The sequence below is a fragment of the Telopea speciosissima genome, chromosome 5, assembly GCF_018873765.1.
Source record: "Telopea speciosissima isolate NSW1024214 ecotype Mountain lineage chromosome 5, Tspe_v1, whole genome shotgun sequence".
Lineage (NCBI taxonomy): Eukaryota > Viridiplantae > Streptophyta > Magnoliopsida > Proteales > Proteaceae > Telopea > Telopea speciosissima.
This window is the reverse complement of record NC_057920.1, coordinates 63,397,673-63,469,761: the sequence shown is the minus strand read 5'-3', so window position 1 is coordinate 63,469,761 and position 72,089 is coordinate 63,397,673. Positions and strand designations below refer to the sequence as shown.

The 72,089-nt window shown below is 37.7% G+C and overlaps 1 protein-coding gene, 1 long non-coding RNA gene and 1 pseudogene across 2 annotated transcripts; 1 reads left to right on the top strand and 2 right to left on the bottom strand.

The window, feature by feature from the left end:
* The first annotated feature begins 35,261 nt into the window (after positions 1–35,261).
* LOC122663394 lies at positions 35,262–54,908 on the top strand. Its single transcript, XR_006333108.1, has 3 exons — positions 35,262–35,469; positions 46,639–46,643; positions 54,898–54,908. It is a non-coding gene; the product is annotated as an uncharacterized LOC122663394 (long non-coding RNA).
* A 2,328-nt stretch (positions 54,909–57,236) lies between these two features.
* Positions 57,237–59,481, bottom strand: LOC122663244 (L-type lectin-domain containing receptor kinase IX.1-like). The gene has a single exon (XM_043858934.1). It carries the CDS (start codon positions 59,445–59,447, stop codon positions 57,237–57,239), a length of 2,211 nt encoding a protein of 736 aa, XP_043714869.1. The 5' UTR covers positions 59,448–59,481.
* Positions 59,482–64,712: 5,231 nt separating this feature from the next.
* Positions 64,713–66,889, bottom strand: LOC122663243 (annotated as a pseudogene).
* Positions 66,890–72,089: the final 5,200 nt, after the last annotated feature.

The following is a 72,089-nucleotide window of genomic DNA, read 5'->3' as shown; positions in this document are numbered from 1 at the left end:
GGTTTCTACCTGTAAGCTGCACAAAGAAGTGGTTTACGGTTCTGCAGAGCTTTGGTCTCAGCATACTTACCCATTTTAGATTACTTTTGAATAAATCGGGAAGTTCAGTATTTTGTAGCTGCTCCTAGTTTTTTCCTTCCTCCATTCTGTTATATGTAATCTGTATTTTTTTCAGCTGTATCTGGTATTTATGAGCTTTTTGCATAGCAGGTCCAGATTCTTTGTGATGGAAGGGTAACAAAACTTGAACACCTCTCACCCTTAACAGGGCATGCCAAGTTACTAACTGAACTGCCCCTAGCATCCCTAATGCATCCTTTGTGATGGAAGGGTGACAAACCTGAACACCCCCTAATAGGGCATGTCAGTTTACTAACTGAACTGCCCCTGGCATTCCTAAATGTCTCCTTATATATTGTTTCTGGGGATGCCAACCAAAAGTGACCTCTTATATTTGGAACAGGACAGGTTACCAACCCCTGCTGCTAAATATTTTCTACTATTTTTTTTTCCTTAATTTACTGATAAATTGCTGTCTTTCAATTTTGGATCTCATCTGTTGAATAAGGATAAACTATTATGAAAATCCTCCTCAAGTACAATCTCTGAAAACAGCCTCTCTGCAAAAGCAGGGGTAGGGTTGCGTACATTATGACCCTTCCCAGACCCCGCAATAGCGGGAGCCTTGTGCACTGGGTACGCCCTTTTTTTTATCTTTAAGTACAATCTCTTCTCTAGATAAGTTGGGAAAAAATAAAAAGCAACAAGTGAAGTTCTTTCAATTCAGCGGGAGCCTTGTGCACTGGGTACGCCCTTTTTTTTTATCCTTAAGTACAATCTCTTCTCAAGATAAGTTGGGAAAAAATAAAAAGCAACAAGTGAAGTTCTTTAAATTCAGACAATAGGTCAATGAAATCTAAGGTAATGTACATCTTTGTTATCTATATGTGGGTGAATGTAAATTGTGTGCAACCAAACTATCTATGTTTGACTAATTATCCCTTAAATGAAACTAAACTTTGACTCACAAGGTATACTAAGTTTTCTTAGATGATCAGATATCTCATATCTATGTGATATCGTTTTGCTATGTTTTTGTTTTATAGAGTCAAGGATCAGGAATTTTCTAGAGAACACCTGGGATAAAGATTAGCTGATCCTATAAAACTTCTAATAGGGACCTGCTGGTTCGTCCAGTCCTTCAAGTGGATTAGGGAAATCCATCCAGATCCTGTTCAGATCCTCTGGTTCCAATCTCTTAACCTTGTTAGGTGTCTCAGCAAATTGTTTTCGATCCTTGCCTGTAAAACCAACAATCTGTCGAACTTGCTACCCTTATGTTACTTATGCCTTTGCTTGATCCTTTTGTTAATTTTGTTTTGAGCTAATTTAATCTCACTACATTCTTATATGGAGAAATAGATAATTCTCATTATGTTTACTCGTGTGTTTTTCGAAGGCAGCTGCCTGATGATAGTATGGCCCTTAGGTGGCATTGACTGGAATTGTGTGGTAGAAAGCCCACTTGGAGAAAGCAATCCCCACTTTCTCCTTCACATTAGTCCACATTTGTTTCAGTTTCTTTTGCTTAAACTCTGGTTGTCGAAAGAGTGCAGAATCTATCCGGAGTATCTCAACATCTAGGTCCCTCATTGGGGGTGGGGGTGGGGGTACAGGCCGTGGGGCTCTGGTTCGTCCGGCTGGGGGTCGTGGGGCTGGTACTGGGTCTGGTTCTGGGGCCCTCACACTCTGGATCCTCCTTAATGGAATCTCTGGCTCTCTAAGTCTCAACCTCCTCCTACAAGGTTACTCTGGCACTGGCTCATCTCTAGCCTATCTAGATGAACCAGCTCCCTGGCCATCTGTAACCTTCTCTCATCATCAATCTGTTGTTGCTCTCTGCTCACCACCTGTGCCCTCCTCAAATGTGTAGCCTTTGTTGGAGTTTCTGCATCATCATACTTATTTGGCTCCTCATCATCATAATCCTGGTCCCCTAAATCAAGATACAGATCTAAACATGCCTCTTCAAACTCCTCCCTGATTTCCTTGGTAAAAGAACCACAAGCTTTCATGTGTCATTATTCTTTAAGGCTTTCATTTCTTCCATCATTGCTACTTCCACTTTCCATCTGATAGAGCTTCTTGCCAATTTTAAGGAATACGTACAGAAGAAAGAGAAGAAACAAATACATGAAAAGATGGAGAAAGGGAGTCATAGGAAACAACATGGGATATAGGGTGTTGAGTACAAGCCCTAACACCTTTGCAATAGCAATAGGTAGCTCAAGAGAAGAAGTCTTACCAGGTGGAGAAGTAGGTTCTGGATTTGGGTTTGGCAACTGAATAGGGTACTGGTGTTGTAGTGGATTGAAGTTGCTTATGTTTGGTACGGCTCTTTATATAGACCTTCAAATTAGAATCATCAATCCTTTTCTGAAATTCACTAATGGTTTTCTGGACTGGAGTGAGCACCCCCTGTATAAGAATTTCATTATTATCATTATCTGTAGTCTCCCCCTATATAGGAACCTCTCCCCCTGAAGTAGAGGGAGAAACAGGAGCAGGAACAGACTCATCATGCACATACTGAAGAGGGGGTTTTATAGTCAACATATCTTCACTAAAACTCTCCCCCTGAAGAGGTGGGGACGAATAATATGAAAGATTCTCATGAAAAACAACATACATACTCACCATAGTACATCTGGTAGGAGGCCACAGGGTTCAAGTTTAACAGGGGATCTACTGTCCCTAGCATAACAAACACAGCCAAACACCCTAGGGGGAACGACAAAGGAAAAGGAGCCATATAACAGTTCAGCCAGGGACTTGGATTCAAGGACTCGAGTAGGCATCCTATTAATCAAATAGGCTGCAGTGAGGACAACATCCCCCCAATAATAAGAGGGAACATTTCGAGCAAACATTAGGGCTCTACAATTTTTTCTCTTAGCCACACCATTTTGGTCTGGAGTATCAACACAACTGGTCCGATGTATAATCCCATAGGCAGTAAGGTATTTTTGGAACTAAGCTTCCATATATTCTGTCCCATTATCACTCCTCAAAATTTTGAGAGTGTCATTAAACTAGGTCTAAACCATCTTATGAAAATGCTGAAAACACGAAAAAACCTTATTTTTTGTGTGCAACAGATAGACCCAAGTGATTCTAGAGTAACAGTCTATAAAGGAGACAAACCAACGATGACCAGAAAGAGAAACTTTGGGACTAGGACCCCACACATCAATATGATCCAAATGAAAAGAGGAAGAACATCTTTTATTAGAAATAGGATAAGTTGAACGTGCCTGTTTGGCCAAGACACAAGCCTCACAAAAAAATCTTCCTTATTATATTTTTTAACCAATGCTGGAAATAAATGTGATAAAGTTCCTAAGGGGGGGTTGTCCTAATCTAAAATGCCATTGGTGCAGTTCATAGGAGAAGGAGGAAGTCTGACACAATTGAAAAGGTAATGTTGTTGGAGGAAGACGACCATCATCAAGCAGGTACATTCCATCATGCACTTTACCACATCCAGTCGTTTTCCCCATTTCCAGTTCCTGAAAAACACGACGAGTGGGGATAAAAGTTACTTTGCAATTCAGATCTTTAGTAAGTGTTGAGATATGTAACCCAATAGCAATTCTGTAATTATATCATGCAATCTCCAATTGATGTGGAACCGGGTCAACATACCCAATTTCGTTCGGGATGGACCCATCCAAGTATACAATAGGCAATAGCAAGAGGTAATGGCAGAACCGTAATTTAGGTGAAATCCATATATATGCATAAACAAGGCAAAATTTAAGGGAGGAGTGGCAATCTGGTAATAAACCAGAATTTGCAAGGGGCCAATTTGGTATTCAAATAGGGTAATGGAAAAAGAGCAATAATAATTATTGAATGAGGGCAGGTTTGAAAGTAAAAATAATTAAAGGATATTGGGGAAATAAAGAGAAAGGGAAGGGCAATATGGAAACTTATGTTTTAAAAGATTAAGAAATTTAACCGAAGAAGGGGGGAGGTGTCGTCTCCTACCTATCAACATTGCAAACCAGCAGGAAAAAAGAAACTAGTGGGCAGCAAATCAGAAATCAACAAAGAACCCTAGTCGATGGCAAGAAAACCATCATCAGAAATTTGCCAGGGCATTAGAATTGATACTAAAGGAATAAATCAGCAGGTTCAATAACTCTCAACAAGTAGCAGTTGAGAATATCCTTTGAAATACACCATCAAATTTCAAGAAGAAGATTAAGAGAACCAGAGTTCGATTACACAACAGCAAACCAGGGGCATGAGAGAAGAGGGTTTATACCAACCCATTTTCAAAAACTGGAGGGAAATCCGGCGAAAACCAAGGGGATAACCAGGTCTTCTTGGCGGTGTTGTCTTCAACAATAGAAAACCAAAGGTATACTGGTATTCAGGAATTATAAAAAAAACGACATACCAGAGGCAGAAATCCTATTTGTAAACACCTCCAGATCAAGCCATCGTACAAGGAATCCAATCGACTCCAGAAAACCAGAAACGATAGCAATAGCGATACCAGAAAGGATTCCAGAAATATCCAGTGAATAAATCTTCAGCATGAGCAGAAATCGATTCCACAAGAATAAAAAATCAGCAGCAGGATTCTTCAACCAGAAATCCAAATCAATAGCACCCATCGGAACCCTAGCAGCGGCAGCCAGAGGTGTAGAACCAGAGGCGGAAACAGCATCTCCTCTTTGAGGTTGATTGTAGCAACTATACTAGGGAAGGACTTTAAAGAATTATGGGCCAAGGCAGGGAACGATGAAAGCAGATTCAAACAAATTTGAAGCAGCAACAATGAGAGTTCCAACAGATCAATTCAGCAAATCGATGTATGTTCTTCAAAAAATCAGATCTGAAACCAGGAAGACAAAATCGAGTTTGGAAATCCCTACAAGATGGAGAAGAAAAAACCCTGCAACTGAATCTGGCGGTACCAGCTTGATCACAGGGACCTCATAAAAAAAGCTTCAAACGATCAAGGGCATCACAGTCGCAACAGGGCATCCATTCAACCATATTCTTCAATCAACTCCTTTAGAGTCAATTCCAGCGGCAAAAAAAGGTCATAAAAGCACCTGATAATCATCGCAGCGGCAATAACATGTTGACAACAGTAGTAGCAGATGCAGACCAAGAATGATAGCCTGCGGTGCTAAAACAATCAGAAGAAGAAACCAAAAACAAAACAGAAATGAAACCCTAGTTCTCCTTCTTTTATGAACTAGGGTTTCTCCATAAATCGAAGAACCTTGAAACGACTCTTAAACCGGCAATCTTGGAGAAAATTAGTCACTAGTTGCCTAGCTCTGATACCATGTAGAAAACCTAGGACCTGTAACCAGTAACTTTAGATTGATTCTTCCTTTGTTTGAAGATCGAGTCTTCTCTTATTAGAAATCAAGTTCCGCAATTATTGGAGAACATCTATCATCTTTACCTATCTACCATTTTTGGATTGCAGTTGATGTTATCTATCATCCAATGTTTGGGCTAATATTTCTACTAGTTTTATGATGGCTGATTGGAGTTTCCTTTGTGCTCACTGAAGTCTACAACTGGTGTTGAGTTTGATTTTCTATTCTTTTTGGCCCAAGCTGGAACCTGGTTTCCTTTAGTTTATGTCTTTAATTGTTAGGAGTTCGGAGTCAGTTTCCTATTTGGGAAGTTGTTTCATCCTAGTTTAGTCAAGTTGGGCATGTACGATATTTATGCAGCAACTTGAGGGGGAGTATTGAGATATGTAACCCAATAAGGGTATTTTGGGTATTTTATCTGTTTTGTTTACTTGTTCCCCAAGTTTACTTTTTTCCCAAGTTTACTTGTCTTTCATGCTTTTGAATATTATAAATAGAAGGCTTGGGATGGAGTTCTAACCATCCAAGCTATTCTGTTCTCTCATTCTCTCTTTCTAACTCACGGTTATGCTAATAGTAAGACTATTAATGGAAAGAAGACTAGTAGTAAAATTCGGAATATATAAAATGAAAGACAATGTAATGGAAGGTGAACAACTAATGGATCCCTTTCCAAAAATAGATGAGAGGGAGCCATCGGCCACCCTAACTTTATCCTTGCTAGAAGTGGGAGAATACTTGTGAAAGAGGCTTGAGGAACCTGTCATGTGATCAGTGGCACCGAAGTCTATAATCCATGGAGTGGAGACAACCGGTGCACAATGACCAGCAAATGAAATACCTGAACGGGCAAAGTAGAAACCTGATGGAGTGGAAGAAGTGGCACGAAGAGATGTAGTAGAGGCAGCAGAAGCCTGTAACATACGCCTGAAAACTTGTAATTCTTCCTGGGGGAGATCATTTTTAGTAGTGGGGGCTATAGCTACACTTTCAATGTGATTAGCCTTGTTTTTAGTTTTACCATGACCATGTTTGGCTTCAAAATCAGCAGGCTTCCCATGTAATTTCCAGCAAGTAGCCCTAGTGTGATAGGGTTTGTTGCTATGCTCACACTTAACAGGTTCCTTAGAGGAAGTATTAGTCTTAGGAGAGTCATCATTTATGGGAGTAGGGCTGGAACCAGCTTGAAGACCAGACCGATCTACAGTGGAAGTATGTAGCACAGCAGCCCGACAAGTCTCCTCAATATGTACCAAAGCATAGAACTGCTCCAGTGAAGGGAAAGAAAATTGACTAAGAACTTGCACACAGATAGAATCATACTCAATATTCAGACTTTCCAAAAAATCATATACCCGAATTTTGTCAACATGCTTTCTATAGGCAGCAATGTTAGTGGGATTCGTAGGCTGAAATCAAAATAGTGGTCTAACTGTTGCCATAAATTCTTGAGGGCAGTATACTATTGGGATATAGAGAGTTCCTTCTGAGTGGTGTCATGAACCTTCTTCCTGATTTCATACACTTGAGCATCATCCCCAACCTGTCCATAAGTCTCCTTTGCAGCAGCCCAAATCTGATGTGCAGTGTCCAATAACAAGTAACCACTAGAGAGGTCTGATTGCATTGAATTGAATGCAGCAAGAAAGACATCAACATAGCATCATTCGAAATCCATCTGTCTTGACGAGGACCAGGGTCAAATGGTTTTGTAGCAGTGCCAAAGAGGTGTCTTGTAAAGCCGTGACCAGCAACAGTCAATTAGGTAGATCTGGACCACATCAAATAATTTGTTCCATAGAGTTTAATAGCAGTAGCTAAAGGGAGATATTCATTCCTTGGCTTTCCTTCAATGCCGAAGGTAGCAGCAGTAATAACAAAACCACACATACTGACACAATCAAATCAGCAATAAATTGATGCAGCCAGCCAAGAACCAAAACCAGAAAAAAAATTCGATAGGAATAGAAATCGATCCTTGAATGAGAATTCTGGAAAAACTTGAAAATTCTTCAATAGGATGGGTCACCAACAGGGTCGAGCACTCCTTGAAGTTGAGTAAAACAGCCCTCAAACAATCAGAAAGGGCAGAAGTCAACAACAAACTCAGCCTTATCCCAACTTAATGGGGTCAGCAATGGCAGAAGTCTGAAACCCCAAAACCGATGAGTCAGGGTTTTGGAAAAACCTAGAAATTGAGATCGATAGAGGGGAGATGTCTTCAATAGGTGGTGTAAATCTATGATAGGTGTTGTCCAAGGCTGCTTGAATGGATCTCCAACAAGACATGATCAACCTTCAACACATACAGAGGCTCGATCTTCAAGAACAGGAGAAATCCAAAAAACGTAGAGAAGAGAGGCAGCAGCTATAGATTGCAAACTTTGTTCAGAACATTAGCTGAAGAGATGGAATAAAGGGGCAGGCACTACATCTTGCGATCACCTTATTACTGCTGCCCTAATGTGGGAAAGAGAACCGAGGGACAAAAAAAAAAAGGAGAGAAAGAAGAGATCAAGAAGAAGATGAAGGGAGAAAAAAAGAAGAGACGATGGGGGGAGTTCTGAAAAATGAGATCAGAGAATTGGCTCTGATGCCATGTAATCAGAACACAATGAATGGAATGCTTGATTGATCAATTCGACCAAGCAAACCCTTTTATTTATAAGAAAAAGATTACAAAATATAGGACAGAAGTGTCCCTACTCTACTACGAGAGTCGGCAGTACATAAAAATAAGGCCCAAAAAGACCAGAATACCCCCACGGTATTCTGGTGTACATTATTCAACAGATTAGAATTTCACTCTTGGTATTACTTTATATTTGATTTTCAATGTAATCTCATGATTCATTCAAGAAAAGGAAACAGGATACCAAAGAAAAAATACCAAGTCTCAAACCTTCGTACTAATCATATAAAAACCTAAATATTGGCCCCAATCTTCTTTAGTAACATTGGATGTTTTGGGGCTCCAGGGGCTGAACTGTGTGCACTAAGTTGATGCTTTTGATTTGATGAAGAGGTATTCATGTCTACCTGAATTAAAGCCTTTGTGTGACAGTGTTCAAAGGTGCTTGGCTTCTAAAAAAAATTTTATTTTGTATCTCGCTGGTGAGATGTACATCTTACCGGCAATATGCTAATAATTTAGATTACATCACCTAATTTGGAATTTACTTTGATTTTATGCCCTACCGATTTGTGACACTATATGTAGCATATAAAATGTACGAGGCTAGGCGTATATACCATGGCCGAAAAAATACCAAGTCTCAAACACCCGTACTAATCATATAAAAATCTAAATGTTGACCTCAATTTTTCTAGGTGGTATTGGATGTGTGGGGGCTCCAGGAGCTAACCAGTGTCCAATAAGTCGATGCTTTTGATTTGATGAAAGTATATTCATGTCTACCTGAATTGAAGCTTTTGTGTGACTATGTTTGAAGATGCTTGCAAACTAAAAAAAAATTCTTTCATATCTCGCCGATGAGATTTACATCTTACCGACGAGATGTTAATAATTTGAACTACATCACGAAATTTGGAATCTACTTTGACTTTTAATGACCTACTGACTTATGAAATTTAATGTCACATATAAAATGTACGAGGCATACCATTGCCTAAAAAATACCAAGTCTCAAACTTCTATACTAATCATATAAAAACCTAAATGTTAGACCCAATTTACCTAGGTGGCATTGGATGTTTTAGGCTTTCAGGGGCTGACTAGTGTGCAATAAGTTGATGCTTTTGATTTGATGAAAATGTGTTCATGTCAACCTGAATTGAAGCTATCGTGTGACAGTATTCGGAGGTATTTTTCTTCTAAAAAAAAATCATTTCGTACCTCGCTGGTGAGATGTACATCTTACCGGCGAGATACTTATAATTTGATCTATATCACTTAATTAGGAATTTACTTTGACTTTTAATGCCCTACAGGCTTATGACATCAAATGTCGCATAAAAAATATATGATTCATACAATGGCCTAAAAAATACCAAGTCTTAAACCAACGTACTAATCATATAAAAACCTAAATATTGGCCCAAATTTTCAAGGGTGACATTGGATGTTTGGGGCCTCCAAGGGCTGACCAGTATGCAATAAGCTAATGCTTTTGGTTTGATGAAAAGGTATTCATGTCTACCCGAATTGATGTCATTGTGTGACAGTGTTCAAAGGTGTTTTCTTGTAAAAAAAAAATGTCTTTCGTATCTCGCCGATGAGTTGAACATCTTATCGACAAGATGCTAATAATTTGAACTACATCACTTAATTAGATATTTACTTTGATTTTTAATGTCATACCAACTTATGACATGTACCATTTAAAATATACGAGGCATACCATGGCCAAAAAAATACCAAGTCTCAAACCTCCGTACTAATCATATAAAAACCTAAATGTTGGCCCCAACTTTTTCGGGTGGCATTGGATGTTTTGGGGCTTCAGGGCCTAACCAGTATGCAATAAGTTGATGCTTTTTGTTTGATGCAGAGACGTATTCAGGTCTACATGAATTGAAGCCTTTATGTGACATTGTACGGAGGTGTTTCCTTTAAAACAAAATTCTTTCGTATCTCGCCTGTGAGATGTTCATCTTACCGGCGAGATGCTAATAATTTGAACTACATCAACTAATTTGGAATTTACTTTGACTTTTAATGTCCTACCGACTTATGACATTAAATGTCGCATATAAAATGTACGAGGCATACCATGACCGAAAAAATACGAAGTCTCAAACCTCTATACTAGTCATATAAAAACCTAAGTGCTTACCCCAATTTTCCTAGGTGACATTAGATTTTTGGGGACTCCAGTGGCTAACCAGTGTGCAATAAGTTGACTCTTTTGATTTGATAAAGAGATATCCATGTTTTCCTAAATTGAAGCTTTTGTGTGACAGTGTTCGGAAGTGTTTCTTTTGAAAAAAATATCTTTCGTATCTCGCCGGTGAGATGTACATCCTAGCAGTGAGATGCTAATAATTTGACTTACATCACTTAATTTTGAATTTACTTTGACTTTTGATGCTCTACCGACTTGTAAAATCAAATGTCACATAAAGTATACGAGGCATACCATGGCCAAAAAAATACTAAGTCTCAAATGTCCGTACTAATCATATAAAAACTTAAATGTTGGCCCTAATTTTCATTGGGGACAATAGATGTTTGGGGGCTCCAGGGGCTAACCAGTGTGAACAAGTTGTTGCTTTTGATTTGATGAAGAGGTATTCATGTCTACTTGAATTAAAGCCTTTGTGGGACAATGTTGAAAGGTGTTTGGCTTCGAAAAAAAAAATTATTTTGTATCTTGCTGGTGAGATGTACATCTTACCGGCAAGATGCTAATAATTTAGACTACATCACCTAATTTGAAATTTACTTTGACTTTATGCCCTACCGATTTGTGACATTAAATGTAGCATATAATATGTATGAGGCGTATATACCATGGCTGAAAAAAATACCAAGTCTCAAACATCCGTACTAATCATATAAAAATCTAAATGTTGACCTCAATTTTTCTAGGTGGTATTGGATGTGTGGGGGCTCTAGGAGCTAACCAGTGTGCAACAAGTCAATAATTTTGATTTGATGAAAGAATATTCATGCCTACCTAAATTGAAGCTTTTGTGTGGCTATGTTCGAAGATGTTTGCCAACTAAAAAAAAAATTCTTTCATATCTCGCCGGTGAGATTTACATCTTACCGACGAGATGTTATTAATTTGAACTACATCACTCAATTTGGAATCTACTTTGACTTTCAATGACCTACTGACTTATGAAATTTATTGTCACATATAAAATGTACGAGGTATACTATTACCGAAAAAATACCAAGTCTCAAACTCCTGTACTAATCATATAAAAACTTAAATGTTGGACCTAATTTACCTAGGTGGCATTGGATGTTTAGGGCCTTCAGGGGCTGACCAGTGTGCAATAAGTTGATGCTTTTGATTTGATGAAAACGTATTCATGTCTACCTGAATTGAAGCTTTCATGTGACAGTGTTCGAAGGTATTTTCTTTCTAAAAAAAAATCCTTTCGTATCTCGCTGGTGAGATGTACATCTTACCGGCGAGATACTTATAATTTGAACTATATCAGTTAATTAGGGATTTACTTTGACTTTTAATGCCCTACCGACTTATGACATCAAATGTCGCATAAAAAATATATGAGCCATACCATGGCCGAAAAAATACCAAGTCTTAAACCAACATACTAATCTTACAAAAACCTAAATATTAGCCCCAATTTTCATGGGTTACATCGGATGTTTGGGGGCTCCAAGGGCTAACTAGTATGCAATAAGCTAATGCTTTTGATTTGATGAAAATGTATTCATATCTACCTGAATTGAAGCCTTTATGGGACAATGTTCAAAGGTATTTCCTTCTTAAAAAAAACATCTTTCGTATCTCGCCGGTGAGTTGTACTTCTTACCGGCAAGATGCTAATAATTTGAACTACATCACTTAATTAGATATTTACTTTGATTTTTAATGTTATACTAACTTGTGACATCGAATGTGCCATTTAAAATATACGAGGCATACCATGGCCGAAAAATACCAAGTCTCAAATCTCCGTACTAGTCATATAAAAACCTAAATGCTGGCCTTAACTTTTTTGGGTGGCATTAGATGTTTGGGGGCTCTAAGGCCTAACCAGTATACAATAAGTTGATGCTTTTTATTTGATGAAGAGACGTATTCAGGTGTACATGAATTGAAGCCTTTGAGTAAGATTGTACGGAGGTGTTTTCTTCAAAAAAAAATTCTTTCGTATCTCGCTGGTTAGATGCCAATAATTTGAACTACATCAATTAATTTGAAATTTACTTTGACTTTTAATGCCCTACCGACTTATGACATTAAATGTCGCATAAAAAATATACGAGGCATGCCATGGCCAAAAAAATACGAAGACTCAGACCTCTATACTAATCATATAAAAACCAAAGTGCTTGCCACAATTTTCCAAGGTTACATTAGATTTTTGGGGACTCCAGGGGCTAACCAGTATGCAATAAGTTGACGTTTTCGATTTGATGAAGAGATATCCATGTCTACCTAAATTGAAGCTTTTGTGTAACTGTGTTCGGAGGTGTTTTCTTCTACAAAAAATATCTTTCGTATCTCGCCGGTGAGATGTACATCTTACCAGTGAGATGCTAATAATTTGAATTACATCACTTAATTTGGAATTTACTTTGACTTTTGATGCCCTACCGACTTGTAAAATCAAATGTCACATATAAAATGTACGAGGCATACCATGGTTGAAAAAATACTAAGTCTCAAATGTCCGTACTAATCATATAAAAACCAAAATGTTGGCCCTAATTTTCATTGCTGACATTGGATGTTTGGGGGCTCCAGGGGCTAAACAGTGTGTAATAAGTTGATGCTTTGGATTTGATGAAGAAGTATTCATGTCTACCTGAATTGAAGCCTTTGGGTGACAGTGTTTAGAGATGTTTGACTTCTAAAAAAAATTTCTTTCGTATCTCACCAATGAGATGTACATCTTACCGGTAAAATGCTAATAATTTGGACGACATCACTTAATTTGGAATTTACATTGACTTTTAATGCCCTATTGACTTGTGACATTAAATGTAGCACATATAATACACGAGACATATATATCATGGCCGAAAAAATACCAAGTCTCAAACATCCGTACTAATCATATAAAACCTTAAATGTTGGCCCTAATTTTCTTGGGTAGCATTGAATGTTTGGGGCTCCAAGGCTGACTAGTGTGCAATAAGTTGATGCTTTTAATTTGATGAATACATATTCAGGTCTACTTGAGTTGAAGCTTTTATGTGACAGTGTTAAGAGGTGTTTCCTTCTAAAAGAAAAATATCTTTCGTATCTCGCCGATGAGATGTACTTCTCACCGGCGAGATGCTAATAATTTGAACTAAATCACTTAATTTGAAATTTACTTTGACTTTTAATACCCTACCGACTTATGACATCAAATGTCACATATAAAATTTACAAGGCATACCATTGTCAAAAAAATACCAAGTTTCAAACCTCCGTACTAATCATATAAAAACAAAAAAGCTGGTCCCAATTTGCCAATGTGACAATGGATGTTTGAGAGCTCCAAGGACTGACCAGTATGTAATAAGTTGATGCTTTTGATTTGTTAAAATTGTATTCATGTCTACCTGAATTTAAGCTTTTGTGTGACTATGCTCAGTCGTGCTTGGCTTCTAAAAAAAAATTTTCTCGTATCTCGCCGGTGAGATATACATCTTATCGACGACATGCTAATAATTTAGACTACATCACTGAATTTGAAACTTACTTTAACTTTTAATGTCCTAATGACTTATGACATTAAATATAACATATAAAATGTACGAGACAATGTACCATGGCCGAATAAATACCAAGTCTCAAACATCCACACTAATCATATAAAAACCTAAATATTGGCCCCAATTTTCCTGGGTGGCCTTGGAGGTTTGGGGGCTCTAGGGACTAACGAGTATGCAATAAGCTGATGCTTTTGATTTGATGAAGAGGTATTCATGTTTACCTGAATTGAAGCTTATGTGAGACAGTGTTTGGAGGTGTTTCCTTCTAAACAAATTATCTTTCTTATCTCGCCAGTGAGTTATACATCTTAGTGGCAAGATATTAATAATTTCAACTACATCACTTAATTTGGAAATTAATTTATTTTAAATGTCCCACCGACTTATGACATTAAATGTCCCATAGACAATGTATGAGGCATACTATGGCCAAAAAAATACCAACTCTCAAACCCTCGTACTAATCATATAAAAACCTAAATATTGGCCCCAATTTTTCTGAGTAACATTGGATGTTTTGGGGCTCCAGGGGCTGACCTGTGTGCACTAAGTTGATGCTTTTGATTTGATTAAGTGATATTCATTTCTACCTGAATTAAAGCCTTTGTGTGACAGTGTTCAAAGGTGCTTGGCTTCTAAAAAAAAAATTATTTTGTATCTCGCTGGTGAGATGTACATCTTACCGGCAAGATGCTAATAATTTAGACTACATCACCTAATTTGGAATTTACTTTGACTTTATACCCTACCGATTTATTACATTAAATGTAGCATATAAAATGTATGAGGTGTATCAAAAAAATACCAAGTCTCAAACATCCATACTAATCATATAAAAATCTAAATGTTTACCTCAATTGTTCTAGGTGGCATTGGATGTGTGGGGGCTCCAGGAGCTAACCAGTTTGCAATAAGTCGATGCGTTTGATTTGATGAAAGTGTATTCATGTCTACCTGAATTGAAGCTTTTATGTGACTATGTTCGAAGATGCTTGCCAACTAAAAAAAATTCTTTTATATCTCGCCGGTGAGATTTACATCTTACCGACGAGATGTTAATAATTTGAACTACATCACTAAATTTAGAATCTACTTTGACTTTTAATGACCTACTGACTTATGAAATTTAATGTCACATATAAAATGTATGAGGCATACCATTGTCAAAAAAATACTAAGTCTCAAACTACTGTACTAATCATATAAAAACGTAAATGTTGGACCCAATTTACCTAGGTGGCATTGGATGTTTGGGGCCTTCACGGTGACCAAGTGTAATAAGTTGATGTTTTTGATTTGACGAAAACGTATTCATATCTACCTGAATTGAAGCTTTCGTGTGACTATTTTCGAAGGTAGTTTCTTTCCAAAAAAATCTTTCGTATCTCATGGTGAGATGTACATCTCACCAAATGAGATACTTATAATTTGAACTATATCACTTAATTAGGAATTTACTTTGACTTTTAATGCCCTACCAACTTATGACATCAAATTACTCTTAAAATATATGAGCCATACCATGGCCGAAAAAATACCAAGTCTTAAACCAACGTACTAATCATATAAAAATCTAAATAGTGGCCCCAATTTTCATGGGTGACATTGGATGTTTGGGGGCTCCAAGGGCTGACCAGATGCAATAAGCTAATGCTTTTGATTTGATGAAGGGTATTCATGTCTACTTGAATTGAAGCCTTTGTGTGATAGTATTCAAAGGTGTTTCCTTCTAAAAAAATATCTTTCATATCTCGCGGTGAGTTATACATCTTACCGCAAGATACTAATAATTTTAACTATATCACTTAATTAGATATTTACTTTGATTTTTAATGTCATACCAACTTATGACATCAAATGTGCCATTTAAAATATGCGAAGCATACCATGGCCGAAAAAATACCAAGTCTCAAACCTCCGTACAAATCATATAAAAACCTAAATGCTGGCCCCAACTTTTTGGGTGGCATTGGATGTTTGGGGGCTCCGGGCCTAACCAAGATGCAATAAGTTGATGCTTTTTATTTGATGAAGAGACGTATTCAGGTCTACATAAATTGAAGCCTTTGTGTGACATTGTACGGAGGTGTTTCCTTAAAAAAAAATTCTTTCGTATCTCGCGGTGAGATGTTCATCTTACCACGAGGTGCTAATAATTTGAACTACATAAATTAATTTGAAATTTACTTTGACTTTAAATTCCCTACCAACTTATGCCATTAAATGTCGCTTATAAAATGTACAAGGCATACCATGACCCAAAAAATGCGAAGTCTCAAACCTTTATACTAATCATATAAAAACCTAAGTATTTACCCCAATTTTCATAGATGACATTAGATTTTTGGAGACTCCAGGGGCTAACCAGTGTGCAATAAGTTGACGCTTTTGATTTGATGAAGAGATATCCATGTCTACCTAAATTGAAGCTTTTGTGTGACAGTGTTTGAAGGTGTTTCCTTCTAAAAAAAATATCTTTCGTATCTCGCCGATGAGATGTACATCTTACCAGTGAGATGCTAATAATTTGAATTACATCACTTAATTTGAAATCTACTTTAACTTTTGATGCCCTACCGACTTGTAAAATCAAATGTCACTTATAAAATGTATGAGGCATACCATGGTCGAAAAAAATACTAAGTCTCAAATGTCCATATTAATCATATAAAAACCTAAATGTTGGCCCTAATTTTCATTGGTAACATTGGATGTTTGGCGGCTCCAGGGGCTAACCAGTGTGTAATAAGTTGTTGCTTTTGATTTGATGAAGAAATATTCATGTCTACTTGAATTGAAGCCTTTGTGTGATAGTGTTTAGAGATGTTTGGCTTTTAAAAAAAATTTCTTTCGTATCTCACCTGTGAGATGTACATCTTACCGGTAAAATGCTAATAATTTGGACGACATCACTTAATTTGGAATTTACTTTAACTTTTAACGCCCTACTGACTTGTGACACAAAATATAGCATATATAATGTACGCGACATATATACCATGGCCGAAAAAATACCAAGTCGCAAACATCCGTACTAATCATATAAAACCCTAAATGTTGGCCCTAATTTTCTTGGGTAGCATCGAATGTTTGGGGCACCAGGGCTGACTAGTGTGCAATAAGTTGATGCTTTTGATTTGATAAAGACATATTCAGGTCTACTTGTCTTGAAGCTTTTATGTGACAGTATTTAGAGGTGTTTCCTTCTAAAAAAAATATAACTTTCGTATCCCACCGATGAAATGTACATTTTACCGGCGAGATGCTAATAATTTGAATTAGATCACTTAATTTGAAATTTATGTTGACTTTTAATGCCCTACCGACTTGTGACATCAAATGTCACATATAAAATGTACGAGGCATACAATTGCCAAAAAAATGCCAAGTTTCAAACCTCCGTACTAATCATATAAAAACATAAATGCTGGTCCCAATTTTCCAATGTGACAATGGATGTTTGAGAGGTCCAAGGACTGATCAGTGTGTAATAAGTTGATGCTTTTGATTTGTTGAAGGGTATTCATGTCTACCTGAATTGAAGCTTTTGTGTGACTGTGTTCAGTGGTGTTTGGCTTCTAAAATTTTTTTTTCTCATATCTTGTCGATGAGAAATACATCTTATTGGCGAGATGCTAATAATTTAGACTACATCACTGAATTTGAAATTTACTTTAACTTTTAATGCCCTACCGACTTATGACATTTAATGGAACATATAAAATGTACGAGACAATATACAATGGCCGAATAAATACCAAGTCTCAAACATCCATACTAATCATATAAAAACCTAAATATTGGCCTCAATTTTCCTAGGTGGCATTAGAGGGGGGCTCTAGGGCTAACGAGTATGCAATAAGCTGATGCTTTTGATTTGATGAAGAGGTATTCATGTTTACCTAAATTGAAGCATTTGTGTGAGTGTGTTCGGGGGTGTTTCCTTCTAAACAAAATATCTTTCTTATCTCGCCGATGAGTTATACATCTTACCGGCAAGATATTAATAATTTCAACTATATCACTTAATTTAAAAATTATTTTATTTTTAATGTCCTACCGACTTACGACATTAAATGTCCCATAGAAAATGTACGAGGCATACTACGGCTGAAAAAATACCAAGTCTCAAACCTTCGTACTAATCATATAAAAACCTAAATATTGGCCCCAATTTTCTTGAGTAATATTGGAAGTTTTGGGGCTCCAGGTGCTGACCTATGTGCACTAAGTTGATGCTTTTGATTTGATGGAGAGGTATTTATGCCTACCTGAATTAAAGCCTTTGTGGGACAGTGTACAAAGGTGCTTAGCTTCTAAAAAAAAAATTATTTTGTATCTCGCTGGTGAGATGTACATCTTACCGGTAAAATGCTAATAATTTAAACTACATCACCTAATTTGGAATTTACTTTGACTTTATGCCTTACCAATTTGTGACATTAAATGTAGCATATAAAATGTACGAGGCATATATACCATGGCAAAAAAAATGCCAAGTCTCAAACATCCGTACTAATCGTATAAAAATCTAAATGTTGACCTCAATTTTTCTAGGTGACATTGGATGTGTAGGGGCTCCAAGAGCTAACCAGTGTGCAATAAGTCGATGGTTTTGATTTGATGAAAGTGTATTCTTGTCTACCTGAATTGAAGCTTTTGTGTGACTATGTTCGAAGATGCTTGCTAACTAAAAACAATTCTTTCATATCTCACTGGTGAGATTTACATCATACCGACGAGATGTTAATAATTTGAACTACATCACTAAATTAGGAATCTACTTTAACTTTTAATGACCTACCGACTTATGAAATTTAATGTCACATATAAAATATATGAGGCATACCATTGCCGAAAAATTACCAAGACTCAAACCTCCGAACTAATCATATAAAAACCTAAATGCTGGCCCCAACTTTTTCGGGTGGCATCGGATGTTTGGGGGCTCCAGGGCCTAACCAGTATACAATAAGTTGAGGCTTTTTATTTGATCAAGAGACGTATTTAGGTCTACATGAATTGAAGCCTTTGTGTGACATTGTACTGAGGTTTTTCCTTAAAAAAAAAATTCTTTCGTATCTCACCGGCGATATGCTAATAATTTGAACCACATCAATTAATTTGGAATTTACTTTTACTTTTAATGCCCTACCAACTTATGATATTAAATGTCGCATATAAAATGTTTGAGACATACCATGGCCAAAAAAATACGAAGTCTCAAACCTCCATACTAATCATATAAGAACCTAAATGCTTGCCCCAATTTTTCTAGGTGACATTAGATTTTTGGGGACTCCAGGGGCTAACCAGTGTGCAATAAGTTGACGTTTTTGATTTGATGAAAAGATATCCATGTCAACCTAAATTGAAGCTTTTGTGTGACAGTGTTAGGAGGAGTTTCCTTCTGCAAAAAATATCTTTCGTATCTCGCCGGTGAGATGTAAATCTTACCAGTGAGATACTAATAATTTGAATTACAACACTTAATTTGAAATTTACTTTGACTTTTGATGCCCTACCGACTTGTAAAATCAAATGTCACATATAAAATGTACGAGGCATTCTATGGTCGAAAAAATACTAAGTCTCAAATGTCCGTATTAATCATATAAAAACTTAAATGTTGGCCCTAATTTTCATTGGTGACATTGGATGTGTGGGGGCTCCAGGGGCTAACCAGTGTGTAATAAGTTGTTGCTTTTGTTTTGATGAAGAAGTATTCATGTCTATCTGAATTGAAGCCTTTGTGTGATAGTGTTTAGAGATGTTTGGTTTTTAAAAAAAATTTCTTTCGTACCTCACCAGTGAGATGTACATCTTACTGGTAAAATGCTAATAATTTGGACGACATCACTTAATTTGGAATTTACTTTGACTTTTAATGCCCTACTGACTTGTGACATTAAATGTAGCATATATAATGTATGAGTCACCATGGCCGAAAAAATACCAAGTCTCAAACATCCATACTAATCATATAAAACCCTAATTGTTGGCCCTAATTTTCTTGGGTACCATTGAATGTTTAGGGCTCCAGGTCTAACTAGTGTGCAATAAGTTGATGCTTTTGATTTGATGAAGACATATTCAAGTCTACTTGACTTGAAGCTTTTATGTGACAGTGTTCAGAGGTGTTTCCTTCTTAAAAAAAAATATCTTTCACACATCTTACTGATGAGATGCTAATAATTTGAACTAAATCACTTAATTTGGAATTTACATTGACTTTTAATGCCCTACTGACTTGTGACATCAAATGCCACATATAAAAAGTACGAGGCATACAATTGCCAAAAAAATACCAAGTTCAAACCTCCGTACTAATCATATAAAAACATAAATGCTGGTCCCAATTTTCCAATTTGACAATGGATGTTTGAGAGCTCCAAGGACTGACCAGCGTGTAATAAGTTGATGCTTTTGATTTGTTGCAGAGGAATTCATGTCTACCTGAATTGAAACTTTTGTGTGACTGTGTTAAGTGGTGTTTGGCTTCTAAAAAAAATTTCTCTTGTATGTCGCCGGTGAGATATACATCTTATCGACAAGATGCTATTAATTTAGACTACATCACTGAATTTGAAATTTACTTTAACTTTTAGTGCCCTATCGACTTATGACATTAAATGTAACATATAAAATGTACAAGGCAATATACCATGGCCGAATAAATACCAAGTCTCAAACATGCATACTAATTATATAAAAACCTAAATATTGGCCCCAATTTTTTGGGGTGGCATTGGAGGTTTGGGGGCTCTAGGGGCTGACGAGTATGCAATAAGCTAATGCTTTTGATTTGATGAAGAGGTATTCATGTTTGCCTGAATTGAAGCTTTTGTGTGACTGTGTTCAGAAGTGTTTCCTTTTAAACAAAATATCTTTCTTATCTCGCCGGTGAGTTAAACATCTTACCGGCAAGATATTAATAATTTCAACTATATCACTTAATTTGAAAATTATTTTATTTTTAATGCCCTACCGACTTATGACATTAAATGTCCCATAGAAAATGTACGAGGCATACTATGGCCAAAAAAATACCAAGTCTCAAACCTTCGTACTAATCATATAAAAACCTAAATATTGGCCCCAATTTTTCTGAGTAACATTGGATGTTTTGGGGCTCAAGGGGCTGACCTGTGTGCACTAAGTTGATGCTTTTGATTTGATGAAGAGGTATTCATGTCTACCTGAATCAAAACCTTTGTCTGACAGTGTTCAAAGGTGCTTGGCTTTTGAAAAAACTAATTATTTTGTATCTCACTGGTGAAATGTACATCTTACCGGTAAGATGCTAATAATTTAGACCACCTAATTTTGAATTTTCTTTCACTTTATGCCCTACCAATTTGTGACTTTAAATGTAGCATATAAAATGTACGAGGCGTATATACCATGGCCAAAAAAATACCAAGTCTCATACCTTTGTACTAATCATATAAAAACCTAAATATTGGCCCCAATTTTTTTAAGTAACATTGGATGTTTTGGGGCTCTAGGGGCTAACCTGTGTGCATTAAGTTGACGCTTTTGATTTGATGAAGAGGTATTCATGTCTACCTGAATTAAAGCCTTTGTCTGATAGTGTTCAAAGGTGCTTGGCTTCTAAAAAAACTAATTATTTTGTATCCCACTGGTGAATTGTACATCTTACCGATAAGATGCTAATAATTTAGACTACATCACCTAATTTGGAATTTACTTTGACATTATGCCCTACCAATTTATGACATTAAATGTAGCATATAAAATGTACGAGGCGTATATACCATGGCCAAAAAAATACCAAGTCTCAAACATCCGTACTAATCATATAAAAATCTAAATGTTGACCTCAATTTTTCTAGGTGGCATTGGATGTGTGGGGGCTCCAGGAGCTAACCAATGTGCAATAAGTCGATGCTTTTGATTTGATGAAAGTGTATTTATGTCTACCTGAATTGAAGCTTTTGTGTGACTTTGTTCGAAGATGTTTGCCAAGTAAAAAAAAATTCTTTCATATCTCGCCGGTGAGATTTACATCTTACCGACGAGATGTCAATAATTTGAACTACATCACTAAATTTGGAATCTACTCTGGCTTATGAAATTTAATGTCACATATAAAATGTATGAGGCATATCATTCCCAAAAAAATAATATAAAAACTTAAATGTTGGACCCAATTTACCTAGGTGGCATTGGATGTTTAGGGCCTTCAGGGGCTTACCAGTGTGCAATAAGTTGATGCTTTTGATTTGATGAAAACGTATTCATGTCAACCTGAATTGAAGCTTTCGTGTGACAGTGTTCGGAGGTATTTTTCTTCTAAAAAAAAATCCTTTCGTATCTCGCTGGTGAGATGTACATCTTACCGGCGAGATACTTATAATTTGAACTATATCACTTAATTAGGAATTTACTTTGACTTTTAATATCCTACCGATTTATGACATTAAATGTAGCATATATAATGTACGAGACACCATGGCCAAAAAAATACCAAGTCTCAAACATCTGTACTAATCATATAAAACCCTAAATGCTGGTTCTAATTTTCTTGGGTACCATTGAATGTTTGGGGCTCCAGGGCCGACTAGTGTGCAATAAGTTGATGCTTTTGATTTTATGAAGACATATTCAGGTCTACTTGACTTGAAGCTTTTATGTGACAGTGTTCAGAGGTGTTTCCTTCTAAAAAAAAAATATCTTTCGTATCTCGTCGGTGAGATGTACATCTTACCGGCGAGTTGCTAATAATTTGAACTAAATCACTTAATTTGGAATTTACTTTGACTTTTAATGCCTTACTGACTCGTGACATCAAATGTCACATATAAAATGTATGAGGCATACAACTGCCAAAAAAATATCAAGTTTCAAACCTCCGTACTAATCATATAAAAACATAAATGTTGGTCCCAATTTTCCATTGTCACAATGGATGTTTTAGAGCTCCAAGGACTGACTAGTATGCAATAAGCTAATGCTTTTGATTTCATGAAAAGGTATTCATGTCTACCTGAATTGAAGCCTTTGTGTGACAGTGCTCAAAGGTGTTTTCTTTTTAAAAAAAATATCTTTCGTATCTCGTCGGTGAGTTGTACATCTTACCGGCAAGATGCTAATAATTTGAACTACATCACTTAATTAGATATCTACTTTGATTTTTAATGTCATACCAACTTATGACATCAAATGTACCATTTAAAATATACGAGGCATACCATGGCCAAAAAAATACCAAGTCTCAAACCTCCGTACTAAACATATAAAAACCAAAATGCTGGCCCCAACTTTTCAGGGTGGCATTGGATGCTTGCCGGCTCTAGGGCCTAACCAGTATGCAATATGTTGATATGCTTTTTGTTTGATGAAGAGACGTATTCAGGTCTACATGAATTGAAGCCTTTATATGACATTGTACGGAGGTGTTTCCTTCAAAAGAAAATTCTTTGGTATCTCGCCGGTGAGATGTTTATCTTACCGGTGAGAAGCTAATAATTTGAACTACATCAATTAATTTGGAATTTACTTTGACTTTTAATGCCCTACAAACTTATGACATTAAATGTCGCATATAAAATGTACGAGGCATACCATGGCCGAAAAAATATGAAGTCTCAAACCTCCATACTAATCATGTAAAAACCTAAGTGTGTGCCCCAATTTTCCAAGGTGACATTAGATTTTTGGGGAACCAGGGGCTCACCAGTGTGCAATAAGTTGACACTTTTGATTTGATGAAGGGATATCCATGTCTACCTAAATTAAAGCTTTTGTGTGACAGTGTTCGGAGGTGTTTCCTTCTAAAAAAAATATCTTTCGTATCTCGCCGGTGAGATGTACATCTTACCAGTGAGATGCTAATAATTTGAATTACATCACTTAATTTGGAATTTACTTTGACTTTTGATGCCCTACCGACTTGTAAAATCAAACGCACAGATAAAATGGACAAGGCATACCATGGCCGAAAAAATACTAAGTCTCAAATGTCCGTACTAATTATATAAAAACCTAGATGTTGGCCCTAATTTTCATTGGTGACAATGGATGTTTGGGGGCTCCAGGGGCTAAGCAGTGTGTAATAAGTTGTTGTTTTTTATTTGATGAAGAATTATTCATGTCTTCCTGAATTGAAGCCTTTGTGTGATAGTGTTTAGAGATGTTTGGCTTCTAAACAAAATATCTTTCGTATCTCATCAGTGAGATGTACATCTTACCGGTAAAATGCTAATAATTTGGAATTTACATTGACTTTTAATGCCCTACTGACTTATGACATTAAATGTAGCGTATATAATGTACGAGACACCATGGCTGAAAAAATACCAAATCTCAAACATCCGTACTAATGATATAAAACCCTAAATGTTGGCCCTAATTTTCTTGGGTACCATTGAATGTTTGGGGCTCCAGGGCTGACTAGTGTGCAATATGTTGATGCTTTTGATTTGATGAAGACATATTCAGGTCTACTTGACTTGAAGCTTTTATGTGATAGTGTTCAGAGGTGTTTCCTTTTAACAAAAAAATATCTTTCGTATCTCGTCGGTGAGATGTACATCTTACCAGCGAGATGCTAATAATTTGAAATAAATCACTTAATTTGGAATTTACTTTGACTTTTAATGCCCTACTGACTTGTGACATCAAATGTCACATATAAAATGTACGAGGCATACAATTGCCAAAAAAATACCAAGTTTCAAACCTCCGTACTAATCATATAAAAACAAAAATGCTAGTCGCAATTTTTCAATGTGACAATGGATGTTTGAGAGCTCCAAGGACTGATCGGTGTGTAATAAGTTGATGCTTTTGATATGTTGAAGAGGAATTCATGTCTACCTGAATTGAAGCTTTTGTGTGACTGTGTTCAGTGGTGTTTGGTGTCTAAAAAGATTTCTCTCGTATCTCGCCGGTGAGATATACATCTTATCGGCGAGATGCTATTAATTTAGACTACATCACTTAATTTAAAATTTACTTTAACTTTTAATGCCCTACCGACTTATGACATTAAATGTAACATATAAATTGTACGAGGCAATATACCCTGGCCGAATAAATACCAAGTCTCAAACATCCGTACTAATTATACGAAAACATAAATATTGGCCCAATTTTCCTGGGTGGCATTGGAGGTTTGGGGGCTCTAGGTGCTGATGAGTATGCAATAAGCTGATACTTTTGATTTGAAGAAGAGGTATTCAAGTTTACTTAAATTGAAGCTTTTGTGTGACTGTGTTCGGAGGTGTTTTCTTCTAAACAAAATATCTTTCTTATCTTGTCGGTGAGTTATACTTCTTACCGGCAAGATATTAACAATTTTAACTATATCACTTAATTTGGAAATTATTTTATTTTTAATGTCCTATCGACTTATGACATTAAATGTCCCATAGAAAATGTACGAGGCATACTATGGCCGAAAAAATATTAAGTCTCAAACCTTTGTACTAATCATATAAAAACCTAAATATTGGCCCCAATTTTCCTGAGTAACATTGGATGTTTTGGGGCTCCAGGGGCTGACCTGTGTGCACTAAGTTGATGCTTTTGATTTGATGAAGAGGTATTCATCTCTACCTGAATTAAAGCCTTTGTGTGACAGTGTTGGTGCTTGGCTTCTAAAAAAATAATTATTTTGTATCTCACTGGTGAGATGTACATCTTACCGGTAAGATGCTAATAATTTAGACTATATCATCTAATTTGGAATTTGCTTTGACTTTATGCCTTGCCGATTTGTGACATTAAATGTAGCATATAAAATGTACGAGGTGTCTATACCATGGCCGAAAAAATACCAAGTCTCAAACATCCATACTAATCATATAAATATCTAAATGTTGAACTCAATTTTTTTAGGTGGCATTGGACGTGTGGGGGCTCTAGGAGCTAACCAATGTGCAATAAGTCGATGCTTTTGATTTGATGAAACTGTGTTTATGTCTACTTGAATTGAAGCTTTTGTGTGACTTTGTTCGAAGATGCTTGCCAACTAAAAAAAAATTCTTTCATATCTCGCCGGTGAGATTTACATCTTACCGACGAGATGTTAATAATTTGAACTACATCACTAAATTTGAAATCTACTTTGACTTTTAATGACCAACTGACTAATTTAATGTCACATATAAAATGTACAAGGCATACCATTGCCAAAAAAATACCAAGTCTCAAACTTCTGTACTTGTCATATAAAAACTTAAATGTCGGACCCAATTTACCTAGGTGGCATTGGATGTTTAGGGCCTTCAGGGGCAGACCAATGTGCAATAAGTTGATGCTTTTGATTTGATGAAAACGTCTTCATGTCAACCTAAATTGAAGCTTTCGTGTGACAGTGTTCGAAGGTATTCTCCTTCTAAAAAAAATCCTTTTGTATCTCGCTGGTGAGATGTACATCTTACCGGCAAGAAACTTATAATTTGTACTATATCACTTAATTAGGAATTTACTTTGACTTTTAATGCCCTACCGACTTATGAAATCAAATGTCTCATATAAAATATTTGAGCCATACCATGGCCGAAAAAATACCAAGTCTTAAACCAACGTACTAATCATATAAAAACCTAAATATTGGCCCCAATTTTCATAGGTGACATCGGATGTTTGGGGGCTCCAAGGGCTGACCAGTATGCAATAAGCTAATGCTTTTGATTTGTTGAAAATGTATTCATGTCTACCTGAATTGAAGCCTTTGTGTGACAGTGTTCAAAGCAGTTTCTTTCTAAAAAAAAAAACTTTCGTATCTCGTCGGTGAGTTGTACATCTTACCGGCAATATGCTAAAATTTGAACTACATCACTTAATTAGATATTTACTTTGATTTTTATTGTCATACCAACTTATGACATCGAATGTGCCATTTAAAATATACGAGGCATACCATGGCCAAAAAAATATCAAGTCTTAAATCTCCGTACTAATCATATAAAAACCTAAATGTTGGCCCCAACTTTTCCGGGTGGCATTGGATGTTTGGGGGCTCCAGGGCCTAATCAGTATGCAATAAGTTGATGCTTTTTATTTGATGAAGAGACATATTCAGGTCTACATGAATTGAAGCTTTTGTGTGACATTGTACGGAGGTGTTTCTTTCAAAAAAAAATTCTTTCGTATCTCGTCGGTGAGATGTTCATCTTACCGGCGAGATGCTAATAATTTGAACTACATCAATTAAGTTGGAATTTACTTTGACTTTTAATGCCCTACCGACTTACGACATTAAATGTCGCATATAAAATGTACGAGGCATATCATGGCCGAAAAAATATGAAGTTTCAGACTTCCATACTAATCATATAAAAACATAAGTGCTTGCCCCAATTTTCCTAGGTGGCATTAGATTTTGGGGACTCCTGGGGCTAACCAGTGTGCAATAAGTTAACGCTTTTGATTTGATGAAGGGATATCCATGTCTGCCAAAATTGAAGCATTTGTGTGATAGTGTTCGGAGGTGTTTCCTTCTGAAAAAAATATCTTTCGTGTCTCATCGGTGAGATGTACATCTTACCAGTGAGATGCTAATAATTTGAATTACATCACTTAATTTGGAATTTACTTTAACTTTTGATGCCTTACCGACTTGTAAAATCAAATGTCACATATAAAATGTACAAGGCATACCATGGTCGAAAAAATACTAAGTCTCAAATGTCCGTACTAATCATATAAAAACCTAAATGTTGGCCCTAATTTTCATTGGTGACATTGGATGTTTGGGGCCTCCAGGGGCTAACCAGTGTGAAATAAGTTGTTGCTTTTGATTTGATGAAGAAGTATTCATGTCTACCTGAATTGAAGCATTTGTGTGATAGTGTTTAGAGATGTTTGGCTTCTAAAAAAAATTTCTTCCGTATCTCACCAGTGAGATGTACATCTTACAGGTAAAATTCTAATAATTTGGATGACATAACTTAATTTGAAATCTACTTTGACTTTTAATGCCCTACTGACTTATGACATTAAATGTAGCATATATAATGTACGAGACATATATACCATGGCCGAAAAAATACCAAGTATCAAACATCCGTACTAACCATATAAAACCCTAAATGTTGGCCCTAATTTTCTTGGGTACCATTGAATGTTTGGGGCTCCAGGGCTGACTAGTGTGCAATAAGTTGATGCTTTTGATTTGATGAAGACATATTCAGGTCTACTTGACTTAAAGCTTTTATGTGACAGAGTTCAAAGGTGTTTCCTTATAAAACAAAAATATCTTTCGTATCTTACCCGTGAGATGTACATCTTACCGGCGAGATGCTAATAATTTGAACTAAATCACTTAATTTGGAATTTGCTTTGACTTTTAATGCCCTACCGACTTGTGACATCAAATGTCACATATAAAATGTATGAGGGATACAATTGCCAAAAAAAAAACCAAGTTTCAAACCTACGTACTAATCTTATAAAAACATAAATGTTGGTCCCAATTTTCCAATGTGATAATGGATGTTTGAGAGCTCCAAGGACTGACCAGTGTGTAATAAGTTGATGCCTTTGATTTGTTGAAGAGGAATTCATATCTACCTGAATTGAAGCTTTTGTGTGACTGTGTTCAGTGGTGTTTGGATTCTAAAAAATATTTCTCTCGTATGTCGCCGGTGAGATATACATCATTTCAGCGAGATGCTATTAATTAAGACTACATCAGTGAATTTGAAATTTACTTTAACTTTTAACACCCTACTGACATATGACATTAAATGTAACATATAAAATGTACAAGGCAATATACCATGCCCGAATAAATACCAAGTCTCAAACATCCATACTAATCATATAAAAACCTAAATATTGGCCCCAATTTTCCTGGGTGGCATTGGAGGTTTGGGAGATTTAGGGGCTGATGAGTATGCAATAAGCTGATGCTTTTGATTTGATGAAGAGGTATTCATGTTTACTTAAATTGAAGCTTTTGTGTGACGGTGTTCGGAGGTGTTTCCTTCTGAACAAAATATCTTTCTTATCTCGCCGGTGAGTTATACATCTTACCGGCAAGATATTAATAATTTCAACTATATCACTTAATTTGGAAATTATTTTATTTTTAATGTCCTACCGACTTATGACATTAAATGTCCCATAGTAAATGTACGAGACATACTTTGGCCGGAAAAATACCAAGTCTCAAACCTTCGTACTAATCATATAAACACCTAAATATTGGCCCCAATTTTCCTAAGTAACATTGGATGTTTTGGGGCTCCGGGGGGTGACCTGTGTGCACTAAATTGATCCTTTTGATTTGATGAAGAGGTATTCATGTCTACCTGAACTAAAGCCTTTGTGTGACAGTGTTTAAAGGTGTTTGGCTTCTAAAAAACAATTTATTTTGTATCTCGCTGGTGAGATGTACATCTTACCGGCAAGATGCTAATAATTTAGACTACATCACCTAATTTGAAATTAACTTTGACATTATACCCTACCGATTTGTGACATTAAATATAGCATATAAAATGTACGAGGTGTATATACCATGGCCAAAAAAATACCAAGTCTCAAACATCCGTACTAATCCTATAAAAATCTAAATGTTGACCTCAATTTTTGTAGGTGGCATTGGATGTGTGGGGGCTCCAGGAGCTAACCAGTGTGCAATAAGTCGATACTTTTGATTTGATGAAAGTGTATTCATGTCTACCTGAATTGAAGCTTTTGTGCGACTATGTTCGAAGATGCTTGCCAACTAAAAAAAAATTCTTTTATATCTCGCTAGTGAGATTTATATCTTACCGACGAGATGTTAATAATTTGAACTACATCACTAAATTTGGAATCTACTTTGACTTTTAATGACCTTCCGACTTATGAAATTTACTGTCACATATAAAATGTGCGAGGCATACCATTGCCAAAAAAATACTAAGTCTCAAACTTCTGTACTAATCATATAAAAACTTAAATGTTGGACCCAATTTACCTAGGTGGCATTGGATGTTTCGAGCCTTCAGGAGCTGACCAGTGTGTAATCAGTTGATGCTTTTGATTTAATGAATACGTATTCATGTCAACTTGAATTGAAGCTTTCATGTGACAGTGTTCGGAGGTATTTTCCTTCTAAAAAATAATCCTTTCGTATCTCGCTGGTGAGATGTACATCTTACCGGCGAGATACTTATAATTTGAACTATATTACTTAATTAGGAATTTACTTTGGCTTTTAATGCCCTACCGACTTATTACATCAAATGTCCCATAAAAAATATATGAGATATACCATGGCCGAAAAAATACCAATTCTTAAACCAACGTACTAATCATCTAAAAACCTAAATATTGGCCCCAATTTTCATGGGTGACATTGGATGTTTGGGGACTCCAAGGGCTGACCAGTATGCAATAAGCTAATGCTTTTGATTTGATGAAAATGTATTCATGTCTACCTGAATTGAAGCCTTTGTGTGACAGTGCTCAAAGGTGTTTCTTTCTTAAAAAAAACATCTTTCGTATCTCGCCGGTGAGTTGTACATCTTACCAGCAAGATGCTAATAATTTGAACTACATCACTTAATTAGATATTTACTTTGATTTTTAATGTCATACCAACTTATGACATCAAATGTACCATTTAAAATATATGAGGCATGCCATGGCCGAAAAAATACCAAGTCTCAAACTTCTGTACTAATCATATAAAAACCTAAATGCTGGCCCCAACTTTTTCGGGTGGCATTGGATGTTTGGGGGCTCTAGGGCCTAACCAGTATGCAATAATTTTATGCTTTTCACTTGATGAAGAGACGTATTCAGGTCTACATGAAATGAAGCCTTTGTGTGACGTTGTACGGAGGTGTTTCCTTCAAAAAAAAATTCTTTTGTATCTCGCCGGTGAGATGTTCATCTTACCGGCGAGATGCTAATAATTTGAACTACATCAATTAATTTGGTATTTACTTTGACTTTAAATGCCCTACTGACTTATGACATTAAATGTCACATACAAAATGTATGAGGCATACCATGGCCAAAAAAATACGAACTCTCAAACCTCCATACTAATCATATAAAAACCTAAGTTCTTGCCCCAATTTTCCTAGGTGACATTAGATTTTTGGGAACTCCAAGGGCTAACCAATGTGCAATAAGTTGACATTTTTGATTTGATGAAGAGATATCCATGTCTAACTAAATTGAAGCTTTTGTGTGAAAGAGTTCGGAGGTGTTTCTTTAAAAAAAAAAATCTTTCGTATCTCGCCGGTGAGATGTACATCTTACCAGTGAGATGCTGATAATTTGAATTACATCATATAATTTGGAATTTACTTTGACTTTTGATGCCCTACTGACTTGTAAAATCAAATGTTACATATAAAATGTACGAGGCATACCATGGTCAAAAAATTACTAAGTCTCAAATGTCCGTTCTAATCATATAAAAACCTAAATGTTGGCCCTAATTTTCATTGGTGACATTGGATGTTTGGGGGCTCTAGGGGCTAACCAATGTGTAATAAGTTCATGCTTTTGATTTGAGGAAGAAGTATTCATGTCTATCTGAATTGAAGACTTTATGTGATAGTGTTTAGAGATGTTTTGCTTCTAAAAAAAATTTCTTTCGTAACTCACCAATGAGATGTACATCTTAACGGTAAAATGCTAATAATATGGACAACATCACTCAATTTGGAATTTACATTGACTTTTAATGCCCTACTGACTTGTGACATTAAATGTAGCATATATAATTTATGAGACATATATATCATGGCCGAAAAAATACCAAGTCTCAAACATCCGTACGAATCATATAAAACCCTAAATGTTGGCCCTAATTTTCTTGGGTACTAATGAATGTTTGGGGCTCCAGGGCTGACTAGTGTGCAATAAGTTGATGCTTTTGATTTGATGAAGACATATTCAAGTCTACTTGACTTGAAGCATTTATGTGACAGTGTTCAGAGGTGTTTCCTTCTAAAAAAAATATATCTTTCGTATCTCGCTGGTGAGATGTACATCTTACCGGCGAGATGCTAATAATTTGAACAAAATCACTTAATTTGGAATTTACTTTTACTTTTACTTTTAATGCCTTACCGACTTGTGACATCAAATGTCACATATAAAATGTACGAGGCATACCATTGCCGAAAAAATACCGAGTTTCAAACCTCCATACTAATCATATAAAAACATAAATGTTGGTCCCAATTTTCCAATGTGACAATAGATGTTTGAGAGCTCCAAGGACTGACTAGTGTGTAATAAGTTGATTCTTTTGATTTGTTGAAGAGGTATTCATGTCTACCTGAATTGAAGCTTTTGTGTGACTGTGTTCAGTGGTGTTTGGCTTCTAAAAAAAATTTCTCTTGTATCTCGCCGGTGAGATTTACATCTTATCTGCGAGATGCTAATAATTTAGACTACATCACTGAATTTGAAATTTACTTTAACTTTTAATGCCCTACTGACTTTTGACATTAAATGTAACATATAAAATGTACGAGGCAATATACAATGGCCGAATAAATACCAAGTCTCAAACATCCATACTAATCATACAAAAATCCTAAATATTGGCCCCAATTTTCTTGGGTGGCATTGGAGGTTTGGGGGCTCTAGGGGCTGACGAGTATGCAATAAGCTGATGCTTTTGATTTGATGAAGAGGTATTCATGTTTACCTGAATTGAAGCTTTTGTGTGATAGTGTTTGGAGGTGTTTCTTTCGAAACAAAATATCTTTCTTATCTCGTCGGTGAATTATACATCTTACCGGCAAGATATTAATAATTTCAACTATATCAATTAATTTGGAAATTATTTTATTTTTAATGTCCTACCGACTTATGACATTAAATGTCCCATAGAAAATGTACGAGACATACTATAGCCGAAAAAATATCAAGTCTCAAACCTTCGTACTAATCATATAAAAACCTAAATATTGGCCCCAATTTTCCTGAGTAATATTGGATGTTTTGGGGCTCCAGGGGCTGACCTGTGCACTAAGTTGATGCTTTTGATTTGATTAAGAGGTATTCATGTCTAATTGAATTAAAGTTTTGTGTGACAGTGTTCAAAGGTGTTTGGCTTCGAAAAAAAAATTTATTTTGTATCTCGCTGGTGAGATGTACATCTTACCGGCAAGATGCTAATAATTTAGACTACATCACCTAATTTGGAATTTACTTTGACTTTATGCCCTACCGATTTGTGACATTAAATGTAGCATATAAAATATACGATGCGTATATACCATGGCCGAAAAAATATCAAGTCTCAAACATCCGTACTAATCATATAAAAATCTAAATGTTGACCTCAATTTTTCTCGGTGGCATTGGATGTGTGGGGGTTCCAGGAGCTAACCAGTGTGCAATAAGTCGATGCTTTTGATTTGATGAAAAGATATTCATGTCTACCTGAATTGATGCTTTTGTGTGACTATGTTTGAAGACGCTTGCCAACTAAAAAAAAATTCTTTCATATCTTGCCGGTGAGATTTACATCTTACCTGCGAGATGCTAATAATTTAAACTACATCACTTAATTTGGAATTTAATTTGACTTTTAATGCCTTACCGACTTATGACATTTAATGTCCCATATAAAATATACGAGGCATACCATGGCCGAACAAATACTAAGTCTCAAACTTTTGTACTAATCATATAAAAATCTAAATGTTGGACCCAATTTTCCTAGATAGCATTGGATGTTTGGGGCCTTCAGGGGCTGACCAGTGTACAATAAGTTGATGCTTTTGATTTGAAGAAGAGTTATTCATGTCTACCTGAATTGAAGCTTTTGTGTGCATGACAGCGTTTGGAGGTGTTTCCTTTTAAAAAAAATTCTTACGTATCTCGACGGTAAGATGTACATTTTATCAACGAGATGCTAATAATTTGAACTACATTACTTAATTAGGAATTTACTTTGACTTTTAATGCCCTACCGACTTATGACATCAAATGTCCCATAAAAAATGTACGAGGCATACCATGGCCGAAAAAATACCAAGTCTCAAACCTTCATACTAATCATATAAATACCTAAATGCTGGCTCCAATTTTCCTTAGTGACATTGGATGTTTGGGGGCTCAAAGGGCTGACCAGTGTACAATAAGTTGATGGTTTTGATTTGATGAAGAGGTATTCTTGTCTACCTGAATTAAATCTTTTGTGTGACAGTGCAGAGGTGTTTGCCTTCTGAAAAAATTTTCTTTCGTATCTCCCCGGTGAGATGTACATCTTACCGGCAAGATGCTAATAAGTAGGACTACATCACTTAATTTAGAATTTACTTTGACTTTTAATGTCCTACCGACTTGTGACATTAAATGTAGCATATAAAATGTACGAGGCTTATATATCATAGCTGAAAAAATATCAAGTCTCAAACCTTTGTACTAATCATATAAAAACCTAAATGTTGGCCCCAATTTTCCTAGGTGGCATTGGTTGTTTAGGGGCTCCAAGTGCTGACCTGTGTACAATAAGTTGATGTTTTTGATTTGATGAAGAGGTATTCATGTTTACCTGAATTGAAGCTTTTGTGTGACAGTGTTTAGAGGTGTCGGGCTTCTAAAAAAATTTCTTTTGTATCTCGCAGGTGAGGTACCTAAATGTTGGTCCCATTTTTCCTGGGTGACATTGGATGTTTGGGGGCTCCAAAGGCTGACCAGTGTGCAATAAGTTGATGCTTTTGATTTTATGAAGAAGTATAATATTTACCTGAATTGAAGCCTTTGAATGATGGGTTTATATTTTATGTCACAGACATTCGTTGTTCCCACTACTGAGCTTTTTGGCTAAACATGAATTCATTGATTAATATATGTTACGTTTGTCTCGAATTCTTGTACCCGTTTTAAAGATTGACCCGCTCCGACATACTTTGGTGGCGACATGAATGAGACTTTTTCTGAGATTTGTGATGGTAACAAAGAGCTTGAGCTGATAGACGCATGTGTATGGAGGGGTGGATGATGGTGGAACAAACTATAAAACTAATTGTTTTACATCTCATTTTTTTTTATCAGAAACTAAAGGAGCTTGGAAGGCCAGGATTTGCAAACCCACACATGGTTCCAGGGATGATCCACTAAGAATGGCTAGACACAGGACCGCAAAGGAGTTAGTTCTTACCCACATGGAAATTCATTAATCCAAGGAAGGGAAATAGGAATCTTGGAAGCTACAAAAAGTGGAAAATGGACAGTTTTTAATCTTATCAAACATGGAGTTGATGTGAACTCAACAGATGCAGATGGCCCGACAACCCTTCAGTTTCTGATCTTATCAGACATGGAGTGATTACAAAGTTGCAAAATGATGTGTATAAGTAAGGAAGGCTGAGTTCGAACAACCAATCTAATGGGTCCAATCAAGAGATCTAATGTTGAGCTTGATCAAAGAGCAGGGCAGAAGATCTGTTGGATTACGGGTCCAATCAAGAGATCTAACAACTATGCGTCATTCGAGATGGGGATCATTTGACTTTCACTCTAACAACAAGAGTGTGCAAACTCAAGTACTGATTTACCCTAAAAATTATTGGAAGGATACATGCAAGGAGTTGGAGATAGTTTGTAAACTTAAGGCAGCTTATAATGAGAACAAGAAGAAAGTAAATTGTGTAGGTAAGATGAAGCTCATTGTTCAAAGGCAGAAATCATAATAGGATATTGGATAAAAGTAACATTTGACTCCACTTAACTCTGATATAAGGAGTCAGTAAAACCCATCCATAAAAGGAAGAAAAAAAAAACCTAAGAAAATGAAACAGTTTTTTAACAGAAAACATCTTTCAATATTGTCATGAATTTTTTTTTTTTTTTTGGGGGGGAAGAGGGAGACGAGCAACATTTCTCTCTTCAGTTTCCAAATGTGACACACATGACAACAATCACTCATGCAAAAGTAACAAAAGAGAAGCCAAAAGCTTCTACGACCGATGCCATTGAAATGACACTTCAAATCTTCAACAAGGCCAATGCGTCCCTGCCGAGCTGATCAAAACAGTAAAAGTATGTTCAGATGCTTCAAGGATATCAAAGGAAACCGATATTAAAACAAACATATCGAAAGGAATGACACTGGTGTCTCCAAACATCGTGTATAATTACTTCAATGTCTTACCCAAGAAGGTGATTTTCAAAAAAAAAAAAACAAAAAAAAAAAACAAACATATCCAAAGGAATAACACTGTTGTCTCCAAACATAATGTATAAATACTTCAGTGTCTTGCCCAAGAAGAAGGTTTCCCCAAAATAAAATATAGATTGTAAAGGTCACCGACTACTTTCCTCCACTGACCCTTCATATATGTAACAAAATCTGTTTAAAGGCAGTAAAAAAATCAGAGATAAGTTATAAAAAACATATATATTATGCTTATCTAGTACAATGACAATAATACATAAAAATTATTATAAAAATCACCTTTGCATCTTACAATTTCAATTAGATGAGTATCTAGTATCATGCCTGTAGATTCACATAATTTAGGATGTCAGATATAAAAGATTTCATCAAATTGTAACCATGTATCATTAAAGTTCATTGCACATATAGTTACATCATCACCTTGGGCACGACTGCTTGCTGGCTTCTTGAGATCTTTTGGGCTTACGCCAACTCCATACATGCCCACCCGGCCACGGGTATCATCTCCCAGTACCTGGGTGAATATATCATCATGAACTACCTTGTCACTCTGTCACTCTTCAGGCAGTTCACTCAACTTGTCTGCAAATTTCATCTGCAATTAATTGTAAGACAAGTTATCCACAAAATCATCAAGCAACTGACTCCAAGAAACGCACATGCGTAAACACTGAAAATTATCTATTTCTCGACATAAGAAGGTAGTGAGATTAGATTAGCTAAAATAAAAAATAAATAAATAAATAAAACAAAAAGATCAGGCAAAGGCATAAGTAACATAAGGATAGCAAGTTCGACATATTGTTGGTTTTACAGGCAAGGATCGAAAACAATCTGCTGAGACACCTAACAAGGTTTAAGAGATTGGAACCAGAGGATCTGAACAGGATCTGGATGGATTTCCCTAATCCACTTGAACGACTGGACAAACCAGCAGGTCCCTATTAGAAGTTTGATAGGATCAGCTAATCTTTATCCCAGGTGTTCTCTAGAAAATTCCTGATCCTTGACTCCATAAAACAAAACAGAGCAAAAAGATATAGCACAGTTATGAGATATCTGATCATCTAAGAAAAATTAGTATACCCTGTGAATCAAAGTTTAGTTTCACTTAAGGGATAATTAGACAAAACACAGACATTTTGATTGCACACAATTTACATTCACCCACATATTCAGGTAACAAAGATGTACATTACCTCAGATTTCATTGTTCGATTGTCTGAATTTAAAGAACTTCACTTGTTGCTTTTTATTTTTTCTAAACTTATCTGGATAAAAGATTGTACTTGAGGATAAAAAAGGGCATACCCAGTGCACAAGGCTCCCGCCACTGTGGGATCTGGGGAGGGTCATAATGTACGCAGCCTTACCCCTGCTTTCGCAGAGAGGCTGTTTCCAGAGATTGTACTTGAAGATGACTTTCATAATAATTTATCCTTATTCAACAGATGATATTCAAAATTGAAATACAGAAATTTATCAAAGTCACACAATTGGGGGTTTGTCCCAACATGATATAGTTGGTTTATATCTTTATTTTTCTTTCTTTTACCTTCCTAGTTAGTCTAGTGCTTTATTCCTAAGAGTTAGACGAGGATACTAGGATTTCTATTTCCATAATGACTATGCTTTGTAAGTGTTTGTTTTAGTATATATACACGATGGAGGGAGGCAGCTATATCTACCGGCTGCTCTTCTCCTTGCAGTCTTATTCTTCTCTTCTAAAACTCTCCTCTCTTTTCTCTTTTCTCTCACCACTTGCAGGTACTGGTTACTGATTCTGGGTTTATTACATGGTATCAGAGCGGTAACCAAGTACCTGATTCCCACTTTGATAATCAGATTTCATATCTCTTGCACTTTTATTGTGGTTTTTATTAATGTGTTTCAATTGTCATAATACACTTTCTTCTAGGAAAAGATATTCATGCTGATAGTTGGAGATGGGCATTCCAAAAAATGGGTCTACAATGGAAGAACTTCAAATCTAAATTGAAGGTTGGCATATGTGATAGGTGCCCTTCTCATGAAGAACGTATTAGGAACTGTTTTCTGTTGGGTTTAAAAAGCCTAGGGCTTGTGAATATAATCTTTCTATTTCAAGTGATTTGATTGTGAAGTAAGGTTTGCTAATAGAGTCGTGTTACGAGTTTCACTTTGTCTGAGAGTTAAGTTTGACTGAAGTTGGAGTAGGAGTAGGAGTTAAATAGGGTTTGGTAAAGGGAATTGGCAGCCTGCTTTATTTACTCCTTTTTTTTTTTGGTAAACAAAAATCTATTGATTTGCTCGTGACTTACACGTGGCAGAAGAATTTATAATTTTCAACCAACCACGGAGTGGAGTTCAGCCACACTGTTGTACACGGCGTTGACAGGGCCTTCCGAGCTTAGGCAATCAGCCACTTAGTTGGCTTTCCTAGGGACAAAGGAGAACTTACAATCCAAGACATAGGAACTAAGATGCCTGATGTCCTCAATGATAGGATCAACTGACAGGGGAACAACGCTCTCATGGTTCTGTAGATATGAGATGATGTTCTGATTATCAGATTCCAAGATGATATGATCGATGGCAATCCCTTCCAAGAAGCCTTCTCTTAGAGCAATGGCTTCCCCTTCTTCAATGTCTTCAAAGAGAGATGGAGCTGATTTGGCTAGGCAGGGAATCCCCAAGTGGTTTCAGATTATGAAGCCAAAACCTTTTTTGTTTCTTTGAGGATCCAAAGACGCATCACAATTTATTTTGAGATAGGGAGCCGAGGGAGCAGTCCACTGGGGAGCAGTGTCACTCTTTGAAGGTGCATTTCCAGGAGGAGGAACTCTCTTTGGGCTGCAGCATTCTAAAAACTCAGAGCTAGCTCGCACTGCTGCCTCAATCACATCGCTTGGAGACCAAATCTTCCTTCCAAAGGACTGATCATTCCTGGCTTTCCAGAGGTACCAAGCCATAAAGCTAGTTAAGCACTCTCGGTTACGACCTTCAGCCTTGCTGTCCTTGAAAAGGCTCGCCCACTGTTTTATCCAATCTGAAAGCTTGAAATCATAATTATCTTGTATAACAGTACCCACACATTTTTTTTCTCTCATTTTATCATTTGGTAAAACTAAGATTCCTCCTTCAGGATATCTTAATTGATTGAATGTTAAGCTGTATGATTACTTTGTCATGAACATAGCTCTATCCCAACAGCCCACCCCTTTTTTTATTTATTGTCCTCCTCCTTTTGGGTTTTTTTTTTGTGTGTGTTGGGGAGGGGAGGGAGTTGATGAACTATAGTCTCTACCAAATCAAATAAATGTTTCTAGCCATTGGCTAGGCAATGAGGTGGTTTATGGGTAAGGATTGAGGTTAGGGGTTAACAAACCTTAGTCCCTACTAAATCGATTCAGGGTTTCTACCTGTAAGCTGCACAAAGAAGTGGTTTACGGGATAAGAGTGGTTTACGTTTCTGCAGAGCTTTGGTCTCAGCATACTTACCCATTTTAGATTACTTTTGAATAAATCGGGAAGTTCAGTATTTTGTAGCTGCTCCTAGTTTTTTCCTTCCTCCATTCTGTTATATGTAATCTGTATTTTTTTCAGCTGTATCTGGTATTTATGAGCTTTTTGCATAGCAGGTCCAGATTCTTTGTGATGGAAGGGTAACAAAACTTGAACACCTCTCACCCCTAACAGGGCATGCCAATTTACTAACTGAACTGCCCCTAGCATCCCTAATGCATCCTTTGTGATGGAAGGGTGACAAACCTGAACACCCCCTAATAGGGCATGTCAGTTTACTAACTGAACTGCCCCTGGCATTCCTAAATGTATCCTTATATATTGTTTCTGGGGATGCCAACCAAAAGTGACCTCTTATATTTGGAACAGGACAGGTTACCAACCCCTGCTGCTAAATATTTTCTACTATTTTTTTTTCCTTAATTTACTGATAAATTGCTGTGTTTCAATTTTGGATCTCATCTGTTGAATAAGGATAAACTATTATGAAAATCCTCCTCAAGTACAATCTCTGAAAACAGCCTCTCTGCAAAAGCAGGGGTAGGGTTGCGTACATTATGACCCTTCCCAGACCCCGCAATAGCGGGAGCCTTGTGCATGGGCTTTATCTTAGCCCTTTCTTTTAATAAAAGAGTAAGTCCTCAGGAGTACAATCTCTTCTCCTCAGATAAGTTGGGAAAAATAAAAGCAACAAGTGAAGTTCTTTAAATTCAGACAATCGGTCAATGAAATCTAAGGTAATGTACATCTTTGTTATCTATATGTGGGTGAATGTAAATTGTGTGCAATCAAACTGTCTATGTATGACTAATTATCCCTTAAATGAAACTAAACTTTGACTCACAAGGTATACTAAGTTTTCTTAGATGATCAGATATCTCATATCTATGTTATATCGTTTTGCTATGTTTTTGTTTTATAGAGTCAAGGATCAGGAATTTTCTAGAGAACACCTAGGATAAAGATTATCTGATCCTATAAAACTTTTAATAGGGACCTGCTGGTTCGTCCAGTCCATCAAGTGGATTAGGGAAATCCATCCAGATCCTGTTCAGATCCTCTGGTTCCAATCTCTTAACCTTGTTAAGTGTCTCAGCAAATTGTTTTCAATCCTTGCCTGTAAAACCAACAATCTGTCGAACTTGCTATCCTTATGTTACTTATGCCTTTGTTTGATCCTTTTGTTAATTTAGTTTTGAGCTAATTTAATCTCACTACATTCTTATATGGAGAAATAGATAATTCTCATTGTGTTTACTAGTGTGTTTTTCGAAGGCAGCTGCCTGATGATAGTATGGCCCTTAGGTGGCATTGACTGGAATGTTGTGGTAGAAAGCCCACTTGGAGACAGCAATCCCCACTTTCTCTTTCACATTAGTCCACATTTGTTTCAGTTTCTTTTGTTTAAACTCTGGTTGTCGAAAGAGTGTAGAATCTATCTGGAGTATCTCAACATCTAGGTCCCTCATTGGGGGTGGGGGTGGGGGTACAGGCCGTGGGGCTCGGGTCCGTCGGGCTGGGGGTCGTGGGGCTGGTACTCGGTCTGGTTCTGGGGCCCTCACACTCTGGATCCTCCTCAATGGAATCTCTGGCTCTCTAAGTCTCAACCTCCTCCTACAGGGTTGCTCTGGCACTGGCTCATCTCTAGCCTATCTAGATGAACTAGCTCCCTAGCCATCTGTAACTTTCTCTCATCACCAATCTATTGTTGCTCTCTGCTCACCAACTGTGCCCTCCTCAAATGTGTAGCCTTTGTTGGAGTTTCTGCATCATCATACTTATTTGGCTCCTCATCATCATAATCCTGGTCCCCTAAATCAGGATACTGATCTAAACATGCCTCTTCAAACTCCTCCCTGATTTCCTTGGTAAAAGAACCACAAGCTTTCATGTGTCATTATTCTTTAAGGCTTTCATTTCTTCCATCATTGCTATTTCCACTTTCCATCTGATAGAGCTTCTTGCCAATTTTAAGGAATATGTACAGAAGAAAGAGAAGAAACAAATGCACGAAAAGATGGAGAAAATGAGTCATAGGAAACAACATGGGATATAGTGTGTTGAGTACAAGCCCTAACACCTTTGCGAATAGCAATAGGTAGCTCAAGAGAAGAAGTCTTACCAGGTAAAGAAGTAGGTTCTGGATTCGGGTTTGGCAACTGAATAGGGTACTGGTGTTGTAGTGGATTGAAGTTGCTTATGTTTGGTACGGCTCTTTATATAGACCTTCAAATTAGAATCATCAATCCTTCTCTGAAATTCACTAATGGTTTTCTGGACTGGAGTGAGCACCCCTCATTTAAGAATTTCATTATTATCATTATCTATAGTCTCCCCCTATGTAGGAACCTTTCCCCCTGAAGTAGAGGGAGAAATAGGAGCAGGAACAGACTCATCATGCACATACTGAAGAGGGGGTTCTATAGTCAGCATATCTTCACTAAAACTCTCCCCCTGAAGAGGTGGGGACGATTAATATGAAAGATTCTCATGAAATACAACATACATACTCACCATAGTACATCTGGTAGGAGGCCACGGGGTTCAAGTTTAACAGGGGATCTAGTGTCCCTAGCATAACAAACACAGCCAAACACCCTAGGGGGAACGACAAAGGAAAAGGAGCCATGTAACAATTCAGCTGGGGACTTGGATTCAAGGACTCGAGTAGGCATCCTATTAATCAAATAGGCTGCAGTGAGGACAACATCCCCCCAATAATAAGAGGGAACATTTCGAGCAAACATTAGGGCTCTACAATTTTTTCTCTCAGCCACACCATTTTGGGCTAGAGTATCAACACAACTGGTCCGATGTATAATCCCATAGGCAGTAAGGTATTTTTGGAACTAAGCTTCCATATATTCTGTCCCATTATCACTCCTCAAAATTTTGAGAGTGTCATTAAACTAGGTCTAAACCATCTTATAAAAATGCTGAAAACAAGAAAAAACCTTATTTTTTTTGTGCATCAGGTAGACCCAAGTGGTTTTAGAGTACCAGTCTATAAAGGAGACAAACCAACGATGACCAGAAAGAGAAACTTTGGGACTAGGACCCCACACATCAATATGAACCAAATGAAAAGAGGAAGAACATCTTTTATTAGAAATAGGATATGTTGAACGTGCCTATTTAGCCAAGACACAAGCCTCACAAAAAAATCTTCCTTATTACATTTTTTAACCAATGCTGAAAATAAATGTGATAAAGTTCCTAAGGGGGGGGGGTTGCCCTAATCTAAAATGCCATTGGTGCAGTTCATAGGAGAAGGAGGAAGTTTGACACAATTGAAAAGGTAATGTTGCTGGAGGAAGACGACCATCATCAAGCAGGTACATTCCATCATGCACTTTACCACATCCAGTCGTTTTCCTCGTTTCCAGTTCCTAAAAAACACGACGAGTGGGGATAAAAGTTACTTTGCAATTCAGATCTTTAGTAAGTGTTGAGATATGTAACCCAATAGCAATTCTGTAATTATATCATGCAATCTTTAATTGATGTGGAACCGGGTCAAAATACCCAATTTCGTTCGGGATGGACCCATCTAAGTATACAATAGGCAATAGCAAGAGATAATGGCAGAACCGTAATTTAGGTGAAATCCATATATATGCATAAGCAAGGAAAAATTTAAGGGAGGAGTGGCAATCTGGTAATAAACCAGAATTTGCAAGGGGTCAATTTGGTATTCAAATAGGGTAATGGAAAAAGAGCAATAATAATTATTGAATGAGGGCAGGTTTGGAAGTAAAAATAATTAAAGGATATTGGGGAAATAAAGAGAAAGGGAAGGGCAATATGGAAACTTATGTTTTAAAAGATTAAGAGATTTAACCGAAGAATGGGGGAGGTGTCGTCTCCTACCTATCAACATTGCAAACCAGCAGGAAAAAAGAAACCAGTGGGCAGCAAATCAGAAATCAACAAAGAACCCTAGTCGATAGCAGGAAAACCATCTTCAGAAATTTGCCAGGGCATCAGAATCGATACTAAAGGAATAAATTAGCAGATTCAATAACTCTCAACAAGTAGCAGTTGAGAATATCCTTTGAAATACACCATCAAATTTCAAGAAGAAGATTAAGAGAACCAGAGTTCGCTTGCACAGCAGCAAACCAGGGGCATGAGAGAAGAGGGTTTATACCAACCCATTTTCAAAAACTGGAGGGAAATCCGGCGAAAACCAAGGGGATAACCAGGCCTTCTTGACGGTGTTGTCTTCAACAATAGAAAACCAAAGGTATACTGGTATTCAGGAATTATAAAAAAAACGACATACCAGAGGCAGAAATCCTATTTGTAAACACCTCTAGATCAAGCCATCGTACAAGGAATCCAATCGACTCCAGAAAACCAGAAACGATAGCAATAGCGATACCAGAAAGGATTCCAAAAATATCCAGTGAATAAATCTTCAGCATGAACCAGAAATCGATTCCACAAGAATAAAAAATCAGCAGCAGGATTCTTCAACCAGAAATCCAAATCAATAGCAGCCATCGGAACCCTAGCAGCGGCAGCCAGAGGTGTAGAACTAGAGGCGGAAATAGCATCTCCTCTTTGAAGTTGATTGTAGCAACTATACTAGGGAAGGACTTTAAAGAATCATGGGCCAAGGCAGGGAACGATGAAAGCAGATTCGAACAAATTTGAAGCAGCAAAAATGAGAGTTCCAACAGATCAATTCAGCAAATCGATGTATGTTCTTCAAAAAACCAGATCTGAAACCAGGAAGACAAAATCGAGTTTGGAAATCCCTATAAGATGGAGAAGAAAAAACCCTGCAACTGAATTTGGCGGTAGCAGCTTGATCACAGGGACCTCATAAAAAAAGCTTCAAACGATCAAGGGCATCACAGTCGCAGCAGGGCATCCACTCAACCATATTCTGCAATCAACTCCTTTAGAGTCAATTCCAGCGGCAAAAAAAGGTCATAAAAGCACCTGATAATCATCGCAGCGGCAATAACATGTCGACAACAGTAGCAGCAGATGCAGACCAAGAATGATAGCCTGCGGTGCTGAAACAATCAGAAGAAGAAACCAAAAATAAAACAGAAATGAAACCCTAGTTCTCCTTCTTTTATGAACTAGGGTTTCTCCATAAATTGAAGAACCTTGAAACGACTCTTAAACCAGCAATCTTGGAGAGAATCAGTCACTAGTTGCCTAGCTCTGATACCATGTAGAAAACCTAGGACCTGTAACCAGTAACTTTAGATTGATTCTTCCTTTGTTTGAAGATCGAGTCTTCTCTTATTAGAAATCAAGTTCCACAATTATTGGAGAACATCTATCATCGTTACCTATCTGCCGTTTTTGGATTGCGGTTGATGTTATCTATCATCCAATGTTTGGGCTAATATTTCTACTGGTTTTATGATGGCTGATTGGAGTTTCCTTTGTGCTCACTGAAGTCTACAACTGGTGTTGAGTTTGATTTTCTATTCTTTTTGGCCTAAGCTGGAACCTGGTTTCCTTTAGTTTATGTCTTTAATTGTTAGGAGTTCGGAGTCAGTTTCCTATTTGGGAAGTTGTTTCATCCTAGTTTAGTCAAGTTGGGCATGTGCGATATTTATGCAGCAACTTGAGGGGGAGTGTTGAGATATGTAACCCAATAAGGGTATTTTGGGTATTTTATCTATTTTGTTTACTTGTACCCCAAGTTTACTTTTCTTTCAAGCTTTTGAATATTATAAATAGAAGGCTTGGGATGGAGTTCTAACCATCCAAGCTATTCCGTTCTCTCATTCTCTCTTTCTAACTCACGGTTATGCTAATAGTAAGACTATTAATGGAAAGAAGATTAGTAGTAAAATTCGGAATATATAAAATGAAAGACAATGTAATGGAAGGTGAACAACTAATGGATCCCTTTCCAAAAATAGATGAGAGGAAGCCATCAGCCACCCTGACTTTATCCTTGCCAGAAGTGGGAGAATACTTGTGAAAGAGGCTTGAGGAACCTGTCATGTGATCAGTGGCACCGAAGTCTATAATCCATGGAGTGGAGACAACCGATGCACAATGACCAGCAAATGAAATACCTGAATGGGCAAAGTAGAAACTTGATGGAGTGGAAGAAGTGGCACGAAAAGATGTAGTAGAGGCAGCAGAAGCCCGTAACATACGCCTGAAAACTTGTAATTCTTCCTGGGGGAGATCATTTTTAGTAGTGGGGCTATAGCTACACTTTCAATGTGATTAGCCTTGTTTTTAGTTTTACCATGACCATGTTTGGCTTCAAAATCAGCAGGCTTCCCATGTAATTTCCAGCAAGTAGCCCTAGTGTGATAGGGTTTGTTGCTATGTTCACACTTAATAGGTTCCTTAGAGGAAGTATTAGTCTTAGGAGAGTCATCATTTATGGGAGTAGGGCTGGAACCAGCTTGAAGACCAGACCGATCTACAGTGGAAGTATGTAGCACAGCAGCCCGACAAGTCTCCTCAATATGTACCAAAGCATAGAACTGCTCCAGTGAAGGGAAAGGAGATTGACTAAGAACTTGCACACAGATAGAATCATACTCAATATTCAGACTTGCCAAAAAATCATATACCCGAATTTTGTCAACATGCTTTCTATAGGCAGCAATGTTAGTGGGATTCGTAGGCTGAAATCAGAATAGTGGTCTAACTGTTGCCATAAATTCTTGAGGGCAGTATACTATTGGGATGTAGAGAGTTCCTTTTGAGTGGTGTCATGAACCTTCTTCCTGATTTCATACACTTGAGCATCATCCCGAACCTGTCCATTAGTCTCCTTTGCAGCAGCCCAAATCTGATGTGCAGTGTCCAATAACAAGTAACCACTAGAGAGGTCTGATTGCATGGAATTGAATGCAGCAAGAAAGACATTAACATAGCATCATTCGAAATCCATCTGTCTTGAAGAGGACCAGGGTCAAATGGTTTTGTAGCAGTGCCAAAGAGGTGCCTTGTAAAGCCGTGACCAGCAACAGTCAATTAGGTAGATCTGGACCACATCAAATAATTTGTTCCATAGAGTTTAATAGCAGTAGCGAAAGGGAGATATTCATTCCTTGGCTTTCCTTCAATGCCGAAGGTAGCAGCAGTAATAATAGAACCACACATACTGACACAATCAAATCAGCAATAAATTGATGCAGCCAGCCAAGAACCAAAACCAGAAAAAAATTCGATAGGAACAGAAATCGATCATTGAATGAGAATTCTGGAAAAACTTGAAAATTCTTCAATAGGATGGGTCACCAACAGGGTCGAGCACTCCTTGAAGTTGAGTAAAACAGCCCTCAAACAATCAGAAAGGGCAAAAGTCAACAACAACAACAACAACAAACTCAGCCTTATCCCAACTTAATGGGGTCAGCAAGGGCAGAAATCTGAAACCCCAAAACCGATGAGTCAGGGTTTTGGAAAAACCTAGAAATTGAGATCGATAGAGGGGAGATGTCTTCAATAGGTGGTGTAAATCTATGATAGGTGTTGTCCAAGGCTGCTTGAATGGATCTCCAACAAGACATGATCAACCTTCAACACATACTGAGGCTCGATCTTTAAGAACAGGAGAAATCCAAAAAACGTAGAGAAGAGAGGCAGCAGCTATTGATTGCAAACTTTGTTCAGAACATTAGCTGAAGAGATGGAATAAAGGGGCAGGCACTACATCTTGCGATCACCTTATTACTGCTGCGCTAATGTGAGAAAGAGAACCGAGGGACAAAAAAATAAAAGGAGAGAAAGAAGAGATCAAGAAGACAATGAAGGGAGAAAAAAAGAAGAGACGATGGGGGGGAGTTCTGAAAAATGAGATCAGAGAATTGGCTCTGATGCCATGTAATCAGAACACAATGAATGGAATGCTTGATTGATCAATTCGACCAAGCAAACCCTTTTATTTATAAGAAAAAGATTACAAAATATAGGACAGAATTGTCCCTACTCTACTAAGAGAGTCGGCAGTACATAAAAATAAGGCCCAAAAAGACCAGAATACCCCCACGGTATTCTGGTGTACATTATTCAACATATTAGAATTTCACTCTTGGTATTACTTTATATTTGATTTTCAATGTAATCTCATGATTCATTCAAGAAAAGGAAACAGGATACCAAAGAAAAAATACCAAGTCTCAAACCTTCGTACTAATCATATAAAAACCTAAATATTGGCCCCAATTTTCCTGAGTAACATTGGATGTTTTGGGGCTCCAGGGGCTGAACTGTGTGCACTATGTTGATGCTTTTGATTTGATGAAGAGGTATTCATGTCTACCTGAATTAAAGCCTTTGTGTGATAGTGTTCAAAGGTGTTTGGCTTCTAAAAAAAAATTTATTTTGTATCTCGCTGGTGAGATATACATTTTATCAGCAAGATGCTAATAATTTAGACTACATCACCTAATTTGGAATTTACTTTGATTTTATGCCCTACCGATTTGTGACATTAAATGTAGCATATAAAATGTACGAGGCGAGGCATATATACCATGGCCGAAAAAATACCAAGTCTCAAACATCCGTACTAATCATATAAAAATCTAAATGTTGACCTCAATTTTTCTAGGTGGTATTGGATGTGTGGGGGCTCCAGGAGCTAACCAGTGTGCAATAAGTCGATGCTTTTGATTTGATGAAAGTATATTCATGTCTACTTGAATTGAAGCTTTTGTGTGACTATGTTCGAAGATGCTTACCAACTAAAAAAAAATTATTTCATATCTCGCCGATGAGATTTACATCTTACCGACGAGATGTTAATAATTTGAACTACATCACTAAATTTGGAATCTACTTTGACTTTTAATGACCTACCGACTTATGAAATTTAATGTCACATATAAAATGTACGAGGCATACCATTGCCTAAAAAATACCAAGTCTCAAACTTCTGTACTAATCATATAAAAACTTAAATGTTGGACCCAATTTACCTAGGTGGCATTGGATGTTTAGGGCCTTCAGGGACTGACCAGTGTGCAATAAGTTGATGCTTTTGATTTGATGAAAACGTATTCATGTCTACCTGAATTGAAGCTTTCATGTGACAGTGTTTGGAGGTATTTTCCTTCTAAAAAAAAATCCTTTCGTATCTTGCTGGTGAGATGTACATCTTACCGGTGAGATACTTATAATTTGAACTATATCACTTAATTAGGAATTTACTTTGACTTTTAATGCCCTACTGACTTATGACATCAAATGTCCCATAAAAAATATATGAGCCATACCATGGCCGAAAAAATACCAACTCTTAAACCAATGTACTAATTATATAAAAACCTAAATATTGGCCCCAATTTTTATGGGTGACATCAGATGTTTGGGGGCTACAAGGGCTGACCAGTATGCAATAAGCTAATGCTTTTGATTTGATGAAAAGGTATTCATGTCTACCTGAATTGAAGCCTTTGTGTGACAGTGTTCAAAGGTGTTTCCTTCTAAAAAAAAATTATCTTTCGTATCTCTCTGATGAATTGTACATCTTACCGGCAAGATGCTAATAATTTGAACTACATCACTTAATTAGATATTTACGTTGATTTTTAATGTCATACCAACTTATGACATCAAATGTGCCATTTAAAATATACGAGGCATACCATGGCCAAAAAAATACCAAGTCTCAAACCTCCGTACTAATCATATAAAAACCAAAATGCTGGCCCCAACTTTTCTGGGTGGCATTGGATGTTTGGGGGCTCTAGGGCCTAACCAGTATGCAATAAGTTGATGCTTTTTATTTGATGAAGAGACGTATTCAGGTCTACATGAATTGAAGCCTTTGTGTGACATTGTACAGTGGTGTTTCCTTAAAAAAAAAACTCTTTCGTATCTCGTCGGTGAGATGTTCATCTTACCGGCGAGATGCTAATAATTTGAACTACATCAATTAATTTGGAATTTACTTTGACTTTTAATGCCCTACCGACTTATGACATTAAATGTCGCATATAAAATGTACGAGGCATACCATGGCCAAAAAAATACGAAGTCTTAAACCTCCATACTAATCATATAAAAACCTAAGGGCTTGCCCCAATTTTCCTAGGTAACATTAGATTTTTGGGGACTCCAAGGGCTAACCAGTGTGCAATAAGTTGACGCTTTTGATTTGATGAAGAGATATCCATGTCTACCTAAATTGAAGCTTTTGTGTGACAGTGTTCGGGGGTGTTTCCTTCTAAAAAAAATATCTTTCGTATCTCGCCGGTGAGATGTACATCTTACCAGTGAGATGCTAATAATTTGAATTACATCACTTAATTTGGAATTTACTTTGACTTTTGATGCCCTACTGACTTGTAAAATCAAATGTCACATATAAAATGTACGAGGCATACCATGGTTGAAAAGTTACTAAGTCTCAAATGCCCGTACTAATCATATAAAAACCTAAATGTTGGTCCTAATTTTCATTGGTGACATTAGATGTTTGGAGGCTCTAGGGGTTAACCAATGTGTAATAAGTTGATGTTTTTGATTTGATGAAGAAGTATTCATGTCTACCTGAATTGAAGCCTTTGTGTGATAGTGTTTAGAGATGTTTGACTTCTAAAAAAAATTTCTTTCGTATCTCAGCAGTGAGAAATACATCTTACCGGTAATATGCTAATAATTTGGACGACATCACTTAATTTGAAATTTACTTTGACTTTTAATGCCCTACTAACTTATGACATTGAATGTAGCATAAATAATGTACGAGACATATATACCATGGCCGAAAAAATACCAAGTCTCAAACATTCGTACAAATCATATAAAACCCTAAATGTTGGCCCTAATTTTCTTGGGTAGTGTAGACACTGAATTTTGTCACCCCCCGGCGATGATGACAACAGGACACGGACAGACTTTGGTATCTCTCTCAAGAAGGACTCTTGTCCCTACATCTGAACCAAATCACCCTAACATCCCTAAAATGACTTATCAGACCCTTTTACTAAACGCTAAAAGAGGTACTGCTCACCTTGCGGAGGGTGTAGGGGGGCGGAGCCCCCCGACAGAAAATTTTTTGAAGAGTCAAAAGGGAGCCAAAAACCCAAAAAATAAGGAAAAATGGTACTGCGCTCCCACGGCACCGTGGGCTCCTTCCCACGGCACCGTGGGGATGTGTACTTGATTCCTACGGTGCCATGAAGGGGTGTAACATCAGCCTGCTGACGTCACACACGACGCCATGGAAAAGTCCCCCACGGCGCCGTGGACATCTCCACGGCGCCATGGAGGACTTATCTAACCAAGGGTGAGGGTCCTCCCTCCCCTATAAATAGGAGGATCCCCTTCCCTCCAAAACAAGCTTTTCTCGGGTAAGGAGACCCTTCAAGGCTTGTTTTGCCCCCTTTTCACCCTTTTTTCCTCCGTCTTTCCCTCATGAGTATTTGAGTGAGTGGAGTTCTTCAACGTGGGTAGATCCTTCGGTTACCCATCCAAGCATAGAGCGCAAGCATCTTCACTCCATGAAGGATTGTTTAGGAATGCAAATCTGGAACCAAATACAAGAGGACCAATCCACATTGGGGTCATGGATCCTAACAGTATCTCAAGCAGATTTGGAAGATAATAGGCCGGATGAGTTAGCACACCAAATAATAGAGTCCAAGACGGTCGCTTTGCGTCTCACAACTCTCCCCAATTGGGGCCACACATGTGTCAATCAACTAAAGAAGAGTGCCTTGAATTCCACTCCCCATCTTTAAGGATAGACTGAGCCAATGCAAATCTGTTAGACCCAGCATCTTACCTGATACGGTCCATAAAAGTAGAGAATAGAATACTTGCTGGGCACCACATATCCAACCACAACTTAGTGGATAAAGGACATGCACTGTCTTTGTACTCACGATCTTCCTCCACACCTAGGAACAATTCTGGATAGGTTTCATAGACCAAATTGAGTCCCCTTTTAAGTATCTATGATCCACCCAATGCACCCTAAGGGACATCTTGTGGGATGCCACCCACCATATAAGCTTCATAAGGCCAGCCACTTTCATGTCTTTTATCCTCTTCACCCCCAATCTACACCCTCAGCTTTAGGTCTATAAATTTGATCCAAGAACTATAATTGATCCTTCTCTCCAGCCCTGGCCTTGACCTAAAAAACCTAGCAAACATGGACTCCAATTTCCTCAAAATTGACCCTGGGAGACCAAAAATCTCTGGCCAGAAGATGTAACCACCCTAAAGCACTAAGGAAATAAGTTGGAGTCTCCCAGCATAGGACAAAATCCTTGACTTCCATCCTTCCAGCCTTCTATTAACCAGATCAAATATGGGAGCGCAATCAATAGCCCTAAGCATACCAGAAATTAGAGGGACACTAAGATATTTAATGGGGAGCTCTATATCTGTGAATCCAGTCAAAATAAGAAACTGATATCTAATCTGCGTAGGGACTCCGCCAATGATCGTTGCAGATTTAAATTGATTTAGATAAAGCTCAGATAAGGCCGAGAAAGATTCCAAGGAATCCATAACAACAGAGAAACATATAATCCACCTTCACCAAAAACCGTCAAGTCATCTGCAAAAATCAGGTGAGATAACTGAAGAGGTCTACACCGAGGAAAAAGATTGATTCTCTTGTAATCCACTTAACTTAGAGTTATAATTAGGATTAAGACATTAACCTCGATTAGCCTAACTAGGCTCATAAATCTTAACCAATATAGGTTAAACCTTTCAAACATTAGATTAATTAGATACATAATATGTATAACCAACAAGAGTATAGCAAAGAGTGTGGTCTAGGAAGACCGACCGTTGGTTGGTCAGTTGCTAGGTGCCTAACACCTTCCTAGCCTATAATCTGACATTTACCTAGAGATCTGGGGTAGACCAGCCATTGAAACTTGGGATTAATTTAGCATCCCTTGTGTGAAAGAAGGACACCATTCACAAGTCCTAAACCCCAAATCTAGTTGGCAACTCTTGTTGTCCCATCTTCACCCCCGATGCACATCTAATTTTCGTCGATGGTACCTACTGGCTGAAGGGATTCTTCCTCCCCTCGAAAACTTTTGTCAAAAATTAATGTCAATGCTGCTGAAGGGATTCTTCCTCCCATCTTCGTGGTTTTCGGTTCTGACTACCAATAAAGCAAACTCTTTCCAAATGGCTTCAGATCGACCCCTATTATGCTCTGTGTGGAAATTGTGTTGAATCATACTGGCACATCTTCCTTTCATGTGATTGGGTCAAACATATTTGGGACGCTAGTCTGTTGGGGTTGAGAACTGAGTTTCTTTCTCATCCTTCCCTTGAACTTTTCTTTCTCTCAACTTTGTCGAGTCATAAGCTTGATAAACAATCTCTAGTATGATTCTTTGGGGTATTTATTATTACTTATTATTTTATTTTGTATGCTTGAAACAAGGTTATTTATGGATTTGAAAAGCCTGACCCGGTACCGGTAGTGAAAAATATTGAACTTTGGATAGCAGATTTAGGATTATCCCCCCCCCCTCCTTTTCTTTCCAAGATGTATATTCTCCAACTGAGGAGGCACTTATGTTATCTACCTTTTCTCATTTGCCTGTTTTCAATTTCCCTGTTTTAATATGTGCAGGATTTCAGATCTCCGGAGTAATTTTAGTTGGGTGGTCTTATCTTTTTTTGCTAGATGACAAGTTTCTTTTGTTTGCTGTAGGTTCTATTAAAATTTCCCATAGTTTGGAACCAGAGCTGTTTAGTATTCGTACAGGCCTTGAGCATGCTTCCTGTTTGGGGTTGAAGGTGAAAGAAGTGTGGTGCTCGAATCGGTTGATCTCCAAGCTTCTTCCATCTCCAACTACTATTCCTTGGCCATGGCCACTTCTACATATTTTTTGTACATCAACTCCAATTTGAAGAAGATATTTCCTATTTAATAGCAAAGGAGATTTATGAAGATTAGCCAAGAGGATTTAGAGGCTAGAGTTCCACGTCTCTCTTTCCTTCCCTATTTTTAAGGAATGAGGTCAACATTGAAGCACATTAAAGAAGGACACCTAGTATAACCGATTCAAGAAGATCTCAGCCCCCATAGATCGATTTTTATGAAGAGTACATAAACGTTTATGGTAATAAATAATTAAATTATTTTATGATGTAATTTGCAATTAAATTAGCCATAGGATTTAATAGGCTTAAAGATTAGAATTAGGTTTTATTTTGGTTTCTTATAATGTAAGAGCTATGCTAATTGCGGTGAAAAATTGATTAATGAAAAATTACTCCATTAAGTATTTTGGAACCTTGTAGTGTTCTACCCCGTAACCCTAGAAAGTTACGTTGCATCCTTGAAGAAATGCAAATCTTCCCGTGCCCTTGAAGAGCCACGTTAAACCCGTTGTTCTTGTGTTCATGTTGTCCTTGTAATGTAGACTCGAAAATGTGAATCCGACTATCGTACTCTTCAAGGAACGATAGAGGGTGGGGATGTGCTTAGGCGGCACAATACAAGCTCTTCTAGGTTTGTCTTCAAGCTCTACAAGGCTTGGAAGGGGAGAAGTTCTTCAAGACTCCAAAAGGAGAAACTCCAAAATTCAATTCAATATTCAACCCCCTACAATGGGCATAGTCCTTATATAGTTAAAGGAAAAGAAACACAAATAAAACCCTAATCAATCTCAACCACCCATAAACTACCTTCCCAGTGGCCAAAATGGCTTTACATTTATAGATAAATCTTAAAAGTAAATTTTAGTAAAAGATAGTCAAAACACCTAATTGCTGAAATCGTGGGTCACAATTTTAGCAAATTTTCTTATTGAAAACGTGGGTGGAATGTAATCAAGGGATGAGTTGGCATTGATGCAGTCCATATCTCCTTTATAGGTTCCTTATTTATCCCATCAACTTTCCTTCCTTAGATTTAGGAAAGTTTCAAAACCAATATCTTCCTTCCAATCATCCTCATTTAATTATCAATCAATCAATTCCTCCAATCCCTCTTTATTGTCAATCAATATCCAAACCCCCCTAATCTCTTTATTTAAATAGTTACTCAAAATAGGGAGGCCTCTCCAATGTTTCTGGGCTGCATCACCTTGAATCTCCTTATCTGTATCTTCCAACCAGGTTGCATTAGATTCACATATATGCATGAGGGGATGGACAACTTCTAATTAGTAGCTATTGAGAAGACAAAAATTGTCGATTTTGCCTATGTTGATCGACTCCCATACAATGGTTGCTTTTCCGTGAATACCCTATCTTTTCCTTACCTGGACTCAAACAAAGAATGACTCAATACCTCTGAAACCCTCTTTCTAGCACATCACAGTGGTCTAGCAAGCTCTCCGTTGAGGACCCAACAATCATTATACAACTTTCTATAAAGTAACATTTATGAGATTCCCATAAGATATAAAGGAGATCCACTTAGTAAGCATGTTATAGTGTCTCTCAAAATTATTGAAAGGAATCTATATACCATGATGAATCCATGACACACAACCATTGGAAAATTCCGCCTTTCCATTGTCAAAATGATCGCAGCGCCCAATGGAAAGGTAGAATTTTTTGGGGGTGTGACGGTCATTTTTCATGTCTCTATTTGGGCATGGGGTAGCGCATCTCATACGCTCAAGTAGTGTTCTCTTTCCCTTTTCCTGTTATTAATTTAATGTATGGCCTATCAAAGGAATTTTCTTATTCATTTTCTCTCTCCTCCTTGACCATTATGCGTCCTATTAAAGAAACCATTAAATGCGTTGCCATGGGTGTGGCGTAGGTAAACCCTTCCCATATTTTTTTTGCTAAAGGTCAGCAAAGTATGTATTAACTATCAAATGTCAATATTACAAGTTCTGAGAGATCCCCCATGGGGGCAATAAGATTACAAAAAAAACTCTCATATCCCCTTTTAGCATGCATGATGCCAACAAGGGGCAACTAACATCACCAATTTGGGATTCCATCTAGAGCGAACCCCAACTATCATTGAAACTGAAATCTGCTCCTGTCAAGTAGGTCCCACCCTAATTCGTTGTCAACAAAACTTGGTGCTTCTCCCCACCTCTGGGATTCCTGTGTTAAAGCACTCCTCTTAGCCATAAGATCAGCAACTGTATTGGTTTCTCTGTAGCTATGGGTAATTCTCCACATTATACTTTTAAGGTAACCAGCAACTTCCAAACCCCTTCCCATATTGTAATTATTGCAAGTTGTAAAGAAGTTTGTTTGAACCGGTCAAGAAAATCAATATTTCTCACCAAATTTCCATTATTATAGAATTATGAAACGAGGACAGAGAGTGGAACCGACACGTGATAGCTCACGATCGAGAGAATTCCAATAAACAGATGACTGATTGCAAGAATCGTTGTCCCCTCCAATTGCCTACCCGCTCCAATTTCCTCCAATTCCTCACATTTGACCACCCTACTCCCTACCCGAACATACTGCCCAAGGTGGGGTAGGGCGGTCATTTCTGCTCCTATGTGAGGAATTGGAGGAAATTGGAGCGGGCAGCGAATTGGAGGTGATAAATATTGCTGATTGCAAGTGAATGGAAAAAAGAAAGGGGTAAATTACTAGTCACCCTCTGGTTTTCAAGCGAAAACTCAGATCATTCCCTGGTTTTTGAAAAAACTCACATCACCCCCTCTACAGTAATGGTGTTAATCTGCTATTAGTTATTGGTGTGAAAGGACTATTTTATCCTTGTACTAAAATATGAGAATTAAATTTACAATACTACCCTTCCTTCATCTTCAACATTGGTCAAGGGTATTTTAGGGATTTAAATTTATTTAACTGGCTGACATCATCACTTAACAACATAAAACTAACGGCAGGAACTAATTTGTCATATTGGGGTCTAAACTAGAGGGTGATTTAAGTTTTTTTAAAAACCAGGGGGTGATCTAAGTTTCGTTTGAAAACCAGGGGGTGACGTGTAATTTATCCAAAAGAAAGTAATAACATGAAGAAATAGCCCGAGACCCTTTAAAATACTCTAAAAATGGGATTATATATGGGAAAATGTTATTTACATTTCTAGACAGTCTACAATTTCTATGCCATGAGGAGACCTATTGGACAAACCAATTATTGGACTGGAATCCTTCCCCTTGGATTGGCCATTTGTATATAGTTTTGGATCTCATCTCTTTATTGTATAGCTCACCATGCTAAGAGTTTTATGTTTGTAGTCTCATAGTTATATCAAATTTTCAAATGTTGAGTTTTCAATCAATTTTAAAACTTTGTATCATCACATTGGAAAATGGTATTTGGATGAAATTTACGCTGTCCGGCTCCTCTCCTACGACCTGCCCCACCTCCCTCTCTACTACCAGACTCAAACAGGGGCAAAATGATCGCCCTATCCCCTGGCTGAACACCCTGCCCGGGTGGGATCCATCCCTGTTTGTGTCTGGTAAGAGGGATGGAGGTGGGCAGGTCGTAGGAGAGGAGCCGGATCTGAAATTTACCAAGCTAGTAAATGATGACATAAAACATGTCTACAAAATTTAAACCCCAATATATATGCCAATTTACATCATCTTTCAGTCTGTCAAGTTTTTCCCATGCAGAGACACAACTTCAAAAACTGATTGAAACGTAAAATAGGGCTAATTCAAGGGTAGGGCTTCCCAACATACAGTTGTTTTGACTAGAGGATTCCTACACAATACTCAGAAAAGGCAGAATATCAAGAAATATCACAACAAAAACACAAGGAGGGAAATTCCTATTAATATACTAGGAATTGAATACAACGACATGTTAAAGCAATTCCTAGTACAAAAGAGAAATACAAAATAGATCTGTTATTATTATTACATTAAAAGTGGGGGTGGGGGGAGAGAACTGCAATCTTGAGCTTAATATATTACATTTCTGCTTACCATGTATTGTTCAAGAGGGAAGATGAGGCTGAAGCTGAAGAAGATGATGACATGTTTAACTTGGCTGAAACAGTTGTGCTGCTTTTGGACATACATTGGGTTTGAATTGTATCACATTCTGTAGAACCCTTGGAAGCTGTAATCCAGAATGCATTCATATTGAATGGAGAAGAAACATTTACCTTATAATATGGGAGATTGGGCATTGGAGCATCAAATTTCAGAACATTGATAGCTTGCCCAATAGTAGGTCGGAGATTGGAGTCTTGTTGAGCACACCATAGCCCTACAACAATCATGCACTCTAATTGCTGCTTCTCCGAATCCTCACATAGACTTGGGTCAGCCGCTTCGAGATGCTTTCCATTTCCATAGAGCTTCCAAACCCATTCTACCAAACTTACTTCACTTGGGTCAACCCTCATCTCAACTGCTTTTCTCCCATAAGCAATTTCTAAGAGAACAATGCCAAAGCTATAGACATCAGATTCTTTACTAGCCTTCCCATTAAAAGCATATTCAGGTGCCATGTATCCCATGGTACCAGCTACATTGGTTGTTTGTGTCCCTTTCTCATGTTCCACCAGCCATCCTCCCATGGTGGTAGTAGCTACATTAGTTGTTTGTGACCCCTTCTGATCATTTTCCACAAGCCTAGCAAGACCAAAATCCCCAAGTTTAGCATTGAAGTTGGAATCTAGAATTACATTGCTGGATTTTATATCCCTGTGGATGACACATTGATCCCACCCTTGGTGCAAATATTGTAATGCAGAGGCTAAGTCAAGAGCTATCTTGTACCTCAACTCCCATGTCAAGGAACCCTTATTTCGAAATAGATGGCAATCAAGGCTTCCATTGGGCATGAACTCATACACAAGAAGTAGCTCTTTCCGTTGGTGGCACCAACCAAGAAGGTGCACAAGGTTCCTATGCCGCAATCGACTAATGATCTTCACCTCCGATGCATACTCCTTTATCCCTTGTTTAGACCCTTTAGAGATCCTCTTCACAGCAACTTCCATGTTGAGATCACTCAAGAACCCTCTATAAACACCTCCAAATCCTCCCTCTCCTAGCTTTTGTTTCTCATCGAAGTGACTAGTTGCTCTAGCCAATTCAGCATACGAGAACTCCCTAGGCCCTGTGGGCACATCTAAGACCACATCATCATCTGCTTTATTTTCTCTATTCTTTCTCCACCTGAAAACCCAAAACAAACCCAAGATAATAATCATGGAAGCTCCACCCACAACCAATCCCACAATGTTTTTAGTTGATAGATGGCCCGTATTGATCGAATTATCGATCTCCAAACTCGATCTGAAGTCCCAGAAGTTTAGTTGATGCAGCTCGTAGGCAGTTCCAGTGGTTGCAGAAAAACCAATAGTCACATTTTCTGGAAGATAATCACTAAGATTAACTTTATAGTTAAGGCTGCAGGTCTCACAAGGAACAGATTTATCGAAACAGGTCAACACAACACTCAAGTTTTGAGAACTTGAATCATAATCAACCCAAGCCTCCCAAGGGCTAGAATTCTCTCTCATCCATCTCCAAAGACTAATATTACAAGAAATATTTTTTATAGATACGATGGAAGAGATGTCAATACCTATGTGACTGTTATCTATGTCCCATGTATTCTTGAAAGTATCAAACTCCACTGCAATGATGGAATTATTGATCCTTATAGGTGCTTCGCTGAAAAGACCAAGACCACCACCTGCAAAACCATTAGCTCCATATATATTGTGGTTTCTATCGTGGATTACTGAACCATAGGGAGCCAGGAAGAAAGAAAGCCCATCTCCAAAGCAGAGACTCTTGTTAGAAAAGACACATTTGTCGTAGTTTAAGGAATTTCTGAAGGTGAAGGAGAAATGGGTGGTGAAGTTGGTTAGGGTTCCCGTCTTCTTGTCCCAAAGCTGAACTGGTGCATTATACAACACTCCACCAGTACTACGATTACTGAGTTCATCCTGTCGATTTCTTGTGAGGTCGATGATTGGATCAGAGACTACTGCATCTAAATGGAGGATGATGGTGCCATTAATCTCTAATGATTTATTGAAACTGGAAAAGTTGAAACTTAATGATGTTGCAGTAGGGACTAAAAGCAAGAGATACAATGAAACCTGAAAGAGAATGAAATCAAGCTTTGGAGATTGGAGATGCCAATTCCCTGATGAAATAATATGACCCATGATTTCGGGGTTCAAGGCTCGAACCTGAAGCTTGAATTTGCAAGTCCCAATGGAACTGAAAATTTTATAATGCTTGTCAGTGGTTAAAGAAAATGAAGGGAAGACCACTAAATTCGTGACAAATTAAATTTAAAGTTCTCTTGGATAAAAAATTCCAAAACAGCATGTGGGGTTTAACCCCTAAGAGGAGTGAATTCCATTTGGTCACAGGGACCACGTTTTCTTTTAGGCTTCTTTTGCCATTATTTAAAATATGAGTAAAAGTTGAGCATGCTAGTGATGTACGTGTGCCTAGCACTATCTTTGCATCTCTCCTCCCCTTAAAAAGTCCCCCTACTCCTCCCATCCAAAGTTTGACCACGCCATTTTACATAGAAAGAGCAAAATTGAATACCAACTCCACCTTCTGATCTAGGCTTGCAAACGCTATCCCATTTCATTGAAAGACAATGACTTCTCTATCCAATAGTGAGAAACGGGGTCCGGCTCCTCTCTAGGGAGTTCAACACAAAGTGCCCAACGGGCATCCAAGGGTTGAGCTGTGTCGTACACATCTCGGTGCATGCTTAGGGATGTATGCAGCACAGCCCAAAGACTGATGCCCCCTGGGCGTGCTGGGCTCCCTGGAGAGGAGCTCAATCTTGGGAAAGTCACATTAACTATCCACATAGCTATGACATGTACGAAATGTTCCTACAATGGGCGTTAGCTAGGAATCTTTTTCTTGTTGTGACTTGGGTAGAACTCATCCCATTGGGCTACTCACATCCGATGTGGATTTCTTACTTCTACCTTCCCCGTGAAACCGTAACAATTTTCCCCTCCACACTAGAGTAACCAAGATCTTCTTGATCATCGGAGGTACATTACGTTGCCACGCCCTGCTCTGCCATAACCTAGCTTGTGTCAGATACCACTTGTTGGGACTTAAGTAGAACTCATACTTAAAAGCAAGCCATACGGAGAGGGTGCCAAAGTCCTTATAAGCCTCTACACTAGGTTATCCACAAACGATATGGGATTTTTTCTCTCGTGATTTTAGCTTTCACATGGAACCCCAATATTCTCCCCCTCCATATGGAGACATTCTTGGGAACCAAGATCTTCTCGGGAGATTTTTTCCATTCTTGGAGGTACACGTTGCACACCGGAGTTTCCACACCCCCAGCTCTAATACCACATGTTGGGGCTTGAGTTGAACTCATCTTTAAAAGATAGCCGTTAAGTAGAGGGTGCCCAAGTAACTACACGTCTCCACATCGGACTACTCACATCCAGTGTTGATTTCTTACTTTTGCCTTCTGAGTGGATCCCTAACATTTCCTCAACATTTTTGTTAAGAAATAATAACATAACCGGCCAATGGTTGCAAAAGAAAAACGAAAGCAATTCATATACACACAGAACACAACGATTTATGTGTTTCACCCAAGATGGGTTATGTCCACGGCCGAGCGATAAACCAAAGCTTCCACTATTATGTTGAAAAATTTTCAAAACCCTCACACACCTTGCCTCGCAGGATACACACTATATAGAGGGTCTTGCGCATTACGATATAGAGAAACCTTATTTCCTGAAAGTACAAAACTGCCCTCAATATAAACGACTCCCAACAATTTAGCTTGGGGTTCCCACCCACCAACCCCCTGGCCCACTCTCCAACAAGTGAGATTGTTGGTATTAGGAAAAAGTGAACAGTACTTCATGAATTAGATAGAGAACAGGCTGCTTCTCTAATAACTTGTGAATATTTTTCTTACACATGATCGGAGGCTGAGATATAATATAAGTTCATGGATGGGATATCTCTCACTCATTAAGAAAAATATGCAAAGATGAACTGTGACCTTTCCCCTCCCCAGATCCACCCCCTTAAAGAAAAATATATAAAAACTTCCAATTTGAAAAAAAATAAAAATGCAAAGACTGTGTTTTTCTTTCTTTCTTTTTACTTTTTATTTTATAGTGTCCATCCTATCAGATTTGGAGACAACCTTACCTCCCAGTTTCCATCACTTTAAGATAAATAATATTTTCATTCACTTTCAAACTTTGGATGGATGTCAGTGGAAGTTGTATAAGAAAATGACATGGGAGGACTGAGTCATTTTAATTCATTAATTTTATCTTAAAGTTAATAAAAATTAGATCCGTATCTTCTCTTTAACCTTTTCTGAATAATAAGGGTGTTTAGTGTTATAAATAGGATTATAATTCCATCAACGAAGCATCTTCGTAGGTTCTCCCTAAAAGAGAAAGGTAGGTGGTGACAGCAATTAGACCCTTTTTATGCTATTGACTGCTATATAAGTTTCGATGGTTGTGACTTGTGATTGGATACGAGACTCCTCACATGTGAAGAGTTTTAATTTTAACTTAATCAATATGTTCTCTATTGGGTAACCTTTCTTATTAGCCAATGTTGAGTTGAGATTCATAAAGTAACCATATCATGAATAATTATCACCTCCAATTCGTGGGTACTTTCAATTCCTCTAATAGGGGGAATAGACCCCACCTTGGGCAGTGTTTTTGGGTAGGGGGTAGGGTGGTCATTTTTGCCTCCCATGTGAGGAATTGGAGGAATTGGAGGGGGCAACAAATTGGAGGAGATAACAATTTCCATATCATACCTTGCATTAACACGAATTTTCGAACCAGTCAAATGGTTGAAAAGCACCCACCTACTTAAGAGGTTATCAATAGTTTGGTTTAAAAAAAAAAGGGAGAGAGATGGGCATGCTAGCGGTATACTGTAAGGTAGCACCTTATGTGTCTATCTCTTTCTTCCCCCTTTGAAATGAATCCCTTACCCTTTAAAGGAAGGAAGAGAGAGATAGACACATAGGGTGCTAGTTTACGGTAAACCACTAGCATACCCAACCTTTTCCCAAAAAAATTATGCGAACTTGTTTTCGGTTGTTGCATTATATAGCCAATCATGGTGAATTTCACTATGGATTCAAGGTTTAAAAACTCATAACCGAGTATGGGATCTGCCTCCATTGATTTCAATTTGCACCAAAATGAATTGGAATTGTCAAGGAACGGGCTGAAATCCTAGAAAAAAAGAATTCCAAAAGAAAAAATGTAGATTTCGTACATACAATAATAACATCATAGCCTTATCCCAACTTAATGGGGTCGGCTATATGGATTCTTGTAGAGGCAGTGTACTGTAATAAAGAAGTAAAGGGGAAAGGGGGGCATATAACACCGACACAAACTCTAGGGCATCATTCTTTCTTAGCTACATACCGTTTCTTAACTATCCAACATTCTGCTCTAAGTCTTGAAAGGAAAACAAAAAAACAGCATCACAACATCAAAGTCCAACTACATGGGATCAACTGCATGAATCTTTGATCTCCAATCAACTCTATTTGAGGTCATGCTAGGAACAAGGCCTAAGCTAAGCATGCCTTTCTTAACCATTTCTCTTAAGATTATCTAAGGCATGCTAGTGATTCTTTTGGTTCCCTCAATGAGGATCATGTCGCTCCTCTATACTGGGGCATCTGAAGGCCTCCATTGAACATGACCATACCACCTCAAACGACTCTCTCTAAAGTTTATCATCAATTGGAGCTACTCCCAATCCAACTCTAATATGGTCATTCTTTATTTTATCCTCCCTATTTTTCTCACACATCCATCTCAACATCCTCATCTCTACAACACCTAGTTTATTCATATGACACTTCTTCACAACTCAGCATTCCACCCCGTATATCATAACTGGTCTAATGACAGTCCTATAAAATTTTCCTTTAAGCTTTAAAGGGATAGGTCGATCACACAGTATTCCAATCACACCTCTCCACTTCATCCACCCAATTTCAATCCTTTGGGTAACATTGTTATCTATGCCGCCCTCCTTATTTACGATTGATTTCAAATATCTAAAGTGGTCACTTTGCAGGTTCTCCCTCTTTCTTTTTTTTTTGGCTAAAGATCAGCAAAGAATGGATTAATAAGAAAAAGACAATACAAGAATTTAACGTCCAGGTATACCCAGACGAAAACTAGAATAAGAGACAGGGCAACAGGCCCTAACCACATCAAAAGAAAGAGGGACTCCCTCAAACTAGCCAAACTTGAATCTTTGGCGACCTAAAGCATCCTCAGGTAAAAAGCCATTCACAGGAAAAGGGAAATCAAAATCCCAAACAAAAGAAACACTGTTCTTAGCCGAAAACTTAGCAAAAAAATCTGCCACTAGATTCGCTTCCCTAAAACTGTGAGTAATCTTCCAATGAATATTATTCAAATAAGGAAGAAGATTATTCCAAAGCTGTCTCACAAACCAAGGAATAGTCCTTGATTGGATCTCCCTCTCCTCAATATTCACCACTTCTTTATCCATCCCAAAGCTACTAAAGTTACAGACCATATATATTTGGTCTTATTTTTAATTATCAGGTTTTCTACTTATCTTTTTTTTTGGAGTTTTCGATTCAAAAGTGTTAGAGGTAAGTTTCATTTGAGCTTTTATATAAAGAAAGTAAAAATCTCCAAAAAATAAATATCTATGTGCATACATGACCGATCCAAAATAAGATTATAACACATATTCACGAAAAAAAAAAAAAAAGATTATGAGACATAATCGGAACTGGGATAAATCAACACGATCCAATTTTGTAAACCATGTGTATAAATTAGAGAATATTTTGACATTTTGCAGTACATGGAAATGGAACCAAACCGGCATCGTATACTTAATGTTCTTCAAGTAGATTAAGATCAACCATTCATCGATTGGTTGGGGGTGGGGGGAGATGGCAAAGAGGCTGCGAGAGGGCTGCACTAAACTTTGGGAGGGGAGAGGAGGGAGGGAGAGAAGTGAAAGTTTTCCTTTTTGGAAAATCAGAAAAGAAACTTTGAATAAAGGAATTTGACTAAGGGAGAAAGGATACTACTTGGTTGCGTGCTGTATGCGGACCCTGCGCCCAGACACAGGGCCGCACGAAATGACCACTGCAAAATTATGGTAATGGGGAAATCCCTTGGGGCACAACAGTCATATCACACGACCGCCCTATGTCTAGGTGCACGACCATGCACCACAGGCAACCCAGTACTGTTCTCTTTCCTGTAAATATAGATTAAGTAGAAGGGAGAGAAAAATTGTCCCAATGTATCAAAACAATTCCAATTAGAGAAGAGAAAGTCAAAAAGATCTGCTATTAAAATTACATTAAAAGAGAAAGGATGAGAGGGTAAGAACTACAATCTTGAATTCAATACATTACATTCAGCTTAACGTGTATTATACAAGAGGGATGCCGAGGGAGAAGATGAAGGAGATGATTTCTTTAATACAGATAAATCAGTGGCGCAGCTACTCGACGAAGGTTCTGTGGAACCATAGGACGATGTAATCGAGAATGTAATAACGCTATTGAAAGAAGAAGAAACAGGCACCCTACAATATGGGAGAATTGGCAGTGGAGCATCAAACTTGAGAACATTAATAGCTTGCCCAATAGAAGGTCGGAGATCGTAATCTCGTTGAGCACACCATAGCCCAACAACAATCAAGTACTCTATTTTTTGTTTGTCAGAATCCATACCTTGACTTGGTTCAGCCGCTTCTAGATGTTTTCCTCTTCCATAGAGCTCCCAAACCCATTCAATCAAACTTATTGCACTTGGGTCAACCCTCATCTCAATTGCCTTTCTCCCACAAGCAATTTCTAAGAGAACAATGCCAAAGCTATAGACATCAGTTTCTTTGCTAGCCTTCCCAGTAATAACATATTCAGGTGCCATGTATCCCATGGTACCAGCCACATTGGTTGTTTGTGTCCCTTTCCCCTGTTCCACTAGCCATCCTCCCATGGTACCCACAGCTACATTACTTGTTTGTGACACTTCCTCATTTTCCACAAGCCTAGCTAGACCGGAATCCCCTAGTTTGGAATTGAAGTTGGAATCTAGAATTACATTGCTTGACTTAATATCCCTATGGACGACGCATTGATCCCACCCTTCGTGCAAGTACTGTAATGCAGAGGCCAAGTCAAGAGCTATCTTGTACCTGAAATCCCATGTCAAGGAGCCCTTATTTTGAAATAGATGGGAATCAAGGCTTCCATTGGGCATGAACTCATACACAAGAGTAACTCTTTCCGTTGATGGCACCAACCAATAAGGTGCACAAGGTTCCTATGCCGCAATCGACTGATGATCTTCACCTCCGATGCATACTCCTTTATCCCTTGTTTAGACCCTTTAGAGATTCTCTTCACAGCAACTTCCATGTTGAGATCACTCAAGAAGCCTCTATAAACACCTCCAAAGCCTCCCTCTCCTAGCTTATGTTTCTCGTCGAAGTTACTAGTTGCTCTGGCCAATTCAGCATAGGAGAACTCCCTAGGCCCCGTGGGCACATCTAAAACCACATCATCATCTGTGTTACCTTCTCGATTCTTTCTTCGCCTGAAAAACAAAAACAAACCCAAACCCAAACCCAAACCCAAAACAGTAATCATGGAAGCTCCACCCACAGCCAATCCCACCACCATTCTCTTATTGCTTTTTTGGGATTCTCGGGTATTATTCGAATTAACAATTTCCAAACTCGAATTGAATTCCCAGGAGTTGATCTGATTCAACCCATAAGCAGCTCCTGTGGCTGCAGAAAACCCAACAGTGACCTGTTCTGGAAGATAAGTCCTCAAATTAACATTATAGTTGAGGCTACAGAACTCACAAGAAAGAGATTTATCAGCACAAGTCAATATAACACTCAAGTTTTGGGAACTTGAATCATAACGAACCCAAGCCTCCCATAACGTATCAATGCTTATCATCAAATTCGAAAGACTACCATTACATGAGACATTAGTAACAGATGCGAGAGAATTGATGTCAATAGCCATATGATTGTTTTCTGGGTCCCAATCATTCGGATATGTATCGAACTCCACTGCAACAATGGAATTATTGTTGTGTCGGTTAATGTTTTCTGCAGGTGAAACTAGGTGGAAAAGACCCATACTACCACCTACGAAATTTGTGTCCAATACATGACCATAAGGAGCAAGGTAGAAAGCAAACCCATCTCCAGGGATGCTATAGCCTGTGGAAATTTTGATGGTGAAGGAGAAATGGCTGGTGAAGTTGGTTATGATTCCCGTTTTCTTCTCCCAGAGCTGAACTGGATCACCATAAAATGCTCTACCCATACTATTATTACTTGCTTCATCATTTCGATTTTTAAGTAGATCGATGATTGGATAATTTATTCCTGCATCTTTCTGGAACTTGATCTTATTCCGTACTGATTCATTGAAACTGGAAAAGTTGAATCTCAATGATGTTGCAGGAGGGACTAAAACTAAGAGCAAGAAATACAATAATGATACCTGAAAGAGAACGAAATTAAGTTTTGTAGATTGGAGATGATAATTCCCTGATGTGATAAGAGCCATGATTATTGGTTAATGGCGTCGAGGTGAAACTTGAACGGGCAATGTGCCAATGGAGCTGAAAAATTATAATGCCTCAGTAGTCAAAGAAGGCGGCGGTGCTGGATTTCTCATTTTTGTGGAAGTCTCTCTACCTACTTGTTCAAACGCAGAGGAACCTTCTCAGTCCTGCTATTAATTATTCTACACCCTCGTATAGACGTGGGAGTCTCTCCACCTACCATATTAAATATTTTAAATGAAGATTTTACATGGCATTAAAGCAAATTTACCCCTAAAATACAGAGAATATTCAGAATTTACTTCCACATCAACTACTAATTAAATGGAAACTTTACAATCCTCCTTTAACTCTTTTTTATTTTTTTTCAGTAGATCTTTCTTTATTCCTTTTGACCAATTGATGTGACTTTTCCTTCTTTAATTGTTTGGAGACTTGTGAAGTGCGACCTGGTCCAATCCAGCCATTTTTTTCTTATCCAAAATTTTTTTTTTTTCTACCATAAAAAAAGTCTTTTGTTTTTGTTAATTTTTTGTGGAAACAGTGCAGCCAAACATGACATAGCATGGAGAATTACGATTTGAGAAATGGATGAACCAAGTCCAATCGGATCTAGGTTACACCGTCACCTTTTTTTTTTGGCTAAAAGGTCATTGACATTAAATAACCAAAAAAAACAAATTACAAGACACAATCGAGAACCAAATTAGTAGGCTGGAACTCCACCTTCGGCATGGCCATCAACAAAAACCCACCCACCACTAAAGAAATCTAAATCTCGACATACCCATGGCATCATGCCCCATCTGATCTTCAACGTGTCTAGGAAAGACACAATTAGAACACGATAGCCCAGATTTCACCGCCTGCTTTGCCGAGTAATGTCACCTTGTAGGTCCAAGTGCAGCAGTACATGAGATTTGCTAAGTCAATGAAAAAAGAACCTCTAGTGTTTGTATATTATACCTTGGAATATTAACATCGTTGTGTAGATAAAATTTTTCTTCTCAAAGATTATTTTAAGAATATTTGTGACTACTAACCAACATGTGAAAATCACCAATAAGGCTAGTCTTTGGTCGAAGAGACCTCTTGGATGGATCCACCAATATCACTCTACAAACCCCTATCCTTGACTCTCTCAGGAAGAGGCTTCAGTTATGGAAAGCAAAACACTTTTCTTATGGGGAAGGGTGGAACTTGTTCACTCAGTTATGCAATCTTCTTATATCTATTAGTCGGGAGCATTTAAGATTCTTTCTGCTACAGCTCACCAGATTGAGTTCTTAATGAGTGTGTTTCTATGGAAGGGTAGCGATAACAATAAATTCTTTCATACTATTGAATGGGATACCGTTTGCAAACCTAAGGTAGAAAAGGGTCTTGGAATCCGGCAAGTCAAGGATGTGTGTAAAGCCGGGGTTTCCAAGCTCATTTGGAAGATTTTCTCTAGGGAGAAGTGTATTTGGTCAGATTGGATATATGATAGATTTCTTAGAAAAAAGAAACTCATTTTTGACAATTTCTGAGTCTTTGGAACCTTCCCCAACTTGGAAGCATATGTTGAAGTTTAGACCTCTGGTCAAGGGACTCTATTGGTTATAGTATTGGTAATGGTGAATCAATTTTTCTGTGGTTAGACCCTTGGCATCCCCATGGAATTCTTCTTGATACTTATTATGGGGATCATATCTGTTTCGGGATCATATCCGTTTCGATGCCGGATCGAATAGAATAGTGTAGGTTTCTGAGATCATGGAGGACGGTGATTGGGGCATTGGCCCTGTTAGATCTACTCTTCTGCATGTGGCTTGGAGTGTTGATCCTCTCTTCCGTTAAGAGAACAACACCGGTAGGAGGAGATCTTATATCCTGGAGAGCGGACAAGTCCGGTACCTTCACTTCTAAATCGGCTTGGGAGGTAGTTCATTCTAAATGCTCAAATATTCCCTGGTGCTCATTGGTCTAGTTCAAAAAGAACATTTTGAGACATAGTTTCATTGTTTGGCGAGCTATTTGTCAAGGCCTCCGCATTTGGATTTGCTTCAATCAAGATTGGTGTCTACTTCGTCATCCTGCATCCCTTGTTGGTCTAAGTATATATAGAGTCAGTTAATTAAGCATTTGTTCTTCAATTGTCCCTATCCCAGTCTACTTGCCATGCGGTAAATCTAACAGGATCTGAATTTGTATACATAGATATATATATATCCAAAGGTTTCGTACTCACATAAAATTTCAGCTCAACCAAAACTTTCCAAGTGGCAAAATAGATTTTTGAAAATTATAGCTATGATAGAGTGCACAATAATTTCTGATGTACCATGCATAAGCATGGATGGGCACACATGGGATGCATGCAAATACATGAGCGAATATTTGGTTGAATTTTAACTCTGAACTTTGTCTCTTGACTAATACAAGGCATGTATTAACTATCTACGGTAAAAAAAAAAAAAAAAAAAAATTGCCACATCAGCAATCCATATTGCACAATGACATGGGCTACTTTGTAAGCTGATTTGGCCATTTTCATGGTTGGACAAGTAGATTGTGCTATCAATCAGCCATTTGTCAGTTTTTCTGATTCATTACGTATGTTTGCACATTTTCTTTAAGCCCCTTTTGTTTCTTGTTCAAGGACATGTAAAAATAAATATTTCAGATAAAATTTTACATTTATTTTTTTATCTGAAGAATTTTCTTTTACGCAGGTTTAATGTGGAAACAAATGGATGGGGGAGGGAAAGGAAGTGAAATTGGTTTAAAAAGAGAGAAAAAAATAAAATTTGTAATCATTACTTAACCTGATTAATGTCTAATCTATTTAAAATTTCTATCATATTTAATAAATTTATTTCTAAAATATAATTTTTATTTTACTAAACAAATTCAAGAGATATTGGTGCAATGTAAAATAAAATTGAATAACTACATCTAAAATGAATGGAATTAGTGACACAATCATGTGAGATAACATTTACAATTTTTATTTTTTTTATTTTTATGTTTGACTTTAATAACACTTTACGTAGCCTTATTTCCCTTGTGAGCCAACAAAAAAAAAAAAAAACATTTTGATGCTATTGGTGTTTTGGCGCTTTTTACATTGAAACAATATGCACTATCAACCCAAGACTTCAGTTCACTTTTGGAAATTAATATTTTTCAACTTTTGGGAGTGTTATGTGCGTCTCAAATTCTTAAATCTATTTTGAAGTTTGCCTCACTCCGACATTTTTGGTGGAAATCCAAAAAGGGATTTTTTTTGTGAGGTCTATGATGATAGCAGAGGGCTTGGGCCGATCAACCCGACCCGATGGATCGACTCGACTTGGAGGAGCACCACCAAGTTCTAGTGTTGTTGTGTAAGCAAGAAAAAGAAGTTAGATTGGGGGTTTTCGTGTCAGGGTATTGTGAAGAGAGTTCTTGCTGCGATGTTTGGGTGTTCTTGAGAGATATCCATTGTATTTTATTCCATTACTTAGTGAATCATCTTCAGCTTCACTCGTGGATGTAGCACATCACATTGGTATGTGAACTACATTAAATATTTTGAGTTATTTTTGCTCTGTTTTATTTTTCTTTCTTGTTTCTTTGGTGTTTGTGTTAACAGAGAGCATGGATTCTACACCTTAATTTGTTGTAGGAGCCTATATGTTAATTTTAAATGTCAATGATTACCAAGTGGCAAATCAGGTAAGGCTCAAATTCTGGGGACAAATAGATCCTTAAATCCCCTACTCACATGTCAACTTTAAGTCTTATTGGATTTTTCCTTGTGAAAAAATTAAATGGGAAGCAATTTTCTGTACGGGAGTATGGCCTACGCCAGCACTCCCATGTATCTATCTATCTCCTCCTTAAAATGAGGGGGCAGAGATGTCTTTTCACATGGGGGAGGAGAGAGATAGACTCATGGGAGTGCTGGCGTAGTCCCCACTCCCGGACAGAGAACTTTTTCCCAAAAAAAATATAGAACTTTAAAAATGCAAGGTTATGGGAGAGCACACAGTAATTGTTGTAGTACCATAGGCATGTATCAGTGTATCACCATACATATAAATGCAAGCTAATACATGGGAGGGTATTTGATTAAAATAGACATAGTTGTCACATGGCTAATTTAGACAATGACTTCTCTATCTAAGAGTGAGAAAAGTTACATCAACGATCCACATAGCATGAAGTGTAGGAAATGTTCCTATAATGGGCGTTAGCTAGGAATCTTTTTCTTATTTGGACTTAGGTAGTACTCATCCTTAAAAACTAGCCGTTAAGTAGAGGGTGCCCAAGTACTTATAAGTGTCCACATCAGGCTATTCACATCCGATGTAGGTTTCTTACTTTTGCCTTCTGCATTGAACCCTAACAATCTCCCCCTCCACGCAGGAGTAACAAAGATATTCACCGATCGACTTCATCATCAGAGATACACCAGGTTGCCACGCTCTGACTCTGCTACAATTGTGGCTTTGATACCACTTATTTGGGACTTATAACTCATCCTTAAAAGCTAGCCATTATGGAAAGGGTTCTCAAGTTCTTATAAGCCTCTACACTAGGTTATCCACATCCGATATGGGATTTTTGCTCTCGCGTGGAACCTCTACACTCCCCCTCCACGTGGAGGCATACGTCGAAACCAAGATCTTCTTAGAGGGATTTTTTCCATCATCAGATGTACACTAGAGTTGTCACATCTCAACTCTGATACCATTTGTTGGGACTTTGGTTGAATTCATCCTTAAAAGCTAGCCATTAAGGAGAGGGTGTCAAGTACCTATAAGTCTCCATATTAACCACTCACATCTGATGTGGGTTTCCTATTTTTGCTTTCTGCGTGGAATCCCAACATTTCCCTCAAAATTTTTAAGAATTAACAATACAAGACGCCAATGATTGCAAAAGAAAAATGAAAGAGAATCACATATACACAAAACACAATGAGTTATATGGTTCACCCAAGATGGTAATGTTCACTGCCAAGCGATAAACCAGAGCTTTCACTATTTTGTTGAAGAAATTACAAAACCCTCACACACAAAACCCTAATTCCTTAAAAGTACAAAACTGCCCCCCAGTATAAATGACTCCCAAAACTTTGCCTTGGTGGTTCCCATCCACCAATCCCCCGCCCCTCTCTCCAACGAGTGGGATCGCTAGTATCTCGGAAGAGTGAACAGTACTTCCTAGATTAGA

Excerpts from the sequence above, each read along its gene's own strand:
- LOC122663244 (XM_043858934.1), bottom strand. The coding sequence starts at position 59,447 with ATGGGTCATATTATTTCATCAGGGAATTGGCATCTCCAATCTCCAAAG.